Below are 67,440 nucleotides of genomic sequence, written 5' to 3' on the forward strand. Positions count from 1 at the left end.
AAGCAGGCTCCTGGGTGCCAGCCCGAGCCCCGCACGGCCTCAAGCTCACGCATTTTCGGCTCCCGCACATCTTCGCGGAGCTGAACCCTGCCCGGAGCCCTCCCGTCCCGTCGGGGCTCGTCCTGCACAACCTCGGGGGGCCGGGCTGCTGCCTGTGCTCGCCCCCCAGGTGGAGAACACCCGGGTGTACTCATTTTTTTTATTGTTATTATTTTTTTCCTCATTGTGCTTTTGACTCACTCGCAGCCTGTTGTTTATTCACAAGCATTACGGTATCCTGTTAGCATTCCGACCAGGGATCTGACTCCGCTGGTTTCCTGCAGGAACATGTGGAAGCAATAGCGGGGTTGTGCACTCACCCGAGCTGAGGATGCACTAGTGGAGAGCGTGCAAAAAGGCTGGGGACCCTGCGAGCCTCGCCACAGGGCCCTCAGCCTGAGCACGCTGTTCTTCTCCTGCCTGCCCCCACTCCCTTCGGGGCATCTTCGCTCCGGAGGCTTAGCTCTCCTTGGTTTGGGGAGAGAGAAAAACCACCGCATCCTGCCGCTTGACTTTGAGGACAAAACTTTTGTTTGGCGCTAAACGGAAAAAAATAATAATAAAGACGAAAAAAAAAAAAAAGGAGGGAGGCGGGCCAGAGCGGGAAGGGAGGAAGCGGGGAGAAGCCCGGGGGCTCGGCTCCGAGGCCGGAGCCCTCCCGGGAGGCAGGGGCCTCCATCCCCGCTCGGTTCCTGGGGCTGCACTGCCCCCTCTCCCGCGGCCGCAGCATCGCCCCGCTTGCCGGGCTCGGCTCCGGGACCCCGCAGCGAGGCGACGGGGGCAGCCCCCGCCACCTCCCCGGCCACCGCTGGGCGCCACGGCGAGGCGGAGGTCCCCGGCTAAAGCCGTCGGGGCTCCGGGCGAGCTCAGACGGGCCGGGCCGAGGGCACAGAGGATGAGAAGAGCTTCCCCGGTCCCGGCACAGCAGCAGGGTTTGAGGCGGCCGGCTCCCGGCGACGGCTGCCTTTCGTTGTGGCTTTCATTCATAAACCCGAGCGGTGCGGCTCTGCCCCTCTCGCCCGGTGCCTCCTGCTTCTGGCTGCCTCGCAGCCCTCCGTGCTGCTCTGCGCCCCGTGCCCGCGCTCAGGAGCGCACAAAGGACACGAGGAAGCCGCCAATTCGTTTCCAGCTCCATCTCCCCGTCCGTAACCCCACACCGTGACCCACCGTCCTGGTGGGGCTGAGGGAGGAGGCTCATTCACGAAATTGGGAGCCCTCTGACTTTTCACCAAAGTTTTTTTTTTTTTTTTTTTTCCCCTTTATATTTTTTTTCCTTGCCCCCGCAGTGCAAAACTCTCCGATTCCCCCCTTTTCCTCCCCCCCTGCCATATGGCCAGCCTCCCCCTCCCCTGCGAGGCTGCTGAAATCTGGAGGCTGAGACTGGCCCCCCTGCCTCCGTAAGAGCCTCCCTCCTGCGCCCGCCTCCGGCCGCGGGGCTGGGGGCGCCGGGCGAGCCAGGGCGGCTCTTATTGCGAAGGGGCCGGAGGGGGGCTTCATTTCCTGACAGCTATTTACTTAAAGCAAATGATTAGTTTTGGAAGGATGGACTATAACATTGAATCAATTACGGGGCGCGGGTTGTGAGCCCGCTGCAGTCGGGTCTGGAGGGAGGGCGAGCGGGAGGGAAGGAGCGCGGCTGAGCGGGGAAAGTCACAAAAGACGTGGACATATTTTGGATATTTTACGATCTGCGGGACTATAGCTGCGGATTGGAGAGGAGAAGGTAAGAGGTGAGGGGCACTTTCCCCATTTTTTTTTCCTTCCTTTTCCCCCGTTTCTTTTTCCCATTTTTCTCATTTTTTTTCTTTTCCCATTTTTTTTTTTTAATTTTTCCCTCCCTTTATCAATTTGTTGGTATTTCTTTTCTTTTTCTTTCCTTTTTTTTTTTTTTTTTTTTTTTTTCCTCGGCTGAGCCGCTCCGGGGGCGCCTTCCCGCGGGGGTGCCGGGGGCTGGCGGCCCCCGGGGCCGGCGGGGAGCTGGGACCGGCCTCTCCGCGGGCCGTCGGGGCGCGGCGGCGGCGGCGGGGAGCAGCTCGGGCAGCGCTAATGACAAACACATTGGGACCGCGGGGGCCACCGTGCCGCATTCCTGCCCCGCCGGGGCTCCGATGGCAGCGCCGGTGCCCGCCCGGTGGGCGCGGGGGGGACGCGCAGCGAGGATGGGAAGCAGGGCAGGGTAGCACCCGGCGGCTCCCCCTCTTCTCGCATCCCCACCTTCTGCCCTCGCTTCTTTCACCCCGCCGCTCTCCGCTCCCTTCCCCCACCCTTTGTTTTTCGCCACCTTCCCTTTTTCAGGTCCCCTTCCCCACCTTAACACCCCCCCCGGGAGCCCAGGCGGGACACGCACGACCCCCTCTTTGCGCGGGCGACCCCATCTCCATCCCTGCGCGCCCCCCCCTCCCCCCGCTCTTTTGCTTTATTTCCACGTCTCAGCGGAAAGTGAAGATGCTGAACTCGGGCAGGACTGGTACCTGGAGCCTCTCCAGCTTACAGCCCCCTTCTCGCACCGGGAGCGCCGCCCGCCCCGCCGGACGGCTGGAGCCCGCCGCCTCGCCCCCCGGAGGGGGGCTGAAGTCTTCGCGGCCACCGTTTGGATTTGGTCAAGAGCGGAGGCTGCAAACTCGCCAGCCTCTGCCAGGCTGGAGTCCCCTGGAAAAGTCCTAGGAGCAAGTAGGAAATGGCTTTTTGGCTGGCTGCGGCATTGCTCAACATTTTTGGACGGGGACCCAGCGGCCCAGGAGCCGTTCCAGAGAACAGGACTTGGACAGCTTTTTTCTGTGCGAGCAGCGGCGGATCCAGCGAGGCAGCAGCTGCCGCCCCCGGGGGCGTCCCGACGGGCTGCGGGGGCCGCTGCCCCGGCCCCCTCCCTCGCCGGGGGCACGCACCCAGCGCCCCTCGACGGCAGTTCGGCATCTCGCAAACGCTCCGGCTTCCCGGCGAGCCTCCGGGACCCGAAACCACACGCCCGGGGTATTTGGGACAGACGGAGCCGTCCCCAGGGCTACGGGCACGTCGCTGTCACAGCCCCGGACGGGGCACAGCTCCTGTCCCCCCGCGGGTGGCCGCCCCCTCGGGGGGGCACAGAGCGCTCCGTGCCTCTCCCGGTGGAGCGGGCAGGAGAAGAAGCCCGGAGCTCACGTCGGGGAGCAGCCCGGGAGAGAAACACGGCTTTGCTTTGCCCCATCCCCTCCCATCCCGCTTTTTTTTTTTTTTTTTTTTTTTTTTCTGGTTACCTCGCGTTTAAAAAAAAAATGCTCCAGCTTGGCAAAGGCTTTTCTATTGTTTCCTAGACAAACAGCGGAGTGGCTGGGAGCTGCCGTCTCTGCTAGGTTTGCTCGGTGTCCCGGGCAGCCTCTGATCCGCAGCGGCTCTAACAGACATAAACCGAGCTGGATGGGGCTTCGGGGTCGCCCCTCTTCCCTCTCCCTCGGGGCCACCCACTTGGGCACCCTGCAGCAGGGAGGAAAACCCCGAGGATGGGGGCTGGAGAGTGGCAACGTGCCCCTCTTCTCCCCCTCCATCCCCACCCATGTCCCGTCTGGTTATGGGGTCCCCACTGCATCCCCGACGGGGTCGCCGCTGTGCCTCCTTTCGCTAATGCTCCCCCGCTGGTTTTTGCTGCCCGGGGGAGAGGTGAGGCGGGGGCAGCCAGCAGGGGGATGCCGGGGGTGCTGCCTTCAGCATCTCCCAGGGCCGGGGGCCCAGCTAGGCTGCATTAACTCAGTGTTCCCGGACGGGGCCAGAGACAGGATCAAAGCAAGGAGAGAGGCGTCAAAGGTCCCTCCGCCATCAGCGGCTCAAACTCTGAGCTGCGGATATCTGCCTTTTACTTCTAGATGAGATAGAGGAAGATCTCGCAGCAAGGCTCTTCATTTTCAGTTTCCACTTAACAAAGAGCATTGTGAAGCCCTCAGATAAACAGCAGTTTAGCCAACCTCAAAGCTTGGGGGGAAAAAAAAGTTTGAAGAAAAATGAGACCGCACAAAGCACTGGGACACAGGAGTCTGCAAGCAAAGCAGCTCTCCCAGCCTGCAGGCAGTCTCCTGCTGCCTAGAAATGAGGCCCCTTGTTCTGGTACTCCTCCCCAGGCGGGGACAGCAGAAGGTGTGCCAGCAGGACTGCGATGGGCATCTCTGCTTTTATTTGCTCCTTGATGTATGGGGGATCTTCATGTGGCTGGGAGACAAATACATAGGTATTAGGTTTCAAGAAAGCAGGAAGTAATAAATATTTTAATAAAATACCTCTCTGCAGTACTGCAGTATCAAGCTAGGATTTGAGTCCAATTCATATAGAGAGAAAAGACTTGCACAAACCTTTATTTATTTATTTTTTTTGTAACCGACCTACTGTTGGTTATTTCCAACAGCAGCAATTGGTCTGAAAAGGGGTGAAATGGATAACCCTATAGAAACTTCGCTTTGCTTGTATCCTTACATCATGATGGCTGCAGTGGTGTTACTCTTGCCTGTGAACGCTGAAAATTCTGTTAGAACATGTTTGCTTCACTCGTTTTAAAAACTAGAATGATTTCTGAAAGGTCATTTTTTTTTGGTGCTGGCAAGAATTGCTGATAATTTGAAAGAAGGAAGCAAGTAAGCAAGTGATCCTTTCTCTCCCTCTTGCCTTGCTCTCCTGCTTGACTCATCTCTTTCAAGTCAATAAAGCTTCACGTAGACACCCAAGGGAACAGATTGCAATGGCTGAGCTTCCTAACTCCTGCGGTCAACAGAAATGGAGTGTTTTTTTCCATCCACCACTTCTGAGCACCTAAGTTGGGATTTGAGGTGTTCTCTGAAGTTCCTGACCTGATCCTGAGAACCTAAGTGAGATGTACCCTTGGAAGTATCTGTTGTGTTGTCTATCTGCTGGGATAGACCAGAAAGTCGTTTAAGTAAATTTAGACTTTGTAAATTGCCCTCTACCTCTGTTTCCTAGTCCTATGGTTTGTCTTGATGGTTTAGGCTGAAGAATTGGAGCTGACTGGAAGGCGGACTGGTGGCAGCCATCACTAGGTGTCCTGCAGAGCCTGAAGCCGCTGCAGGAGCCCCAGACAGACTCAGCTTGCTGTGTAGTTATTCCTGCACAGCCCAGAAGAGATGCACAGGCTATGCTAGATGCAAACACTCTCAAAGGGACATGGAACAAACCACTCTTTAGGAGAACATTTATGCTGGACTTTTCAAAGAAGAAATTTTCTTGTGTCACTTATGCCTTTCCCCAGTGAAACCATCAGACGCTCTCCTGTTTGCTTTGCTTTTGTGGAGAACTAAGTTTGTAATTTGGGAACTGCAAACCAAGAAATGTTTCAGGAGGTCCTGACTGAACCTTTGTATTCAACCGGTGACATGTACCACAATGAAGAAAAGTTGTTCTCTGCTCTTGGGCTAGCCTTTGCTCTTGCTGGAAAAGATCAGTTTTCCCAGAAGGACGGATTGCCACTCAGACAAAACCTCCACTGAAATTATCCAGCCCTCTCATAACAAGGATAATCACATCATTACGTGCCAAGATTTGCAATCCACCTACTATCATATAATTTATATAAATACAGAGCAATAGGGACTTTTTAACTTTTTTTTTCTTTTTTCTCCAAAGAAGAAAACCCAGAAAATTCGCATGAAGTTAAGACATAAGAAATTTAATTTTAAGTTGATTTAGAAGACCTAGCTTAGTTTCCAGCTGCCGCGCTGGAGACCAGCCTTTCCTTCTGCTGGACAGGAGAGCTGGCTTATTGCTGTGGATCAACATTGCCATCCTGTGGCCAAGAGCATGAAGTGCAGTGACTACTTAGCTGGCAGGAAACGAGTTTGTCAGTCTCCAGGCTGCTGGTAGATGGGACGGTTTTCTATCTTGAAAGAGTTCTTTGTTTGATTTACAGCAGTATGAAAAACATATACGGATGGCTCTTTTTACCCCGCCACCATGCTTTCTGTCTAGGTCATGCAATCGCCTAGGAATATCTTCTAAACACACATTTCCATCAGCTTTTTGGATATTGATTTTACTTTGTCTCTTCTGCTCTGCAGTCAATGAAACCCCTCTTGGTTGGAAGCCAGCGCTTGGCAGTGAGTGTTTGGAAGATTGGCTCCTTGCTGATAAAAGTTCTTCTGATGTTCTTTTCCTGATTTTTTTATCATTAAAGCACACAACAGAGATACCAAATTTTCAGTCAGTTCCTTTCAAAACCCAGTGATTAGAGCAGATGTGATGATTGTTTTACCCTGGGCAATCAACCTCCACTGCAGAGAGTTTGGCAACACCCCTGTGGCATCATTTAGCTTTCACTATGCACTCCCATGTTTCTATTTTAACTAGCACTGTTCAAGGTATGCAAAGAATTAAGGTTGGCTCCAACTTACGTTGTATGCGTGCTACCAATACTTGCATAAATCTACTGGCTTCACAAAGGTTACACCAATTTTCGGTTTAATGTAGTGATGCTAGAAACTGAACCTGCTGTATTTATTCAGGGCTGAGATGTGGGTGTTTTAGGACAAAGAGTGCTCCTCTGCCACAAAGAAGGTTAAAAAGCAAAATAAGTGTATTAAAAAAAAAAAAAAAAAAAAAAAAGTGATGGTAAATAAACAGCAAACGCTTGGTGTTTTGGGAATGAGTAAACTATCTTTTGCCCAGAACAGAGGTGTTAAATTCTGTGTTAAACCTTGACTCCAGCATGCCAAAGTCAGATGCATGATGTAATTAAATCCAGTTCAAACAGATTTTGAGTATGAATGATGATGAGTCCTTAGTACATTATTCTGTTTTTCACAGTGCGTAAATGTTGCTCTGGGTCTTGCTGAGATTAACAGGTCATTGAGGAAAGATCAAAGCTATGGAGTCTGAAAGAGTAGCCAGTTGGGAAATGCAGATTTAGAAAATCCTTGTGATTTTTTAAACTGCAAGGGTAGACTGAGGCACTCAGTTCTTACTGATTGCTATGGCAGCCCAACTAAGGCAACAAATTCCAAATACCACTTTGGAAATGCCATCACCTCTATTTACATCAGTTTATTCACCAGGCTTCAGTCCTCACACAGTTTTGCAGCAGTGTAAGTTCGCTTCAGCAGAGCTTCTGCAGTCTGGTGTGTAAAAGATATTAGCTTTGTGTTTTCTCTTTCTGTGTTGCATCACTTGCATTGAATAGTCTGGAAAACAACACAGTTGGGGTAGAGACCCTATTTTCAAATGGAAAAGGCTGAAGGAAATTTGGTGGGCAGTGGGGTAACATTGTCTTGTGGATCTTGGGAGCTTAGGATTCAGATGATGGAAATTCTTTAAAGATATACAGTGTGGGTCACTTTATCAGAAAAAATATTGCAGGATATAAATGTGATAAAAATGAATAAGGAGGCTGAAACAAATGGACTTCTTTGATGTTTGAGAGTCTGTTATCAACAGGAGACAGATACATAAACACGTGGCAATTATTGCTAATTGAAGAATCAGGCAAAATGGTTTGTCTCTGCTGGAAAGTTGTCAGCTGAATTTCCAAGGTTGTTTGTACAAGTTTTGGGGCGGGTAGTTTGTAAGTCTTCTAATCCTGCTTCTGATACCTTTTGTTTGATTGGAGTATCAAATACTTTTTGCTTTGCAAAAGAGCACTGTCTGTTCCACACGTCGCAGGAGGAAAGAGGGACGGGTTCAGAAGCACCCCATGGCATGTTGTAATCATTTAGCTCCCATATGGCATCGGCATAGTCTTCAGAACTGGATGCACCTACGTGCTCTCCTATCTCAGAATCAGGAGCAGAGGGTGAATAGAAATTCTCCAGAACCTTTGAAAAACTAGTCTCTGTTTTGGCACATCATTCTTTATTTTACTCTTTAGCCTGTGTTTCAGATTACGGGTTCTTCTGTATGGTCCTTTTTTAGTCTATGTTGGCTCTGGGCCAAATCCAGTTGCTATTAAAGTCAACAAAAAACGTCCATTGATCTCAATGGGAGCAGAGGTTGTAGGAGCTCCTCTTTTGGAAATTACCTAGCAGGCTGCTTGAGGGGTTTAAGTAGAAATGTGATTAGATAGCATAAAGATTCAGAGTTGTTTATCGCCATTGTTGCCTCTTCACAACTGATGCCTTCTGATTATTTGTTTGAAAGCTGAAATTATCACAAATAGCTTGTGATTTTCACACTATTGGCGAGAAGAGGCTCTCAGTGAATGGCATGGCTGGCCTACAGTCTGTCATGTATTTATTCCATTAGAAAATTTCAGCATATGTTTTAAATAGCATGTCTCTTGATCAAGGGAATTCTTGCTAAATAAGCAATAAACACTATTGTATTGTATTGTGCTCAGTAAGCTATATATATACATACGTACAATGGCAAAACAAAAATATCACTCACAATTGTGTGATGTATAATAAAAGTAGCTTTTAAATATGCTGTTTCTCCCCCCCTCCTCCCCCCCCAAAAAAAGCTGCAAGCCACTAAAAGGTCAGAATTTACTGCATATAGCCATTGCATCCCCACTGAATTCAATGCAGCATCCAAGTAGGAGCATGGGCTCAGTTTTGTGTGCTGCAGTGGGCACCAGGGCTGTTTGCAGGCTCTTTGCTGCAAGTGCCAGCTTTGTGCTCTGCGTAACTTCCAAAATTCAAAAGCTGGGTGGGCCAGAACTTAGCGAGGAGAAGAGGTTGTGGACCTTTGGCTGTGTTCCCCGTGCTGGTGGTCTGCCTGCGGCTCCACGTGCCATGTGGGTGGTGTGGGTGGGTGTCTCACCAGGATGAGGGTGTGAGATGGGGTCCTGGGGGTACTCCTGCCCTCGGGAGGGTACAAGCAAAGGGCACTGTTGGACAGTGGTCCTGTGAGCTCTTGTATCTGTTGTCAGCTTATTAACTGGCTCCGTGTTGCCCTCTTTCTGTTTCAGTTGTTGGTAGCGATGGGCACTTCCCCAAGGACATTCCTGATCCTGGGATGTTTCCTCACAGGTAATATTCCTCAGTCCTCTAAGCCTCCCCATCCCTGCTCTTTCACAAACCTGTATTTAAGTTTCCTTTCATTGTGTCCACAATAACAAACTGCTGCCTCCAGCCTCTATTTTTTCTGTCCTTCACTTTGGTATGCCAAGACAAGGTCTACCTACAGCTGTCCCACCCTTGGCACGCTGGAGCACCTCCAGCAGCATGGAGCAAGCCGGGCTGCCTGTGTGGGCTCCAGCATCCTCCCCCTTCCCACCACATAACCACACTCGCCGGGCTGCCCACATCTGCAGAGCGAATGGCGCTGGGAGGGGAGGGCAGGGTTTGCCACAGGGCTGCCAAATATAGAAAGGGCCCTGCGGGTTGAGATAACACGTGCAGACGTGAGAAACTGGTTTCAAAGAAAGCCTGGGCTCCTACTGCTGTTTTGTCGTGCAGGGCCCACTTTCACACTGTTTTCCTGGTGAATTCCCCATTTTCTTCTTCAGAAGCTTAGGGTGTGGGCCCTCTCATTTTCCTTCTGGGACTTGGACCTGCACCAGCCCACCTACAAATTACCTAGGCTTGCAAATCTGACCCCATAAATGTAGATTGCATCTGAAAAGTGGTGCCATCTACAACATCTAGTTCAATGAATTACAGTTTTATTTGGCTATAAACTTTCTGTACATTTTGGCCAGAGGTAGACCCAATGCACAAATTTTGGATGTAGGCCCCTTCCCTGGCCCTTTGCCAAAATAGAAGCCAGATGTAAAGTGCAGGTGTTGGCCTTGGGAAGTGGTTTCCAACTTTCAGCGGTGGGCTTCCTTGCAAATTGATGGGCCTGCTGATTTCCTGACCATTGCTGCAAGGACCTGCAGCGCAGCTTGTAGGGTACCCACGAACTGGGAGTCAGGGACTGGGGCTGGGACTTGGGGCTGCGAAGCTGAGGTGTGGATTGGGAGCCATCCCTAACTTCACCTCTGTCTTTCACCTCTGGAGTTGTCAAACAGGGCTCAGCGAGCAAACACTCCTCTGCTTAGCATTTCAAAGGGAGGCCATTTGCCCACCACAGGGAACAGCTCTGGCTTTTAACAAGGGTAAATTTCCTGGGATGTCAGCACGTCTGAAATGGCCATAAAGATGCCTGCTCTGGATCCACTCTGCACCCTCTCCCATCCCTGTGCTGAGGAGGGGCTGTGTGTTCATGTGCTCTTTATTTGTGTCTTTTTCCAGGCCCGCTCCTAACATTTTGCCAGCTTCCTCTGCCGACTATTGTTCCCAACAGAAATGAAATGGTTGTACAGCTCAATTCCAATTTCACGCTCAAATGCTCCGGAGACAGCGAAGTGAGCTGGCAGTACCCAGTGACCGAGGGAAGCCACAGGATAGACATCAGACATGAAGAGAACAACAGTGGCCTCTTCGTGACAGTGCTGGAAGTAGGAAATGCCTCAGCCGCTCACACGGGCCTGTATGTTTGCTATTACAACCACACGCAAGTGGAGGATGGGGAAGTGGAGGGGAGGAACATCTACATCTATGTGCCTGGTAAGTGGGGGTGCCACAGGGTGACTGACCCACTTTCCAAGGTGACTGTATTTTGGGACACGTGTTGCCCAAACCAGTGCCACATCTGACACTAAAACAGTCGCCAGGTGGGGAAGGCCAGGTCTTGTTTTTAACCTGATTTAAAGAGAAAGGGGAAAAGCTCACATATGCAGAGGGCCCAGGAAGCAGCAGAGTTGTCCTGTTACAAGGAGTTGTTACAAGGGAGGATGAAATGAGAAATGCTACTGCTGACCAGTCTGAGGCAAGATTAAAAATATGGTGTTTCTACACAGCATTTCTTGCAGTGCCCTATAATTTTCAAAGTAAACACAGCCTTCCCAGTCCTCGTGCCACCTTTCTCTGTAGTGGTGGAAAATCTGCTGGACACAGAAGAAATGATATCCCTTCTCTTCAGAAGTTCCTATCACCAGCTTTGCCCTCCCACCCCCTTGTTCTGGCTGACAATTCCTTTAAAGGATTCACATGTTATCGATCAAGATATTTATTTATTTATTTTTCTGTGGCTGAAATAGGCACCACAGACTGAACCACAGCTGGCTGCGTTGGCAAAGTGCTGTCTGGATGTTTCCTTGGTGTTCAGAGGATAAGTGGCAGAACAGCAGGGCCAGAGAAGACCAAGCCATGACATTTGCAGTAAATAGTCTGAGCAGGAAATGAAGGAGAAAAGAAGGGATTGTAAATCGTCCTGCAAAACTAAAATAAATTGTGAAGGAGATGATGTCTGAAACTGCAAGGAGGATTGTGGAAGGGGAAAAGGGCAGGAAGGACTAATGAGGCTTTTTTAAAGGCTATTTTACAGTGTTATTAATTCTTTGCAGTTCATGATGTGTGATTCAAGTGCAGCGATTCTTCCAAGACTTTCTCTACATTTCCCACAACAAACTTAATGCATTTGTATTCATTCTTGAAGCACTAAGAGGTTTCAGCAGAGGCTGCGGGGTTTGGCACATGTATCTCAATTTCCAACCAGCTTTAGCCAAATCACCAAAAGATTTTCTTGCTGTTAAGTGTGCTTGTAACTCAGTCAGTAAAAGGATAGAAGGGCAAAAGACAGAAGATTTCTTCAAGAAGCGGGCATTTTGTTTTGATTTTGAAATGCCTCTAGATTTCAGCCTACCACATTTGCAAAGCAGAGACACCCTGTAATTTTTTCCACTCAGTGAACATTAGGATGTCATAAATGCAGAAACATATCCTTTTCTCCAAATTATAGAGAATGTTTCTGTTTCCACTATAAATTTTGTCTTTACAATTGTTTTTCCTGCAATGAATTAGGAGGGCAATGGGTGGCAGCAACCCACTTTGGCCAAGGAGGGTTACTCTGAGACTTCATGCAATATCCCAGTTTCACTAAAAGCACAGAGAAAACCAAACTAGGTGAATCCCATTTCTGTTTTAAATTACATCGAGAAAATGAATACATGGAGTTGGCAGTGTGTTTGGGATAGAGGGCTGTGTTTGGACTATTGCTACAAAGAGCCTGCCAGTGCAGCATAAATTCTATTGTTGGAGGGATTTGTATTGCTATTTATTAAATTTCATTATAAAGCTTTGCACAGAAGCTTCAGGCTAGCAGAGATTATTTGTTTATTCTGAATGGCCAAGTGTAGATAATTTAAGGGCTTTGCTTTTTATGTTTGATATGTTATGCAATTATGTTTTGAACTCAGACTTTGGATTGGCTGGATAGGAAAGTTGGCAAGCATTTTGTTGACTTTGAAGAACTAAAACTACCAGGTGTTTGTTTGCTTTTTTATGGTCAAATACCATAGTCTGGAAACCACATGCTATGACCATAATTAACTATGTCTCATAACTGCAATGTTGGACAAGTTAGATATGCATAAAGATAAGTATCCTGAAGTATTTTTGATGAAATGTGGCTTTAATGGTGTTAGCCATAAGCAACACCAAAATTGATTTCTACTTTTTGCTATTAAGAGTGGTTTTTTTTCTTTTTTTTTTTTTTTCTTTTTTCTTTTCTTTGTGTATTGGTTATGGGGCAGCTACTATTACAGAAAGAAAAAATCCAACTGAAAAAGATGAGTGATTTGTTCCAATAAAATATTGTTGACACATTAATTTTACTTTATTTTTATTACAGTTCTTTTTATTGCAGTGAAAGTTACACTTGAGCACAAAATCTTTTTTCCTAAAAATTAGATGTGTAAGTCCAGATTCATCATTGTATATATGTTTTGATAGAGTTGTTTATGACAGAGAAAGAGAAGTCATCTTTAATTTAATCCCCAGAAACTGCATAAATGTTCTCATACCCATTAGTTATTTTTCATGCTTTGTGTCACTTAATAGCCTTTTGCCCTAACTGTAGGAATATATCAGAACCAGGTCTAATGGGAAGAATAATAATTAGCTTTTTTTCTCTTGGAGTCCTTTGCATTTCCAATTCTGCATCCTGAATTTTCAGGAAGGAGCCCGAGACCTTTCCTCTTTTGTGCTTAGGTCAAATGTCTCACTACATGACACACCAGAAAGCAAAACTGAGATGCTGTTAGCATGCCTCACCTGCAGTCCCTGAACAAGCGGAGTCATGAACTGTACTGATTTCAGTTAAGACCTGTAGGTGGTCATTGATATCCAGTTCTTGCATATGGACATCCAACAAACAAGGTAGTATAAATGTACCTCTTGTTTTTTACAGACGCAGACGTGCCTTTTGTTCCTTCCATACCAGAAGACCAGTTCATCCTAGTAGAAGAAGGTGATTCCACCACTATCCCATGTCGGACAAGTGACCCAAATGCTCAAGTGACTTTAATTAACAGTTTAGACAAGGCTGTCTATGCTGCCTATGACAACAAACGAGGTTTCATAGGAAACTTCCCTGCGGGATCATACACATGCAAAACAACGGTTAAAGGTGTGGAGTTCAAGTCTGATGTGTTCCTCATCTATATTTTAAGAGGTATTTATTTATTTTCATAATAATAATAATAAAAAAAAAAAAGCAGTAATGTGCAGCCCAGTTCTTTTCTCACACTGTAGAGTCATATTAGCACCAGCATCATGGGGTTATACCCCACAATATTACAGATATTACCCCAATGATGAGCTCCTTGATCCTGTGGCAATATTACTAGTCACTTAGTTGCTAATTTGCCTAGCAAACTATCTTGTATACAATTTTGATGAGAATAAAATGCCCTTAACTTTACCTCCTCTCTCAAATGGTTGCAAAAGTCTTTTGTAATCCATTTGTTTTCATCCTGTTTGTTGAAACAGAACTTAAAAGCCTGGTGTTCCCCAGTGGACTCAAATGATAGAACTTTGGTTAGTTGGAAAAAACAACACAATTCAAATATTTTGAGAACAAAGTTGTATTGACCACTAGTGGATTTTCAAAGACAGCCACTGATTAGCAAAATGGATAATTACTTTTATCCCAAGTGCAGTGAGTAAAATATCTCATAGGGGCATTTGAGTTAGGAACTGTTAATTGAAATTTTATGGTTGGATCTTTTCTTAATTGAATTGATTAAACTCAATGCCTGCACACTTCATCCTTTAAATACATAATGTTTACATCACTATAAATCAGCAATACTTTCACTGAATTTTCCAGGTAATTCCTCAACAGAGGAAATGAAATAGAAATCTCCCCCTGAAATTACACAATGTGAAAATCGCATACAGTTTTAAACTAAATCTGTACTCTTTCTCTCTCTCTCTCTCTCTCTCTCTTTAGCTACTTCACAGCTGCCAGTTGAAATTGAAGCTCTTAAAACTGTCTACAAAACAGGCGAGACCATCGTAGTAACTTGTGTGGTCTTTGACAACGAGGTGGTTAATTTACAGTGGAATTATCCTGGGAAAGTGGTAAATCTCTCTCTCTTTTTCTCAGTCTGCATGTTTGTAGTTATTTGTTGGGGAAGAAGGTGGGGTTGTGAAATATTCATCTCTTCTCTGAATGAGGACAGCTGAGGAGAGAAAACAAAGTAATTTCTTTTACTTCTAAGGTATCACAAAAGAAAGTCAGTACCAAAAGTTAGACTTTGTTGTTAGTAAGTATGCAAAGCATGAGAGGAAGGTGAGGTGTGACTGGGAGTCCATGCACTGAGGGAGGAATGCTGCCTCTCAGGTCTTGTGCCAGTTCAAAAAAAGAAATGCTGTGGAAATAGAAAGATCTAGGAATGTGTTGGACATCTGCGCATAGTGCTCAGCATAGCTACTGCTGAGGGTATGAACCTCAAAGATGGCTCTCAAACCCTGGCTTCTTGGGTATAATAAAGGATGATGGAGAATGAGGTTCAGAGTCTTAGTTGTTCCTAGATGTGCAGGTGTAAATTAAAGTGACTCTTGCAGTCAGTATAATTATTCACTAATGAGAACATGAAATCAAAAAAAAAAAAGAACATATAAGAAAAAAAAAAGTTGTAAGAAAACCTTAAAACTTTCAGAGAACCTCAGAACTTTTCAAACCTGCATAACATCCTTCTGCAGTAAAAATAAAATAAAATAAAATAAAATAAAATAAAATAAAATAAAATAAAATAAAATAAAATAAAATAAAATAAAATCAGTGAAAATAAGTTAGCATCCTGACAAAACAGAATTTCAGAATATCCCATCTAAAATGCCTGGTAACTGAGGGCATGGAGTAGTTAAATGACTGCCCAATTGTGACCCCATATTGCAGCTTTTATTTAAGTAAATTAAGACCCCAAGAGAAAAAATGATTTGAGATTTTGTTCTATTTTCCATTTTATGCATTAAAGCCCCTGCTATATGCCATCTTTCCAAACTATCTCCAACGTATTTTTTATTCCAGCTTCTTATAACATGGTTGACCATTCTCACCATCCTTACTTTTGCAAGAGTCTTCTCCTTGCTGATAAATTATTCTTGTTTTAGAGCACACAGAACAAATCATGTAGTAACCGGTTACTTTTTCTTTGGTGGAGGGGATAAAAATTCACCCTATACTTCATGGGAACTAAACAAAGAAAATTCAAAATAAAACCCCAGAGGTTTTCTGTCTGAGGAGAAGGTAGTATAAGCAGTGAAATGCACTTTCAGACTGCTTACCCAAGTTTTGAATGACATTTTGTTTCAAGTGAACAAAATATGAGCTCTAAATCTCCTCACCCTTCTGTGACTGCCCCCAGAAGGATGTATTTTTATAGACACATCTTTTGTGCCTGTGGCTTGAAAATATATCCTTAACTGAATAAACAAGTCTTCTGCCATACAGGGTTTAGATGGTTACTCTCATTCCAGTGGCATCATAAATCCTCAACGGTCTACTTTCAGCTTAGTTACTTAAGTAAGGTTTTTTTTTCCTTCTCCAAACTACAGAAAGAAAAAGGTGTGATAAAACTTGATGATATCAAAGTCCCATCGCAGAAGCTGGTTTACACCTTGACCATTCCTGAGGCATCAGTGAAAGACACAGGGGATTATGAATGTACTGCTCGGCATGCAACCAAGGAGGTTAAGGAAAATAAGAAAGTAGTCATTACAGTTCATGGTATAGTCTGATTTCAGTGTCCAAAAATTATTAATGTGTTCAAAAACACTACTCTTGAAAAATGCTGCACAGCATTGTTCACGCATGGCTTTTTCATTTGCAGACAAAGGGTTCATTCATCTAGAGCCTCAGTTCAGCCCTTTGGAAGCTGTCAATCTACATGAAGTCAAAAATTTTGTCGTAGATGTACAGGCGTACCCAGCTCCAAAAATGTACTGGTTAAAGGATAATGTGACTCTGATTGAAAACCTTACTGAAATTGTTACTAGTTCAAGCAGAGTCCAGGAAACAAGGTAAAAATACTCTCATGAATCTTACTTTGCCATCTCCCTTAGAAACTTGAGAACTACTCCTGCTCTATCTACTTCAGTTTGTTGCTTCTTCTAAAGTAATGTTTAAAAAGCCTTTATTATCTACTCTAAAGGGTGATGCCTAGTCTGCCTTTTTTTGTTCCCTTGATAACATTAATATCTCCAAAACATACAAACCTTGGTTTCTGGGCACTAGCCCTCTTCAGTCCCTCCAGGAAATCTTCACTCCAATAATCTCTAGCTACTTCCAATAATATCAGAGTCTTTGTCAGAGCCATGCAGAATATAATAATGTCCACATGTTACTCAGTTGTATTTTGGTAGATATTTGTTGTTTGAAAAATGATTTTAGTGCAAAGGCATGCTAGACATGCCAAATGTCAGCACATTATAATCTCCATATACCGAGATTACATGTTGCATAGAAGCAAATTTTTTTTATGCCTCCTTTAAAAATACAAACAAAATACAAACAGAAAATTACAAACCACACCTCCCATTTCTGCAGGTTTCAAAGTATACTAAAATTGATCCGGGCCAAGGAAGAAGATAGTGGATATTATACTCTGGTTGCTGAAAATGAAGATGAGATTAAAAGATACACCTTCTCACTGCTAATACAAGGTAAGGAGTCCCAAAACCTAGCTTACCGCAACTGGTGACCCACAGCAAAGATTTGATCCACTTACACACAGGGTCAAAACTGAGCACTGGATTGCCTGGACTATTGAGATAAGAAAAGCATGAATTAGGGTGTCCAGAGGAGTGCGTGCATGCCGAGTCCTTGGAGCTCTTGTACACTGATCCTGGCTTTGACTTCTGCACTGGCATTGTGCCAGAAAGAAACTTTATCCTCCCTCCTAAGTTATTCCAGCTGACAGCAGGGACGATAGCTCATTTAGCATGACATGAGGACGTGGCATACCCGCTGCACTTCCTTTTCGTGGCTTTAGCCTAGGATCCCTTCTGCTCTTCAGGAGACAAGGAACTCCTGGCCAAGTCCTAGTCTCTAGCTGCCACTAAACTGTTGGCCAAATAATACCTGTCCTGCTTTATTTGAGATTTTAAGCTGTTTTCTAGACCTTGCTTAATATTTTAACAAACTCATGACTCCTTTCTAGTTCCAGCCTTGATCTTAGACCTTGTGGATGACCACCATGGCTCTGCAGGGGGACAGACAGTGAGGTGCTTGGCAGAGGGGACCCCACTTCCTGATGTGGAATGGCTGGTTTGCAAGGACATTAAAAAGTAAGAAGGGGTGCTTTGTGATCTAAAATATGTCTGTTTTTCTCGCTGACTAGCTTAACATTGCTAGTTACTATACCACACTTTCCTCATCAAGGCCCAGTAAGCTGTAAATCTGATTTATCTTTTCAGAGACATATTGCTTATATTTTGACAGGTTGTCCATATCTTTCCTAGTGATCATATCCTGTAGAATACGTGATGCCTTCAATTAGCTCTGATAAAATCTTTGTGTTCAATAAGTGTTGTTCCTCCCAGGCTGTTCCTGGGAGGTTGTACACCAGGCAGAAGGAGACCACACGTGGAAGGAGGCTAGGAGCACTGGGCACAGCCCAGCTGTGCTCTGCTCTCCTTGTGGTAAAGTCTCCTCCTGCCTCATGGGATGGTTGTCCTCTCAGCCCTGCCCCAAGAAGCCTTGTAAGCCATGAAGTATTCGGGGAGAAGTAGAGATCCATCCACTACTATAACTATGCATGATACTTTGCAGCACCAGGATCTATCTACACCGGACCTGCTGGGCTGCATTATCAGGCCTTCAAAGTTGCAGCAGTAATGAGGATCAGAAGGCCAATTATTCTGATGGAGGAAAGATGCAGGCTTTTCACTGAGGTGGTCTTAAGTACTTCTGGTCTTTAAAATGATCATTGCCAGAAGAAGATTATAGGGAAAGGTGATTCCTGTTGTGTTCACTCTTCTTTATCCACACCGACACCCAGCCCCCGTTTCCACTGTTATTCTTCTCTGCAGATGCAGCAATGACACTTCATGGACTCTTCTGACTAACAATATCTCCGATATACACATGGAAGCCCATCTGGATGAGAAGAACATGGTGGAAAGCCAGGTGACCTTCCAGAAAGTAGAGGAAACCCTGGCTGTGCGATGCGTGGCAAGAAATGACCTCGGTGCTGTTACTCGGGAACTGAAACTTGTGGCTCCCAGTGAGTTTGCTTTGTCCTTCTGAGAGATTACAGCAGCCAGTCTGAACTCTAACACACATCAGTTCAGTTTGGAAAAATGCTTAACAGATAAAAACATAAATGACTGCAAATAAAGATAAATGAAAATAGATTTTATTCACCCTGGGACATCTGAGGATGAGGCATTTTACAGGTCTTTATGGTGCATCTGTTTTTCACTTATTACATGGTTCCGCGATTCATTTAATCATTTTATTACCACTGGTTATGGGATGTTATTCCAGACAATCTTCACATTTGGTCTTGAAACAGGAAGGCAGTGTAGCTCTGGGCTTGGAAAGGCTTTACAGTCACCAGCCCCAGGGAGTGCTCCTGCCACATCTGCAGGACATGGGAACTGTGGCGGTGCGGGAGATGGTTGTCTTGTGCATGTGTCATGTTCCTCATGTCTCAGGAGGAAAATATGGTCTGTTTTGTTACTCCACAGCCTTGCGATCAGAACTGACGGTGGCTGCTGCAGTCCTAGTACTGCTAGTGATTGTGATAATTTCACTGATTGTTCTGGTCATCATCTGGAAACAGGTAACCTAGAAAGAAATATTTCACTTTGGACGCTAAGCCCTGCTGGGTTTTGATCTCAAGTCAGGCACAGGACTAATGATTGGTTTTGCCTTCAATATGTTCTGCAGAAGCCAAGGTATGAGATAAGATGGAGAGTCATTGAGTCTATCAGCCCCGATGGCCATGAATACATTTACGTGGACCCAATGCAACTGCCTTATGACTCCAGATGGGAGTTTCCTCGAGACGGGTTAGTGCTTGGTAAGTTTCCTCTATGGGGCTAACCCAGTCCTTCTCCTGGGAAAAGGACAATTAAGGACAACTTTAAGGTCTCTAATACCAGCATTTGTGATGTAATTCATGGCCATGAACTCCAGAATCTTTCTTTATCTGCTCTCTTTAATTCTCCTTCCACATCCTCTTCTCCTGCAGTGGTGTTAGCCTCAAGCAACTCATGTTAGTGTCTCCCACGCCTTCATTCCAGCTCTGCATCTTCTGTGTGCAATGCCCACCTCAATGTGGCTTAAGTGGTCCCCGCCAGCATTAAATTCCAGTTCCAACAGTCACTTCTGCTAAGGCATTCACAAGGAGCAAATCAGCAGTTTTAATTTGCAAGACATTTATATATTTATGTGGAGAGGCCAAGGGAAACCTGCAAGTAGTTATGTAGTTTTATTAAAATATTTTTCAAATTATTAATCCATGATGTGCATATATCATTGCTGAGTAACTGCATAACTTATTTTTGTGGCTACTGCCCTTCTTCCTTCCCCCTTTGCTTTCTTGCTGTGTTTTCCCTGCATTGGCATTCATACAGAATTCAGTTAGCAATTACTTCTTCAGGGCTGGCCCAATTTGTCATTTATATCAGTTGAAATTGTAGTGATTATAAACAACTTTAATATTCTGCCCAGGTACTGCTTTAAATGCACAAGGCATCCCTTTCTTGGATGTATCAGTGCACCAAGCTGTATACAAAAATTCAGAAGAAAACTGAAAGGTGTTTTGTTTTGTTTTGTTTTGTTTGATACTGTTCAAGGAATGCATTCCCCGGTGTAGTTCTTCTACCCCCACTGTGGGAAAAGAATTGATACTAATTCTTGAAAGAAGAGGCACAAAAAATTTCTGGTTCAGGAATGATATCCTTTAATTAAATTCATCTTGCTAATTGAAAACTAGGCGAGGGTGGATATTTAATGGAATTATTTTATAACAGCCCCGACTTTAATTATATGCCCAAATAGGATTTGTCAGATCTGAGTTAACAGACCACCACTGTGACTTTGTCTCCCTCTGACTCATGAGCGCCAGTCTACTTCAGTGCTTTCCTGTTTACAAGTACATTCACGACAGTCAGCGCTTTAAACACGGGTGCTACATGTCCTTTTAGCAAACAGGATTGCGCAAAGCATTCTTCTTGACACAGTTAACGTTTCCCTGCTGGCCGTTTTGCCATATTAAATGCTTCCTCTCCGGCTGACATGGACCGTTTTGTTCCTGGGCCTGATAATTCTGGTCTGTGTGTTTTCTCTTATTGAAGTGGGAGATGGCAGCAAAGGAATTGCACCTTTAGCTCAGGGAGGCTCTGAAAGAGGATGCAAAAACTTTTTGGCTCATTCAGATGAGCACTTCCCGCCCTAGCTGAGTAAGCCAGCTGGCATTCATTTTTTTTTCTCTCTCTCTCTCTCTTTTTTTTTTTTCTTTTTTTTTCCTGAGCTAGTAATGCCTGGAGTGCAGACCTATGTTAAATGCCAACTCTGAACGTTTGCTGGCTGGAGTTTCAATTGATAAATTTGGGTTACACTGCACATTTCCCTTTGTGATCCCCTCTCCACAGTATGGGTAGTGTTCTGTTTAAAGCAGCCAGCAGCCAGCACAAGACTAGGGGATGAGCAACAGAATGAGAAATTGGATAACACAGTGAGCTGCTTGTGCGCCAGTTTTCTCTTGGCACTGCTGAGAAGCTGTCCTTGCAGGACATCCTGAGATGGTAGAGGGCAGGGCCCTTAAAAGAGAGTGCTTTGAGTGCTGCTGGATCTCAGGATTTTGGGATGGCTGTAGAGGTTGCAGAGTTGCTCCCATTGCTTCCCCAAAGCCCACCCGTTTGACGCTGGGGAGTTAATAAATGGAATGCTGGTCTGACATGTAGAATCAGACCCATCCCCACTTGCAGCTTGCAAAAAACAAGTTAAGGCTCAAGTTTTTCAGCACTTAGGGATGTGGTACCTAGTTTCTTATGAGTCTAGAAGCTGGATATAGATTATAAAGCTTGTCCTTTGGCTTTTTGTATATGCCAAGAAAGTAATGGTTCAATTTGGGGTGAGATGATCCTTCCAGTCCAATTTCAGCCAAAGGGGAGCCCAGGGCTGTGTCTGGGACTTCACCTTTGTAGTCGTGTCCCCTAGAGCAGAACGTGGCACCTCTCCACTGGTCTCAGCAGATGAGCTCTGTGAGTGGGTGCAGAGGTTGAACTGAAGTTAGCTCTCACCCCCAAGTACTGTTCCTCCACCAGTCTGCGGAGCCTTGAGCTGCTGCTGTCTGCACAATTCCTCTGTTGCAGGGAAGTATTCCTGTTCCTTCAGTGGGCAGATCCCTGTCATGCCTTTATACTAAGAAAATAAATCCACGATATAATTTTGGGCTCCAGTGCAGGCCTTGGCATCCAGAAAGTGATGGAGCTGGTTGCATTACAGATGCTGCCAACTTGTAAGCAGTCAGATCCCACCTGGCTCCAAGTTCCAAGTGTAAGACACATGGGACGTATATGGAAAGGGGTGAAAAGGGGAAATAACAGCAATAGCTCCCTGCCGCTCCAGAAGCGCTCTCACTGACTCCACATGTGCTCAGGCTCAGCCGAGGTGCAGGGGAGGGAGATGTGTGTCTCGTGCTCAGTCGACAATATGGTCTGGGGAGGAATTGGCTTGTGAAGACAAGAAGATCAAGGAGCATCAGTGAGTGCCATCACTTTCTGAAGGGCTGCATCCTGCCATGTGGCTCCCAGACCTTTGGGCTGAAAAATTTCAGGGGCCAAATTTCAGACTCAGGTTGTTTGAATTAGTTTGAAATTTAGTGGGAAGCTTTCTCACATCCTGACTGGGAAAAATAACCTTTGGAGCACAGGAATTTTGAAAAGAAATTGGATAGTTTTTGTGTGCATGACAAACTACACTGTCATGATCTTGGAGAAGTTCTTCAGTGGTAACTCATGCTTTAACCATTTCTCCTGCTTGTTAATGATGTTGATATTTAATGTTATTTTTGGCCAAAAACTTTCTTCTAAAAGTGTGTATACAATAAAAGTGTGGGCTGTAGCCACAGGATAACAGAAACATATGGTATTGCATGCCAGATAACACCTTCAGAAGTGTAAAAGGCGGCAAGTTCAAACTGCAAGTGAACGTCAAAGACAAGATGCCATATATCTCCATAGTAAAAGCCACTACTTAGTCTGCCAGTGTTGGAAGTTAAAAAATAACATGAAATGAAACAGCAAGCTCACTGGGAATATTAAAATGTCCTGTCATCTGGAGTTCATATACGGGTTTGTTCACTGAATAAACGTTGCCTTAATGAGCTTGCTGTCCAATATGGAAGCTATGAAATATAGTATTTTGGATCATGTTTGTGCAGTTTATATTTCTCTAAAATCTTGCTCAATCTGTACACAATTCTTCTGCACACTATATCCATAACAGAAGACAGGATATGATAATCCAAAATTTTGGTCTAAAATGATTTGCGGGAAGAGTAAAGTGTGTATAAACATTAGCTGTTTCATTATAGCATTTGGAAATTTGCAATAAAATTTATTCAAACATGTGAAGCACACTTGTACATTAAACTTCAGAGGAGTTTCCCCTCATATGTGATCAACATGTATTTCAGTTTCTTTCAGATCACTGATGGCCCTGCATGTCTATTCCTAAATGTGCTGCTGATTCTCTTCAGCCTGTCTTGCTGCTAGATGTATTCAGCACTGATATAGCAGCCTGAAACTACAGCTAGAGAGTCCAGTTCAGATTTGAAGTAAAAAGCACAATTGTATTGTAGTCAGATACTGACTGAGGCAAGGAAGTCAGCTTAGACATTGGAAGTTCAATGTTTAGAAAGGGTAAAGTGAGGGTGGCAGGGCAGGTTAGGAGACAAGTTTGAATGAAATGAAATTCCTCAGAGTTCCTTTCCTACAAGTGCCCATGTACAGATGTGGTCCTGATGTTTGCTTGCTTGCTTTCATTTAGGAATTGTTCTTAATTACAACATTTCTTTAAAAATACTTTTGCCTTTTCTGCTTAACAAGGCTGATAATAATAATACCAGTGGTCTGGCTAAGTGAGTGTGCTCATTCCACATAAGAATCACAGCCCAAAGTGGAACGGCAGCAGGAAAAGAGGCTAATTGCTGTTTTGCTCTGGAATAAATAATTGTTTCCCTTGTGTTCAGGTCGAATCCTTGGTTCTGGTGCATTTGGAAAAGTGGTTGAAGGGACTGCATATGGATTGAGCCGTTCTCAACCGGTGATGAAAGTAGCTGTGAAAATGCTGAAACGTAAGTTATCACTGCTTCATTTCCCATGCTAGGCAGTGCATGTTCCTATGGGGTTATTTAAACGCTGCTTGTATATAAATAGTTCCTCCACATCTGAAGCTGCAAACCTACCTACAGTGTGGGTAGAGATGGTTTCGATAACTTGCCCAGGAACCAGGAGGAGCTTTCTTGTGTTGAAAAGAGCAGCTTGTAAAGTGCCTCTGTGCCACCCAGGCAATCCACTGTACCCCTGGAAAAGGGCAAACAGACTGGGTCAGCTCTTGAGATGGATCAAATGAATCCTTTATTAGTGATTTATGACTCTTCTCCAAGTCTTAAGGGATCTCCTTGTCAAGCAAAGTACACAGTCTTCTTCAAGACACCATGGGAGAAATGCCCTACTAAGGCAAGCAAAGAAAGATGGGTTGTTAGTGTGAAGAAGGTGACTGTTCTTGCTAAGGGGTTGGTGTGCTCTTTCAACAGCTACAGCTAGATCCAGTGAAAAACAGGCGCTCATGTCTGAACTGAAGATAATGACACATCTCGGGCCCCACCTGAATATTGTGAACCTGCTTGGAGCTTGTACAAAATCAGGTGAGTTTGGCTGACAGAGCAGAGGTTTTTCTGCTCTGTAAAAAAAATGCACCAATGTCAAGTAAAGGACTTTAACATAAAATATAAATAAATGAAAATTTTCATAAACCTACTTGTTATTTGGCAGAAGTTACATCATAACTTAGTAAATTGAAATGCCTTAACTCACAGTACTTTTTATGTTAAAATGGATTTTTTGCTGTCTTTGAAATCTTTCATTTTTGAAAGACCCCAAATGCATTAATTTGCCTTATTTCATCAGGTCCTATTTATATCATCACTGAATACTGCTTTTATGGTGATTTGGTGAACTATCTGCACAAGAACAGGGACAACTTCCTGAGCCGCCACCCAGAGAAGCCCAAGAAAGATTTGGATATCTTTGGGATGAATCCAGCTGATGAAAGCACAAGAAGGTAGGAAAAAGGGGGAGAAATGTATGACCTGCAACATAAGGGAATGTGATTACTAACCCTTATTCCTTTCCTCTTATTTCATGACTCAGTGTTCTCCCTAATTCTTCTCAATGGATTTTCATTTATCAGTTTTCATAGATCCGGGAAGGTTTCAGCACCTTTTCTTTGGCTTCCCTGACATGCATCCGAGATTCATATTTGCTGTGGGTTCTCCACAGACACCAGCAACTTAGAGCCTTCCATATACTCAAGGGAGAGCACAACGTACAGATTTTGCAAACCTTTTAAACAAGTTCTGCTGTGCCCAAGGTAGTGTGAGAGATATATGGATCTAGAGAAACAGCCAACATCCTTACAAGTCCCCAGCAGTCTCATACCTGCCTTGTTACAGCATTGTCTCTGGAGTATCGCAGTCAGTCTCCTGTCTCCTCAAGACCCATTCTCTCTTCCCTACCTGATCCTGAGGTCCCAAAGAACATCTCCATTAAGAAAGCATGGTCCAGTGTTCCTTCTTTCTCTATAGATGTTCTTTTGCCTCTACACATCCAAGTTTTTGAAGTAAAGCACCACTACTTGGTTTGTTTCCTTGTTTGTGGAATTTCCACTGTCTAAAACTCCTTCCCTTCAAACAACCTGGCAGAGTTTGCTCTCCAGGTATTATCCTTTACCTACCAAAGGCCCAGCTAGTCTCAATAATTTCCAATAGATTTTTCCAGACGACGGTGGAGGAAGCTTGTCATTGTACTTTCAACAATCAAGCAATGTCATAACATTAGCCAGGATTTAGAAGGTGTAGAAGATTTAGAAGGTGTAGAAGATTCCCTCAAAAAATCATGCAGGCAAATAGACCAACTGACTTGGTAGCCAAATGTAGCCAGAAACATTAATCTGAGCATGGGGTTGCTCAGCTGGATTGGATTTGATGCAAACTGAGTGAATTAACTACATCTATCCTTTGGAAATCCTTGAACTAAACAACTGAGGCAGTAATAGATGAATTCAGTGGGATTTTTGGAAGTTAGACAATATATGTTTGCATACCTGACTGTTGACAAAAGGATAAGTTTGAGGCACTTTTGTTTCACTACTGTAATCCATGGTAACGTGATAAGTAATATATGGTAATGCATGTGTGGCAATACATGGCTGTGTTGTAATACAGGATCCCTACATATTATCTATCAAGAAGTCAGCTCTTACACCCTTGTATTTCACAGCAATAAAGCTGTATGCCATAAGAACTGTCAGATGGATAGGATCTGGTGGGAAGACTGGGCAATACTAACTGTTACAACTGTATTATTATTATTATTATTATTATTATTATTATTTAAATTTCAGTTATGTGATTTTATCATTTGAAAACACTGGAGAATACATGGACATGAAACAAGCTGATACTACCCAGTACGTGCCAATGCTGGAAAGGAAGGAGGGGTCTAAATATTCTGATATTCAGAGATCTGTGTATGATCGACCAGCTTCGTATAAGAAGAAATCTTTGTCAGGTAATGTAGAATTGTTCCTTCTGAATGCACTGTTAAACAACTTTTGCATAAACGTGTCTTATTTTTGCCATTTATGATATGGACGTAAAGAACTCAGCTGTGTTCTGTAAGCATGTGAGTATCAGCTGTAAGCTAAAAGCTGGTGGTAAGACTGTCAGTGTTGGTGGCAGGAGCGCATGCTCCTGGGGCAGAAGGGTAGAGCTGCAAATTTCCTTCTGTGCTGAATTGCTGAGGGGACGTGTTCTGCAGCAGGGCTATAGACAGTCTTTGGAGGCAATGATTTCATTAGTCTGAAAGATTTTGAGCAATAGGAATGAACAATAATAATAGTAATTTATATCGCTCTGTTTCCACTTACATTTCACATTAGCTGACACTTACTGAATGCAGAACACTCCCAAATATTTTCCTGAATTATGTAATGAAGATAATGAATGCATCCCATTCCCTGTCCCTGTTCTCAGAAACTAAATATGCTTTGCTTTAAAAATAGGCACAGTCACTTCTGGCCCTAGGCCTTAGGAACTGAAGCATATCCAGTCCCAGATTTACCGGGCAGACTAATGCACTCATATTGTGCTCTCGGACAGTAGGGATAAATGAATCACTAAGTTTTGACTGTTTTTTTTTGCTGACATCTTTCATAAAAAAATAAATTTGTTGCCATAAAATTCCTGACCCATTTTGCTGGTATTGGATTTGTCCCAGTGAATACTTTCTGGAAAACATAACAGTGTTCAGCGACAGTAAATGGATAAGAAAGTACGTGCATACACAAAAACCTGACAGAGGTACCACCTCTAAATAAATATTTTTGAACCACACACTCAGTATTGCAAACAACTTGTATAACACTTTGTTGGGCCTTTTTAATTTCTCCCTTTTCTGCCATTCTGTGGTGGAAAAAATGCAGACAGGAGAAAAAACAAACCCTATATTTAACACAGTGCAGTGTGTGAGTGGCTGATGAAGATGTTAAAAGTGTTTAGTTATTATAAAAAGCCTTTGGTCATGGTACTCTGTTAAAGTCATCAGCTCAGAATCATGATAGGTAGGGGAAAATGAATGTTGCTTTCACACTCTACAGCACAAACATATTTTTTCTCTCTTTTTCAATAGAATCAGAAGTCAAAAACCTTCTTTCAGATGACAGTTCGGAGGGCCTCAGCCTACTGGATTTGCTGAGCTTCACCTACCAGGTCGCACGGGGAATGGAATTCTTGGCTTCTAAAAATGTAAGTAAATAAAACATGTAAGAAAGTGTCAAAATGTCTTCAGCTGTGAGTTTCAGTTTAGATTCTGAAAACATGACACAGTATAATATTCTTCTGGGGTTCTGGGCAGCTGTCTCACTCACCTGGAAATTGAGATCACCATGGTTAGAAAAATCAAAGCAGCATCTTCTTTCTCCTTTGTAGCCTGTGGCATTTGTGGAGTCAGAGTCCTGGAGAAGGTGGGGGACCTAGGTAGAGACTGGGTGGAGGGTCCGTCCAGCCACAGGCCAGCATGCTTAGAAGCACAGACATATCACTAGCACATGATGGGTGGAGGGGGAAACAGTGGCATCCTCCTCACTGCAGTAACCCCACTTCGAGCCCCTGCTGTCTCTGGGGACTCGTGCCTCCATGCCCCTGTTAGAGGGCAGGACTGGTGGCTGTACATTAGAAGATCTTGTAAAGACTGTGCCCAGAAAGCCAACAGAACTGGATGTTTTCAGAGGGCTCTGCAGGGGAAGTGGCCCTCCTGGAATTATCACGTCCTTCAACTACTTAGTTTCTCTCCATGCAGTGCGTACACCGTGACTTGGCAGCTCGTAATGTCCTTCTGGCTCAAGGAAAAATCGTGAAGATCTGTGACTTTGGGTTGGCTAGAGACATCATGCATGATTCCAACTACGTCTCCAAGGGCAGCGTATGTACTTCTTAATCTCCTGAACTCTGTTTTAATGGCAATGCGAAGTGTCAGCCTTAAATGTTGGTTAGCAGTGGTGGTTACACTAATTGACTGTTGCGATGAGCACTCCTGAGAACAATTTTTCTTCAGTTCATTAATTCACAGAATTTTCCTAAGTCTGCTTGAAAGCTGGAAAGCTCTTGGCCACACTTAGTGCTTCACAGGCTTAAATTTTAACTGGCAAGTTTTGTGACTGAGTAGATTAAGGAACTGTTACTGTGATATGTAAAGTAGTAATACATCAGTCAATGACATATCAAATCTAGATCATCAGTGCCACCCTATGCACTGTATCTCCAATCAGCCTAGTCATTTGCTAGTAACATGAATACAGTTACAGCTTAATCAGTTCTTTTGGGGAGCAAAGAGTAGCTCTAATTGCTTCTAATCCTAGCACCTCTGTGTGACATGGAATTAAAAATAAATACCAGCCATGTTAACACAAATTTTCTTAAAAACAATGAACTAATCCTGGCTATCAAACAACAACTGTAATGGGAAGTATTTCTTTAATAACTAACCTGTGTGCTTTGGGGTCTATTTCTTTTTGCTACAGACTTTTCTCCCAGTAAAATGGATGGCACCTGAAAGCATTTTTGACAATCTGTACACAACATTAAGTGATGTCTGGTCTTATGGCATTCTGCTGTGGGAAATATTTTCTCTTGGTATGTACTGTGAACACTTTCTTTCGTGCCATAATTAAGTTTTTTCAGTCCAAGCTGTTCCACATAAAACACTTCCAATTCTACAGTAGAAATATATGCATGAAATCAACTTTTAATTATTCTTCTATATGGGGTTTCAGGTCCCAGAATTAGGTGTGAAGTAAGAAGTCCTTTCTCTATTATTTTTTTTTTCAAGATACATTTTAACATTTTTTGCTAGAAAACTGAAAGCACTGACTGGAAAGCTTTTGTGGAAAAATATTGGTGTCTCCAGGCCAAGATGAAATTTCTGGCCAAAACACAGAGGAACAAGCTTTCCCCATGTGTCGGGGAGACTCGGCTGCATCCCAGCCGAGTGGCTGTTTTGAAGCAGTCTCTTCATATATGTTTCAAAAGATCCTGTCTTAGCCCCATTACTGAACAGAAACAAATGTCAATCTTCTGGGACACTGATTTCTCATTTCCAGGTCAGCACTGTTCACACAGTTGGTTTATGGCAGTGTAAAGTGGTTATGACAACATATAGCAGTTAGAGACAATGTACAGTTCCCAGCTGGGAACAGCCTGGCTCTTGACTCAGGCTGATTAATTAGCCTCCCGGGTGGGTGGCTGGCCTGCTTCAGCAAGTGTGCTTTTCCCAGATTTACTCAGAGCAGAATTAATCATGCCTGTATGGTATCTACTACTGCCCCATGGCAACCCCAAGCTTAATGCTATTTTCTAGAATAAGCTGTCATGTAGCTGCTTCTCAAAAGAAAGCAAACAAACACCACCAACAAAAAATAACAAAACAACACAGCAATTGCACCACTACTTATGGTATTAATTACTGTAATCTCTGGGCATTGTACTATCCATTCACCAGCATCCCTAGGAAACACAGAAGTGCCACTGTATAGATGGGGAACTGAGGCACATTTGTCTGTGCTTCATTGTCCTGCTTGTAAGGTAGGGTCTGAAGCCTAGTTTGAGGTAAAAACCTTGCTTTTGAAAGGGATGAGGTCTTTGGAGGAAATATTACAGCATGCATGCCTGCACCCAAGAAAGTTGTTCTTTCTTGGAAAGCAAAACACAGTCACAGGCAAGGGACTTGTCCAAAGTCACACAGAAAGCCAGCAGCAGAGCAGAGCAGTGACCTTAGGTCTGTCAAATGCAGGCTGATGACCCAATCTGGGTGTCATCCAGACTCTATGCCCAGTCAATACACTTTAGAAACACTGCAAAGGTATTTTTTTAAAGTGGTTCCCACTTCAAAATTTCCCAGCCAATGTTTCACATCAGACCATTTCAGAAAGAAATTGCAGCTGATGCAACACAATGTACTTCAGTTATTCTTTTTTTGTCTACTTCAGTTTACTTTCATTAATTTTAATGGCACGTCAGACCATGGCATTAACACTTTTTGGCCTGAGCAGCAAGTCAGTATTTAGAGAAAAGGTCAATGTTTCAGTTCTATAAGCAGGTTCCACTTTAGAGCCACTTAACATTGCAAGTAATGAATTAAAAAGCTTCAGTTCTATGCAATCACACCCTTGCAGAGAGGAAAGAATATTTTGCACATGTAGGCACACAAGCCTGCACACAGCTTCCAGGCTTGTTAACTATAATTTTTATTAACAGTTCTGATCTCACATCACAAAACATAAAATGATCAATAACTGGAATAGATATATTGGCCTCTGAGCAGTTCTTAAAAAGCCTTTAAAACCAAGCTGCTCTCACTCATCTAAACTCTTGTGTGTCCTCAGAACTCTCTAAAATTTAAAATACACCCTAGTGGAGTATTAACCAGACAAATGAATTGTGTGGTTTTCCCCAAGTCAGCGTCTTTATATAGTTCAGCAAACACCCGCTAATTGGTATTTGTGGATTTGTGAACATTTTTAATATCATAAGCTGCGATTTATTGCAAGGTTGCAAGTATTAGCACAATGTAGAATAGTATTGTTTCTTCTGTTTTATCTGCAGGTGGCACACCATATCCGGGCATGATGGTTGATTCTACTTTCTACAATAAGATAAAGAGTGGCTACCGAATGGCAAAACCAGATCATGCTACCAATGAAGTGTAAGTGTGTGTTTGGCTTTCCCATGCCTGGACAGACTGGACAGTTTTGGTTTCAGTTTTCACTTGATAACTCATTTTCCCTCCCAGTTAATTTGTTTTCCATCTTATCTGCAGGTATGAGATCATGGTGAAATGCTGGAACAGTGAACCAGAGAAAAGACCCTCTTTTTACCACTTGAGTGAAATCGTGGAGAGCTTGTTGCCTGGAGAATACAAAAAGGTTTGTTTTTTTTTTCTGCATACATTTTTAGAGGGAGTTGTGACTGTTGTTCAGCCATCAGAACCACTGGACTGACACATCCTAACCTGCACGAATTACATGAATCAGGCAGGGGCATTGCATGTCCTGGGGACGTGAAGCTGAGGTTACCAAAAGAAGCAATTCTACAGTTTTAGGTGGGAAGCAGAACTCTCTATTTCCAATGAAATCCTACTGACTCAAGGTTTTTAGTGGAGGATTTTTTTCACGTATTTTCACGGGATTTTCCAGGCAGTGAAAGTATTCCAGAAAAGGAATTACTTGGCTCATATGTACAATCTTACTCTCTCCCTCTTTGGACCCTGCCTCCATTCACCACCAGGTTTTCCTCTCAATCTCCTAACACCTCTGTAAAAGCTTTTCCTCCTCCATCATTTAGTGCTTCATTTCCTAATTTCATTTCCCAAACGTTCCCTCTCTCCCTACCCCTCTGTCACACCTACTTGACTGCTTTGTTCTGCCACACTCACTCCGGCATCTTCTAAAGCCAAATTGTCACTTCAAAATCCCAGTCACTTAAAGAGGCTGGGCTTCTCCATATGGTGTTGCAGGCTCAAAGTGCAAATAATGAATTAATGAATGGGTTAATGAATCACTGTTACCCAGCTGAAGAAAAGCAGTCTTAGTGAATAACATCTAATGAGGGGTTTGAAATGAATATTTTCAGAGCTATGAGAAGATTCACCTGGACTTCCTGAAAAGTGATCACCCAGCTGTCACACGCATGAGAGGGGACTGTGACAATGCTTACATCGGTGTCACCTACAAGAACGAAGACAAGTTAAAGGACAGGGAGAGTGGATTTGATGAGCAGAGGCTGAGTGCTGACAGCGGGTACATCATCCCCCTGCCTGATATTGACCCTGTTTCTGAAGATGAGCTTGGCAAGAGGAACCGGCACAGGTGGGTGTGATTTTCAGATCAGGTGGCCCATTGTCACCATTCTGGGTCCTCTTTGGTGATGTGCATTAATGCTTTTTAGCAACCTGTTCCATAAATAGTTTCATTGGCTCTGTTGGAGTTACTGACTAGGAAGGTCCCTTGTAACTATGGCAATATGACTAGCCACAATATCTTCAATGGGAAATACCTAATTTTGACGCTTTTGTGATTGCCAGGGACACAGGGTGCTCCTGTGTGTCACTGGGACTCTCTTGTTAGCTTGGCCAAGTCACAGCAGCTGTCTGAGTGCTCTGTGGGCACATTTTTGTCCTTACAACTCAATGTTTTGGAGCTGCCTTTCAGGTCTCAAGGGACTGGTTAGTTCTCTGTGAGACCAACTCCAAAATTCAGATTTTTTTTTTTTTTTTTTTTTACAATATTTTTTCATTGACAGCAGTCTGTCCAGGACCTTTTACTGCTTCCTAACCCATGTATACGAATGACTCCACTAAAGCACAGCATTGTCTAACCCCTACTGTGAATGGCAGTAACTTAATGCACCACTGCCTTTTCAGCAGCATTGCATACAGAATTAGCAACCTAGAAACTTATTTTTTAGACATTTTTGCACTGTTTTCAGTAACAGGGCAAATGAAGTCTCTAATAAGTGCCAATGAGATTAAGATTTATTAAGTCCATCGTTTATACTCTGTATTAATCTATTTATTATTATTATTATCTCATTCTCACTCAACCTCTCTAGATTTACCTAACTGTCCCAGCACCATCATAATGATATTTTCATAACGAGAGAGAAAGTGCTTGGAGGAGCATACTAACAACCTCCTCCATTGAATACCAAGGTGGTTCATTACTCTTGAGATATAAGGTGTGTCACAACCTAGGAAACAGGTGGTCAGAACCACCTAAGATTGTGTCATGCATCAGAAAGCACATGGGGAGGTAGTGTTCAATTCTGCTAGAAATTGGGGCACTTACCTGGCCACATTTGTTGCACGTTTTAACTCTGAGATGTTTGTCTCTTCCAGTTCCCAGACATCTGAAGAAAGTGCCATTGAAACTGGTTCCAGTAGCTCTACTTTTATCAAGAGAGAGGATGAAACCATTGAGGACATTGACATGATGGATGACATCGGGATTGACTCCTCAGACCTGGTAGAGGACAGCTTTCTGTAACCCCACGGACACCTTCTAGCTCTGCACATGGGGAAGCTTGCCGTGCTGTCTACAGACTTCTGCTCCACAGAGAAAACCACTTTATTGCAATGTCAAGGATGTGAAGAGAAGATGGATTTGTACAGAGAAATCCCAGTGATGGGCATGGGAATCAACCTGAGTGTGAATGAGAGAGACGTGTCGAAGATGGATTTTTTTAGTGTTGCTTCTTGCAGTACTTCATTAGCATCTCAGTGTTGTTTGCCATTCAAACTGATAGGAGGGAGAAAGAAAAGGCCACAAACAGACCAGTTTCGTGTTTCAAGGGCATTCCTATGACTTTGATGTATAGAATTTCCACTGCAGCAATACTTCACCATTGTAATTATGTAAATAACTGTCTACTCAAGGATCTTCTGAGGTGCACATTGAACACACTCCATGGATTTTAGAAGAGATTGCTCATGAATTTTGTGTACTTCCTCCCTCAATCTCAATGTCAGCTGCTGTTGAACTATCATGTGAATTGAAGAACATGCAAAAACCACTTTTGGACCAAAAGGGTCTGAAACCACAAAAAAACTGACCGGTACTAAAAAAACATGTTACTTTTAACCATTAATGCAAGGGGAATAATAATAATAATAATAATTAATAAAAAACAGTCTATAATAGGTGTTAGAAACCTAGCAAGTCTTTATTAACTATAGAAGATAGCTGTTTTCATGATAATACTACTACTGTTTTCAGTAACACTAAGTGTATATTTTATAATTCATTGTCCTTCAGTAAAAGCACAGTCTCAAGAAATTATATAAAGTGCCATAAAAAAAATCTGACCTGAAAAATTTTAAGAAATAATCCTTTTATCTGGCTGTGCAGAGTATGGTAATTGCTCTGATTAGCTAAAACTACTTTAATACGGAGAAAAATTTGGATCTTATAATACACTAAGATTTAGTTTTTTATCACGGACAGAGTAGCTTTTCTAATCAGATGTACTAGAAGCAGTTATTGTCCTGCAATTAAGTGAAGTTAATTTTTTTTTAAATTTAAATTTATGTCAGATTTCTAGGATGGAAATTATCGTAAACGACCAGCAACATCACATTGTTTAGTATTTAATTTGGACTCAAAAGAAATCTTACCCTGGGTTTAGCTGTGAAGAATCAATTTGATATTTGAACTGCTCAAGGAACAAAGACATCTCTCCCAGCCTCGAGCTTCAGATTAAATAAGCAGAAATAATTCTGCAACAAGTATCCTTGTCTTAGTTTTCAGGTTTAAACAAGAGCAGAAATCTCTGACTTATTATCTTTGCAGACTAATTACAAATGGTAATTGCTTCCAAGTGTGCTTTTTGGAAGAAGGTGCATGGAAATGAACCTGATCTCAGCCTCCAATAGTTATTTTTGACACCACTTATATGAACAAAGTATTATGATTACTGCTATCACTATACAATGTGTTATTGATATATGATGTTTTGGAAGACTTACATGTGAAAAAAGGTACATCACTGCAAAGGGCCCCATACTTTCTGGTGCTCAGCTTTCAAACTTAACCCTAATTCAGTGTGATGAGCACCTCGCAGGAGCGCTCAGCATCTGGCATTACACAATCAATGCAAACGTGGTGTAAGTTCATCCCTGTGTTGCAGTATTTTTCCTAGGAAGTATGAAGATGGACCAGCAGTAACTACAGCACATGCTACCTGGATCTGAACAACTCAAGTTTAACTTGAAATGGCTCTAAGGAAAGCTACACAACTCCCCTTGGCTTCACTAGTGAATGGTTGTGGATCAAATGAAAGCAAATTTAATATTGTCAGTGTTACAGGAAAATAATTCTGGATCTGGGTTTCAAAATGTCACCTGGCTGAGGCCACATACAAATGCTCTGCAAATGTGGAAACACAACCTGAAGCAAGGCACCTGCATTTCCAGCCGTGGTGATGGCTGACAATCAGAGTGAACCAAGAGCAATGGTGTATCTTCCATTTCCTGCAGTCAACAGATCAAGACCGAGCATCTTTCTGGGAGCTGTGCTTTAGCCAAACACGCCACTGAGCTCTGTATGGGGACAACTGTGAAATATAAAGACTCTTAATATAGCCAGGACACACAAGGTGATGTAAAGCCCCCCTCCAGCTATGAACTATGAATTGAGGAAACACAAATTGTCTATTGGATATCCCAGATATCTGAATGGCCACTTGAGACCACACAAGTGCCTTAATTTGCATGTGTAATCGTTACAACTACATGCTCAAATTAGGCAAGCAATTTCACCTGCATTTTTGCACATGGCCTAGTGATCTTCAGGGTTTGAAAATCAGGCCCAGCACGTTTTATTTACCAGTTACTGGAATACAAAGGACATTTTCAAGTAGTCTCCCCTTCCCCTCACTGGTTTCATTCCGTACCACACAACACATCTTGGGGCTAGACCCAAACGGTGGATGCGAACCAGAGCCAGCTCACTTTCCAATGCCTGGGAATGACAATTTTCCATTCTCTCATGAATATTGTGTACATTAATTTCATCTGTGGCAGAGGTCTAGCCAAACCCAGCTCACTTCAGAGTGGAATCAGATAAGCTGGCCTGGAAACTAGAATGAGAGGTGAAGGATGATTCCTTTAGTTTTACAACATTTTCAGTACTACCGACTTTTTCTTTTATGGCTTAATTTTTGAGAAGCCACTGGAAGAGATATTCCCAAACCTTTTTCTAGGGTAATTGTATAATGACAATCAGCGTTAGCCTATGAAACACAGCTTTTGATTTGGAATGGCCAACCAATTCCTTACAGTGTGGTCTTCAACTTGTACAAAAAGGTCCTATTTCATGATGAAGGACGTGAGATATGGTGATGTTATACATCAATATGTATATAAGTATTTTTATATAGACTTTTAGAATACTGCCAAAACATTTATGACAGCTATATCACTGCCTTTGTTTATATTTTTTTTTTACTGTGATATATTCCACAGGCACGTTAACTGTTGCACTTTGAATGTCCAAAAGTTATATTTTAGAATAATAAAAAAGGAAGTGTTTCCAAAATGGTGGCTGTTGTGAAATGTTTGAAAAAGGGCAAACTGGCCTGAGTGATGGTAGGCACAAAATGTATTACAAAATGCCCCTGTTGATATTTTGTCTTTGAAAAAAAAAATCCTGTAAATTAAGATCTCTATATTTCAATAAATGATATATAATTTAAGGATATGTGAGGGGTCTATATTCACTTATTGAAAGGTGGTTATAAGGAGTCAGTCTTTCTTTTTTTGTTTGTTTGTTTTTTCTTTTGTCTGCAGCTCTTGATGAATGTAGAGGATTAGATGATCCTGTTTTTACATGGCCATGGTTTCTCTTCCTCTAGCCATGGATGTACATATTTTTTTAAACCTGAGCAAATCTTCCTTACGAATCCAAACAAATTTTGCTCTGTGATGGTGAGCTACCACAGGAATTAATATAACTGAATAAGAATTTGGGAAGAATCACGTGATATCAGCTTGAAAACAGAATTAAACTCATCTGATGAGCTCCCTGCTCTGGAAACTGTCCCTGTTTGCCAGCAGGAGCTGGGAAAGGCTTGCAGTGGGGAAGCCCTGAGAAGGGGCACATTAGCAGCCTCCTGTCCAGGGAGCAGTCACTTCTGTTCAAACACTCTTTGAGGTGAACCCTCCATCTAATATCTCCTCCTTCACCAGTTCCTCACAAAGCAAAGCTCCTCCTCACATCAAGCAGGGTGCAGCAGCCTGAGCCCTTGCCTTAGGCTCAGCAGATTACTTCTTTTTTGCACTCTTGCCAAAGAGGATTCTTTATCCCACAGCACTGTGTGGACACACAACTGTTGTCACCACATCAGGGGATGGGGAGAGAGTCATGGCAGTGCTGTGACCTTACATCTTCTGTCCTTCTCAGCTGTGTGCTTGCTGGTCTGCAACGCCAGCATCTGTGTGAGGCATGGGGAGTGACACACTTATTAATCCTGATGCCCCATTAAGGGGGTGATGCACAAATCCCTTTCTGCCCCCTTCTTTCCCATTGCAGAGCAGGAACACACTCACCACTGTGTCAAGTATGACTGCATTCTTGTGTTCACGCTGGGAGCACTCCTGCTGAAGTAGACCCATCCTGCACAAAAGCCCAGACTCTTGCTGCACTGGAGACCACAGCCAAGGTTTCTCCAGCAGTTATGCTAATGTTCCCACTCCCTCTCTCAAGATCTCTGCATGTATTTGGCTGAAAATCCACCAAGGGAGCTTGCTGGCCTGCGGAAGAGATGTTTGCCAAGGAGACAGGAGCTGGGTGGGCTCCTGGAGACAGAAGAAGAGTGGGTTCCTGTCCAGAATGGGATGGGAAAGGTAGGGAGAAGCCTTTTACATGGACCCTAGGTGGGAGACTTCAGTGTATGCAGGTGAAAAGGCATTTGGCTAACCTTCTGGCTTGCTGTGCTAAAAGGGAACAGCAGTTCCTTGAGGAACAGCGGTCACCCAGCCATCCTGGAAAGCTCCTGGTGGCAACTGAGGCAGGGTGAGCTCGCAGCTGTCCCAGTGAGGTGGCCACATCCCATCACCTGGTGGTGTGGGAACTGTGTGTTGGGGTTACCCCTGGGAGAGATCAGAGAAAATGAAAGGTTAGCCTTTCATATGCTCATACATGATGAAGAAGGAAAGCCATATTGCGGAATTGGGCTATCCCATAAAGACATGAGGTGAAAAAAAGCCCATACATGACAGGAGTCCTGGCACTGATGACCACAGCAAGGCAAAGGCTTAGCACCCATGGGCTCATCAGCCCTCTGTCCCTCACCCTTCAGCACGGCCAGCCTTCATTAGTCCAAAACACAGTGGGTGATAAAGGAGGCACCCCGTCCCTTCCTCTGACAGTATTTATTGTTGGTGCCCTCCAAATGGAGAACTTAATTTAAGTTCATCCCCATCCACATAACTGGAGGAGACACCTTTAAAAGTTCTGATGTTTCCTTGCATTAGCTTTACCTTTACTGAAATAATGAGCAAAAGTTTTCTTTTCTGAGTTGGCCACAAGATGGAAGCATCAGACAAAAATCTGTTAAATAGTTCCTCTTTTCCTCATCTTTTTTTTTCCCTTTTGGTTGGTTTCAACAGCAGCACAGATGTGCTGCCACTGGAGAGGCAGAGCAGCTGGAGCCTTTAGAGAAATAGGAGGTAAAGGAACACATTTGTTGTCCCTCAGCTCCAAATGTTTTGTTTTGAAGGACTTTTAACCTGGGTATGATAGCCGTATTTTTCTATAGGGTAAGAACTGTGGAAGAAGTTCCTGTCTAAGAGTAATACATGTACTCAAGTCTATTCATACCAAAGGAAAAACTGAAACAGCATTATGGAAGAGAAGGAATTGCACGGGATGTATTTGGGCCAAAATTATACACTTTGTGTTAGAACATATAACCACAGTTCTCTGCAAAGCTGGAAACTTCTTTGTCAACTGCCATGCTAACCTGTTGCCCTGATGGCTTTGTTGGGCACTCTGATTTTTACTTCAAAAAATAATAATTAAATTAAATTAAATTACAACAAACTGGTGGAACCAGTCTAATGCACAGAGCCAGAACCCCCAGGGTCTAACCCCTCAGCAGGCATCCATGTTCAAGTGTTTTGAGTTTGCAAACAATTTTAAATCCTGCAGCAATCTCATGTATCACACATTTCAATCTCCACCCTGCCATTAGCACTGCTGCGGTCTGCCAGCAGGAGCTTCACCTGCTCTATCATTTCTCCATGGAAATGACACAAGGTTTGTAAAAAGAGGGATGTGATTTATTAGACCAGCTGATAGAGCTGGAAAAAAAAAAAAAAAAAAAAAAGAGAAGTAACTTGTGTCAGGACCTGAGGTAGGGCCTGACCATCTAAAGCTGGAACGTATTTTCCAGCTCTGCTAATTGGGCTAACAAAAGACATTCCCAGACCTTCACAGCATTTTCTTTTCACATTTATGTGTGTTTGTATTTATACAAAGTGCCTTTTGTGAGGTCTTTGGCTGGTTGCTTTAAAAGGTAGAATTTTGTTTTGCTCACAATCTATTTGGCATGCAAAATGCTGGGTGCTTTGGTAGGTAAAAACACTGCTGTATTGATGTGGGAATGATGGCAATGATTTAAAGCCAATCTTCAATGATAAAAAAAGTCTGCTGTCGTCATTTAACCTGGCATGCTGTATGACACAGACCAGAGGGTTTTCCCAAATTAATTCCCATCTGAACCAGAGACTAAAAAAAGAATATATAAAAAAAAAAAAAAAAAGGCAAAAAAAACAGTCTTTTCTCATCTCTGTGAATCCTTGTGTAAATATCAGGTTTTGCAGCTGCTTACATGTGAGACAAATGTTATTAGTTCAGCACGCTGGGCATGCACCAAACCACGACTTACATTTCTGTGCTGTTTGCTCAGAGGAGCTCAGGAAGCCGTTAGCCACCATCCCAAGCCTGATCGGCTGGGTGAGCCAGGGAGTGGGATTTCGTCAACACATTTCCATCACTTTCAGTTTAGTTCCTCATTTCTGTCTTTGGCTGTTTTGGCTATGTGTGTACTCTGATGCTCTGTGTATGCAACAGGAGCTCCTCTGGCTGGAAGTTAAAGGAGGCAGGCTGGCCTGAAAAAAGAAGGGTGCCTGTAGCCAAAAATAAAAACGGTGTGGTGTTTTTGTCATAGGTGAAGTCAGTTAAACATGAAGGTTTTCTCTCTCTTTCCCAGGAGCTTCTCAGGCTTTTCTGAGCTGTGCTTCTCTGAGCAGAGCAGGAGGGATGCTGCTGGTGAGCCCACGCAGGAGGCACAGGGCAGAGCTCTGTGTCTGGTCTATGTATGCACAGGGCTTTGGTGACAGCTGCCTGCCTTTGTCCTTTACATATGGAACAGCAGGACTGGACAGAGGGCACTTGTTACACCAATCCCAGCTACAACATAGGTTTGTAGCAGCAGAGAGGTTTGCACCTCTGCCTTTGGCTGCAAGCACGGGGGCTATTGTCACCCCACAGGCTGGATGGGAGAGCTGCAAGGTGTCTGGCTTAAGCCTTGGCTCTGCTGCTGAGAAGATGCTGGGCCATGGCTTACTCTGCTTTTTCTGCTGTTTGGCAGAGGCAGGGTCCACAGGAGGCCAAACACTGCTCGAAGTCACTCCCAGGAGTGAGAAACCCTCAGAACTAAATACCATGAGGAGCGTTGTTGAAAATGTTCAGTGAAGATGCGTTTCGAGAGAAAATGGGTTTGGAAATGTCAGCATTCTGTAAAAGAAGAAGAAAAAAAATGGTGCGAATATATGTTGCTTTACTGTCAAAAACTGAGCAGCCCAAACCTGTCCTGAGCTGCCAAAATTCAAAAACTTTATATTTTGGCTCGAGTATTTTGGTATTCAGATTTTCTCCTGAAAATGCCATGCTTGCTATGGAAAGCGTAGACAGAAAGCTTGCCTTTTTTTTTTCCCCCGTTGTAATCCACTCTTCCCCCCTCCCTCCAGAAGAGGCCCCCTTCCCACCTCCTGTGCTGAGCTGTTCGCCTGTTTCGACACCTTGCGCTGAGACCGAGACTGCGCTGCTACAGGAACCTGTCACAGGCACAGCTGCTAGAGGCTCAGCCACAGGGAATATTGATCAGGATACGTTATCCTGACAGCTTCCCAAAAAAATGTTGATGTCTCTTTGGGGAGGCGAGGGGGAGCAGTTTGGACCTGGGGGTGGGCAAGGGATGGAAGATAAACCCCTGTATGGGTGAATGTGGTGGGAGGGGAAATAGACCGTGGGAATAAGCACTGTCATGGGATAAATGTCATCCTATAACACATTCTACGTCCCAGCAAGAACCAGACCCTGTCACTATGATCTAGGACAAAACAGCTCTGTTCTCATTCACATGGGAGCACAGCAGAAGGATCTGGCCAAAATGTGATGTTTCTGGACCACCTAGAGGAACCCAGGGACAACTGAGCATTGGGCCTTGAGGAAATCACCAGAACTCCAGAAAACTGTAAAAGCAGCCACTTTGTCCCAGGCCTACTCAGAAAGAGGCTCCTCTGGAGCTCAGAGGGTTTTTTGGTTCTGTCTTAGATGTTTCTGAGTGTGAGGTGTGTTCACCATCACTAAAGACACCCTCACTGGTATCTGTGCATTGACCCCTCTCTTTTAGGGGATGGTATGGTATGGTATGGTATGGTATGGTATGGTATGGTATGGTACGGTACGGTACGGTACGGTACGGTACGGTACAGTAAGGATACTGCCTGGATACCGGAGTGACGGTTAACCTAAAAATTTCAAATTAGTCCACTGCCTCATTTCACATAAGCCAAGCAGCTGTCAGGTGTAATAGTGATGGTGGTTCCATTACTGTCATTGTTTCTCTTGGCCACCTGGGCTGAACTTGAGCAGCTGAAAAGTGATCTTCCTATCAACACCCAAACCTACCCATTCTTCCATTTAGCTTGAGTTTTATGTCAAGAAGCCAAGCAGGAGCTAAAATCCTGACAAATTATGGAGTTGTTATATTCTTACCTTGTTGAAACTGATGTGGTGACATGAGATTAAGTTGTTTATATTTCTGAAAACATGTACAGAACTGTATCTTCTCCTGTCTTTGAATGATCAAGCACTCCAGATATTGGGCATCTTGTACATTGAAATATACACTCTGCATCTTTTTGCCTTTTTTTCCCCATTAAAATACCTACCAAAAAGTTTTTGAAATGTTCAGAAATTTTGTTTGTTTTAAATGAATCTGGAAAAACAGTGTGAAAAGATGGAAGAAGAAGTTTAATTTAGTGAAAAAATGCTTTACATAAAACATTTTAACAACAGCAATTGGAAAACAAATATTACCTATCTTATCTGACTCAGAGCCAAAGCTGAGATCAAATCATTTTAGTACAGGAGACACATCTTGAAGACATACCGTTTTTGCTAACCATCTGAATTCTTCTGGTTTTAGTAGTTCTGTGATTGGAAGTGCTCAAAGACTGAACTTTAGTACTAATACTTGAAATCATGAAAGAATATTTCCTTATTGCAAAAGTTATACACATTCTGAACTTTTCAGTATGTTAACATGACTACATCAAAAAGATTTGTTGAAATTTTGTCTAAAATCTAGACTTAGTCAGCATATCACCCTTTGCATGCAACCTCTGTTGTATGTAGTTCTGTAGAACGGGTTCTGCTAAATGCATAGATGTGCAACTATACATCTGCTCAACTCCTTCTGAAAGGGCCACAGTTTCTCTGTGGAGAGAAAACTTCTCATGGAAATGAGAATAAATTATTGCTTTAGATGGATTAGTAGAAGCAAGGGGTACTAGGAAATAAAAGGGTCCAAGGGGGAGCAGAGGGAGCAGAACTATCTGTGGAGTGACTGTGCTTGTCTGTGCTCTGCCATCAGTGTGTTCTGTTTCCAGTACAAGCCTTAAGATTTTTTTTATTTTATTTTATTTTTTTTGGTAAAGAGAGTAGCAGAAAAGTCCTATAGCATGCAACAAACTGAAAATGGCAAATGATAAATACTTGCATTTCCTGCTTCCCTCCCTCTTAATTCTGCAAACATCTCATTAAGGAAGACACAGAAAAGCTATGCCATTCTCCTTTCTTGTCTTTCCCCTCACTGAAGGCCACATCGCCCCTATGATATGTCAGTGGTCAGTACTTTGGAAAATCAGTTTGACTCCTTCTTCCCTCCCTGCAGGTGCTGTGACTCATTCACATTGCTCTGGAGGACACAGATGTTTTGCTCTATGCTCACTGCAAAACTTTGAATCACAGCTTGGTCTTAGGTTTTAAACCTATGGATTTTGAAGGGACATGCATGTAAGTGACTGTCCGGGAGCATAGATATGTCCACTCTTAAAAAAAAATAAATATTTGTATATATATGTAAAGGCTGCCATTGAAGAAGAGAAATAAAAATCAGGAAAAAATAGTAGTGTATGAACAATAAACAGGAAAGATGCACAAGCTCCATGCTACCATCTGCAGATCTTGAATCCATGACTCCTCAGCCCTTTGTAAATGAAGGTCTGCTCCTGTCTCTGCTTCTAGTATATTACCAAAGAGTTATGAAAAATGTCGTTGCACTGTTTCATCCCTATACATCTTCTGGTACAAGTTTGGAAAGATTCCTGCTGGAGGAGAAAGATTTTGACTCAGAGCCTGTCTTGTTTACATAGTGTGCAACGTACTCCTTGCTGGCTGAAGGTATGCCCTTGTAGCTGTCTAGGGGGGCAAAAGATTAAGGTACTCAGGTAAAAAATGAAGTACTGCTGTACAAGGCATGGTTTAACGATGGGGCAAACCATGATGGGTTGTTTCACTTCCATCTGGTGAACTTTTGAGTTGTTCTTGCTTCACAGTATGACGTGTATCTGAATCTACAAGAGTGAGCAATGCACTGTGCACAAATGACAGTGGAAAAGGTGTGATTCCAGCAGCTGGGGCCACACCATCCATCTTAAAGTCATGGCAGAGCAGCCTGATCCAGCACTCTGCCCTGGCAGCCCAGCATGTCACCAGCCTGGCTCTGCTGACAGCACAGGAGCGCCACAGGGGTTCACTGAAGATTTTGGGGCTCCTTCTCCAGAACATAGTTCTCTGGGAAAAGCACCAATATTCTGCTGACTTTGTGGTATTTTGTGCATGGCTACTTGTTTTGACAGGAAAAAATATTCCTTCCTCTCATCTTTTTTTTCAGTTTAGTAGTATCTCCTTGAGAGGTGTTGCTAAACAATACTACAGTTTGCCTCGATGAGCTTTAATAATTAGCAGTAATTTGACTTAAACTGAAGCTCAAGGACTATGCTCAATAAGATATCCAGACACTGCCTTCAAGCATTCACATTCCTAAAACACAACTGCAGGAAAACTATGATTAACTCCTATTTATCTCCTCCATTTTCACAGAGGCCAGGTTTGTGCTCTGGCTTATGTGCAGTCATTAGCATGCAGAAACGTAAATATCCAGATTGCCCTATCAAGTTGAGCTGTTCGCCTGCTTTTTGTCTCCTGCAGGTTCAAACGGCCATGTGTACACAGCCACAGGTGTACACGCGGGGTCTGTTTGGGATTTGACACTTCCTCTTCCATCCCATCCATTCCTGGGGAGGCGGCGATGAGCGTTTAGTATCTCAGAGATCCATTTCCTCTCGCTGCTCCTTGTTACTTCCCAGCAGGATTTGCCTGTGTATGTGAATGCACAGCTGGGAAGGGGGGTGGTTTGTCCTTTTTTTATTTATTTTTTTCCCTACAGCAACCCCATGTCTGTGCATGGAAGCTGTCAGCAAGGCTGCGGGAGTCTTAAAAAATGAGGAGCAGCAGAGGAGTGGGACCTCAAACTCTTCCCAGGACACAAGTCGCCACCCTGGTTTAAAAGTGGTACTTTCAGGAATTTGAAATGTATGGTTGCTTTCACTATTTGCTTCTTAGAGGGTGGAAAATAAAAAAAAATAAAAAAAAAAAAGAGAGAGAGAGAGGGGGAGAGAGAGGAGAGAGAGGGGAATAGAGATATGGGAAGAAAAAAATGTTTGTTTTAGGCTAATTAGAAGAGGCAGGAAAAGAGCAGAGACAAATCCCTAGGTAGGGAAGATGCTGGAGATAAACCAAAGTTAAACCCAGCCCAAAGTCTGCAGCAAAAGAGCAGCTGTAGGTATGAAAATGGCAAAGCTGGTGTCTAAACAGCAGCTGCAAAACCAAGGGCAGATACTAATAGACTTCCTTCAATTTGTGCTACACCATAGCTGTCATTTAACAATGATGTTAAATGGCACTGAAAGCTAAATTTAAAACACTTTCCTGGACTGATTTTGCAGAAACTGCCACCCCAGCTGTGAAAAAGCTGGAACCTTCATTTTCCAGCAGAAGGGAGACTGGGTTTCCTTGCCCAGTCTAGGAAGACCACACCTTACCGTGGGAGCTTTGCATGCTGAAGGGATGCTGTCAAAACGATACCTGCTCCTTTCCTAAAATGAGTAAAAAGTAGCTTGAGGATTACACCTGTCTTTGCCAATTTCTGTCATTAAACAATTTCCCATCTCCACTTTTGTGCTGTATTTCCTGCCGGCGTCTAAAGGATGTGTGCTGACAGCAGAAGGAATAGGCTGTGGTGAGACACGGGCAGTGCCTGCAGGGCTGTGCTCGGCAGCAGGACAGGGCAGAACTGGGGTTTCTTGTGGCCTTATTATGTGCCAAGCCCATAGCTCTGTGGGGTTTCTTGTAGGGCATGGAGATTTCTCTGTCTCTGAGCTGTGTAAGGGATGGTGAAAACTGACTAAGAAGCCTGAGCCTGTAGTGGAGATCTTAAATACTTTCTATCTGGGTTCTCACCTGGCAGCTTGGGGAGATTTCAGTAAAGCAGCAGAGCTGGAAACAAGCAGAGGAGATGATTGTGTAGAAGGGCGCAATATGCAATAAAAGAAGATGAAATAGATGCTTTTTGGCCATATTAAAGTATTTCTGAGGTCTAGAGACTACCACAATCAACAACATAACTGCAGGATTGAGTTTTTCCTTCAAAAGCTCACAGGCCATAGTGGGTAAATATAGTTCAGACACAAATATGTTTTTAGATTTAGAGTGTTCTTTTAAATCTTCCCCCCCCCCCTCTCTTCTGAGAGTGCCAAGTAGTGCCAGTTTGGAAGTAATTTCTGAAATGTGGACATCTGTCTTCTGGGATTTGTACTGAAAACACCATCTTTTTTCATATGGCTCACCAAACAAGCCCTTCATTAGTAACTAGCTTCAATCTGTAATGACTTTGGGTGTGATTCATGCCTGTATCTGTTGAGTGTTGTACCATTGCCGGTGGGGTTTGCACGAGCATACATCTGTGGTGCAGAAGTGGATGTGACCCTGTTTCTGATCAGACTAATGATTCTCATGTGATGTTTCACCTCGCACCATCAATCCACTGAGCCATTCTGATGCCTGAGTAAGAAAAAGCTGCAGAAAAACATCTACACCATAACATTACTCTAAAAATAGCAGCTAATCTCCTGTTTGAGATGTTAATTTATAGGAGGAAAGGCTTTGGAATAAACCCCAAATCGTGTAATTATGTGATTGGCTTTTTTTCTTGAGGTATATAAGCAATTCTTCTGTCCCTAGCTGAGAAACCATGTGCTATGTGCTACCCCCAGATCTTTTAGCACTAGTTACAAGGTATTTCACACTAGTCCACATGTAAGAAAAAGCTTTTCATCAGTCTGAAGTATGGTATAAACAACCTCAGGAAGTTTGGAATATGTTATTAAAACTGTTCTCCAGTATCCTTGTTACAGGGTGTTTTGGCATCACAGACTTTAGCATAAGCTTATTATGTAATCCACTCGTTGGCTAGCCTCTGATCTGTCCCATGATCGCTCACCAGAAAGTCACATCCTTTTGTAAGTGGGGTATGAAAAGAGGGACAGTGCGCTGGTGTTCATATAAAGATTCATTTCTCTTGCTTTTCTTCTCTTTTAACCCCATTATTTTTCTCTGTTTCCACCTGCCTTTGTCTCCCATGCCTTGGGCACACCTGCACCCAAGTGCATCCAGGCTGGCTTTGGGCACCTCCCTGAGCACTGCACTGGGGCTCTGCTGGCCCTCGGGAGCTGTTGCAGTTGATGGGAATGCTGCAGCACCCCAACTGGGGGTGATGTGCATGAAAACTGGCAGAAAATTAAGAATGCTGAAGATGAGCCCCTTGGCTCAGCATGAGCTGAGGACGTGGCCCTCTCCAAGCCCAGCACACTGCCACTATCAGGATTCATGAAGAGAGGTAAAATAACATTGTCTAAACTCCTGCTGAACCCAAAAGGTGTTTAAGTGCTGAAAGGAGAGATCAGGCATAGCTGACTTTCCAGCTTCCACTCATTGCCTCACCTTACTTGACATACTAAATCAGAGCAGGCCACAGGCAGACCCTGTGCCTGTGGGATTTCAAAGATCAGCCAAAATATCAGTCCTGGAAAATGCTCCCAGGCCTCGTAGCCACGGTTGCGACAAGTACTATATTTATTATTGCCAAGAAGATTATATGCGATTATGGGAAAATATGAAACTATGGAAACGTGAATGCAAAACATTTATAATGCTCTATGAGGAAACGCATCAGGTAGTTATTTTCTTTGATAGCACAGTTTGAAGTGATTAGGTCAATGTGTTCTCAGCATGGCATCTGTCCCTCAACTGTTCTCAAGAGAAGTCTCAAAACGTCTTCAAACACTTGTCAGAGTGCCCCAGCTGTAGTCACCCATCTCTTTAAAAGCCCTACTTTTTTATCAGTAGTGTTCATCAGGCTGAACAGAGCAAAGATCGTAAATCAACCCACAGATTAAGTAAGAGGGCTGAAAGCAGCCAGCCCGTGAGCAACTCAGAGCACTGCCAGCACCGAAGTGAAAGTCAGCTCAGACGTCCGGTGAGATTATCTGACGTGGCCAGATGTCCCAGAATCAGCATGAATTCGGTCTCCATCACAGCTTCCTGCACTGCCTATCAGCCCATCAGGCTGTGGTGGTGCCGCAGAAGAAGAGGGAGAGGGGAAAAGCACACATTCAGAAACCTCCCTGTGATTTCTAAGGCACTACCAATGTTTGATACTCTTGTGCAGGCGTACCAGAAATAAATACATTGCTGGTTCAATATGCAGGAGCAGAGAAGCCTGGGCCCTGGGAGTGGTGATGCAGCTGGGGAGAAGCACTGGAGGCTGTGGTAGTGAGGAGGGAGAGGACCAGTGTGCATTGGTGTGGAAGGGAGAGGCAATCTACTCGAGGAACGTGCTGGCAAGGGGAGAGACCACACAGCACCGAAAGGTGCTGTACTCCTGGCAATTTGAAGCCCGTCAGTTAAAACTGCTGGGGATGTTATTCACTATAGTTATTCACTATCTATTGTCCCTTGGAAATTAAGCATGAGTTAATGATATATTGTTTATTAATGAGCACAAATCTTCATGTAAAACAGAAGTTTTCCTCTCCTTCTCTGTCTCTATGTTTTACATCCACTGAAAAAATGCAAGTCTGAATCTACTTATTTGCTTATCTGAATTGCTTTTGCTGATTTTGCTTCCATTGCTATAAATTTCCTAGGAAACCACCCTGTAAAGCCTCTGTAGGAATTCAAACATTTTTGGCTGATGGTACCATAAATAACAACTTTCTTCAAGGTCACCCACATCAGAGGTGTTGTTCAAAGCTTTTAAAATAGCTAGCTTAGTGCTGAATCAAAAGTATTTTCCTTGAGTTGGTTTGTATGAAAGGCTTGAGCTACAAGCCTTACTCGGGCAAAATTCCCTTTTATTTTAACCAGGCTGTTATGGCTCACTTTGGCTCCTATTGCTTCCTGCTTTCACTTGGTGGAAATCAACTTGGGCAATATCCCAGGCTGCACTTACAGTGCAACACTAACCTTCTTCAAACAGCTTGCCCAGCAGTGGTTATCATGGCAGATATGGAAGCAGGGAAGACTCTGGAAAGCTGCCTGGCCACGGCTAGCCCCTGAATGAGGTGCAACCAGGTAAGGTCCTCTCTGGAGCCTGCCTCATCTCCTGAGATGGCAGACTGGTTTTCAAGGGTGCAGAGGTGACCTTAGGATCACAAAGTGATACACCTCTCCCAAGCAATATATTTTGTCCCAGACAAAGAGAGCACTTTGCCAATTCCTTATTATCCTTGCGTCAAGGGGTTTGGGGGCATAATTACTGCCATATGGTGCCAATGAGTTTCCACAAGTAATTAGCACCATGACCTCTGTCTGCTGCTTGTAGAGAGCAAAACCCAACTCCAAAAGTGGACTTCATAACATATTAGTTTGAAATGTCATTTTGGGGAGCAGGCGGGCAATGTAGCAGACGACAGAGTCCTGTTTGTGCTCCCAGAAGGTCCAACAGCCGCTGGAGACACCGGGCCCCGTGGCCACGCAGAAGGAGCCAGAAGGAGCCGAGGATCTGGCTTGCCTCTCAGGTTGGTGTTTACAGGGCAGGCAGAGGAAAAGTGGATGTTTTACTTCAAATGTTATGAAAATGGTTGAGAAATAATGCCTGCAGAAGTCAGTTCTCAGAGTCTATTTCTGTTCACCCGGGACAAAAAGGCAGGCAACAGAATCAAAAATTCTGAAAATCCATTTCCTTTTACTCTATCACAGCGAGGTTCATGAACTGAAAGAGCAGTTGGAGAAATGTGACTTAGTTTCTAAGTGGAATTATTAAGTTCAACTTCTTTTTTTTTTTTTTTTTTTTATACTCAAACCAGTTGTTTTCTAAGATAAGCTGGGATTTTTCCCTCTATACAACAATACTTAAACTCAATACTCATTTGCTTGGCTAAGAGACTGATAGGATTAAAATCTAAAAATACAAAAGATAGAAACCAGATTGTGTTATCTAAAATATACATCCTCTGCTGTCGTGCTGGTAACTTAAGTTCACACAGTGTAAACACAGCACTAACAAGCTCTGGTATTGTCATTTGGGTTAGTTTCTTTTTTTTTTTCCTTTTTTTTTTTTTTTTAAATATAAACTAGCTCGAAGCAGTTCACAGGGCTCTCCATGAGATCAGGTACATAGATTTCAACACATCTTTGGTCCACAAGTATTTGATTGATATAGTACAGTACTCCTGTTCATATAAATATTTGAAGTTGGAAAAACCTTCTGTTTTTAATTCTGTTAAAAAAAAAAAAAAAAAAAAAAAGCCAGTTTAAGCTAACTTCCCATAGCAGAGCATATCACACACACTCACACACACAAAAAACTGTGTGCTTCTTGTAAGCAGACCCCCGCTGTGAATACAGGGTTTTGTTTCTCACCACCCTTTGCCAGCAGGAAGGCAGCAGGGCCTGATCCAAAGGCAGCTGACTTTGCAGAGCCCCCATTAACTTGGGAGGTCGCTGGAGAAATGTAGCTGCAAAACTCTCAGAGGACCTGTCACTTTCTAGGTTTTCTGTAAGCATTTCTAGGGAATTCAGCAATTGTAACGTGAATTCCCCATCACACCAAAGGGCTTGGAGGTCTCACTGTCTCTGCATGCCTGCATGTTCAATTCATAGGGCAGCATTTTTGTTGCATCCACTGCCCTCTAAAACACAATACAACATTTTTTATCTCCTTTTCATAAAGTGGGGAAGATATTCCCTCGGACTAGAGAGACCCCTCATAAACAAATGCCTGAGAGATAGGAAATGAGGACACTGCTTAGATTCTTGTCATCCTGGGGCATGGGCAAAAGCTGGAAGTACAAAAATCCAGAATCCAGAGGAGAATTGCCAGCAAAGTACAAATTACAATTGACGTTAAAAAAAGATTTCTGAGATGCTTGGCTCAACAAATTCAGAACTGAGAACCATGTGTAAGGAGCTGCAAACAAAGAAAACAACATCTAAATGTCAGAAAAATCAAGAGGCTGATTCTGTAATCAGTGAAGGCAAAAGACAAAAACAGGCTCTCATGCTCTGGAATATGCTTGTCCACGGGTGTTTATTTTTTCTTGTAGCCCCTGAGATTCTCTAGTAGGATGTTCCCCTATGCCAGCCACCACTTTTCCAGGAGAAATTATTCTGGGGACATGAAATCAGTGGAAGGAGTAAGAGGTTCACAAGGAAGGTGTGAAGTTGACAAGAAATGAGCTAGAAACTTAACACAGAGTTTGTGTGCATCCTAACACTTGGAACTGAAAATAATGTTAAAGTTTATGAAGGGAGGCTGTCTGGTCTAACTCCAGCTTTGTCTTTTTATTTGTTTGGATTTTTTTATTTATTTTTTAAATTTTGCTTATACAGGTGGAGACACTCTGTGCATTGGCTTATTACTCTCTGCCTATGGCTTAGTGGTTTAGGTATATATTTTAAGTTTGCTTTCCTTTCCAGGAAATGGGAAGCTGTGGAATGCAAAATATCATTTTAGTAAAAATAATACTGCCTAACAAAACCTGAATGATTTAGAGTGTGTGTAAAAAAGCAGATCCACCAGAGAGACTCACTTGGAAACAGTATTTGGTGAATAAACTTTTTTTTTTTTTTTTTTTTTTTTCCACACTGCATTATTTAAAGTTAGGTGGATCCATCTAGAGAGGCTGACATCCAGAGTAGGCGGTTTGTTACTCATCACTTATTTCTCAGCCATTGCTCCAAGCATACACAAAACACAAACAAATCCTGCACCAGTGTCCTCAGCATCCCTTCTGCACCCAGCAAAGCCAACTTGAAGCCATGCTGTTTCTGCAGGGCTTTACCCTACATGCTACAGAATTGATGTGGACAGCATGAAGTCTAAGATAAGTGGACGGCTACTTATCCTTAGGGACAAGTTATAGGTGGTTGAAAAGCAAATCTGAAATGTATTAGGTATTCATTATTCATTGCTGAGAAATTTTTCCTCTTCAAATGGTAGGAAACTATTTCTTTTAGCATTACACTTAGGAAGGCAATACAGAGCTTTCCTAAGTACTGAGAAAGCAGGCTGGCCACCTTGGTGAAGGCAGTTTGCCACGTGTGGGTCTCACATCAATTTGACCCCATCACCCTACCAGGCACCAGGAGAAGCAGTGAAGCTGACCTGGCTGCCCAAAAGCTGCCCAGAGCTCAAGGGAAACAGGGAAGTATTTTGCAAGCTGTTCATTTATTTAAGCTAGAATTAAACACTCTCGGTGAATTTCCTTGCACTGAATAATTCCTTCCTCACCAGTGAGCAGTTAGTTTTGTTTGCATATGGACTGCAGGAATGAGTCCAGGCTTCACAGCATCTGTAACTGAATTTTGGCCACACAGAGCAATTAGAGAAAGTACTTTAAATGAAGTATGCTTTAGTTTGCATCTTGCAGAGCCTTCCCTTGGCAGATACAATTACTTTCAAATGCTCTAATAGGGTGATGTTGTGCTGGTATACATGATGCACAGTAACATTGTCAGAGTGACTTTAAGCCAGCACGCAGGGACGAGCGAGCCAGCCTGTGTTGCACAGGGCTGTGACTATCCCTAAAAGCCCTAAGGCACTGGTTTGCTTGCCAGGGAAATGAGAGAGGAAGCACTGAATTGCATGGTGCCACAGCAGAAAAGAAATTAAAAAGAAGCTGTGAATCCACTGACAAGCCAGGTAACCATATCGAGCATATCTCTGCGAGGCAGCTGGCCTAATTTGGGGAAAATATTTACATTCAATTCACATCAAAATATAAAGCACACCACTGTTTCTTTAGTAGAAAAAGGAGAATAATTTTAATAGTGCAGGTATTAGAGATAACCCCTTGTTTTAATAACAATCTTTTTATGTGTTTTTTTTTTTTTTCCTCCTTTTTTTTTTTCTTTTTTTTTTTCTTCCTTCTTTGATATGAATGCTTATAACAAATCATTAGTGGGAAAAAACAGGGCATTACTGTTGCGGGTCATCCCCCGTGCTGACCAGAGCATAAGACAAGCACAGCTACCTAAGAGAACACTTGGCATCATAGTTTTGTTTCTCCTGGACATTTTCTTTATGCTTTGAAAGAGAAATAAAACATTTGCCTGCTGTTGTCTCATGGATGCCTCATGCCTATTCATTCCGTTTTGTTATTTGCTGTATTCCAAAGCAAATGTGTTCTTCCTGACAGTCTTGGGTTTTCATCATGCACTGGAAAAAATGGTTACTGGTGGCTGGTACCTCATCTTCCATTGAAAAGGAGCCCAAACTTTTAAAGCCTTACACCTGTGAGTAATGTTCAAACAAATGTGGTGTTGTGCAGAAATTATTGACGTGAGCAACAATTGCAAAGCTAGTTTGGCCTTATGAAAATACTCCTGTGTCTGAACAGGAAATGGCAAAAAAGAAAGTTGAAAGAAGAAAAAAACTAGGAAAGATTAAAACATGAACCTTTAATTCTGAGAATCTACCCCCTGTATAGAATTTGTAGAGGAATGCATTGCAGATATTAAAGTTATGTCCACAACTAATTGTTGAAGAGTTAATTCCATTTAGCCACATTAGTGCTGGATATGTGTGTATTACCTGATGATTGATGGTTACTTCATATCAATTGGTCATAAACATCAGCTGTGAGAATCACATTTCAGTGTTTAAAATGACAAAAACAAAAGAGATGTTGATATAATGGTGGCCCAAAAGCATGCCATAACTATTTCAGAGCAACAAGTGAAAAAATGCCACATCAGCAACAGTTTGTTGCATGCAGCAGACTTGGGTCATCACCACCAAGAAGAAGACACTAGGCAGAAGCACACAAACATAAACTGAAATTTCAGAGTGGTATCTGCCACCAGACACATAACACAAAACATGCTGCTTACACTGAGATCACTAACGGAACAAGAGGATCCCAAAACTGCTGTAGAGCTACTAAAAGTAACGTGAACATTGCAAGGGGGAGCTCTGCTCCTCACTGCCAGCCAGGAGGGCTATGCTGGGTGGGACAGGGCTGGGTCTGGTCTTGCTAAATGATTACCAGGTAAGCTTCTGCTCACCTGTTGAGCTAGCCATATTTTCACATGGGTGCCTGTGGGATACCAATTTGAATAATTAAACTTTTCAGTTTACTTGCAATGAAAATCAAGCTTTAATTTTATTTTTTAAATGGAGACTACAAGGGCAGATATAGGCTTTCCAGTAGCTTTTATTTAGCATTACAAAGCTGTTCAGATTTGTTTTCCAGCCATTTGCAATGTCCTTCTAGTTATTAAACGCAAGGCCGTTGTTTAAGTCAAAGCGAGAAAACAAAAAAAAATGGACTTAGCCTCTACTAATCCTTTTGAATAGAAATGAAAGAGGATCCCACAGGCCTTTTTTTTTTTCCCTCCTTTAAAATATTAATATAGAAATGTCAATATCTTTTTATCTTGGCCTCGCTGCTTTGATTGAGAGATGCTTGTAGGGAGCTTGTAGGGAGCAGGAGAGTTGGACATGACTGGGGCAAGAGATATTTCCCCCTCTCCAAGCCTTCCCAAGCCCTCTACAGCAGACTGGAGCAGTGGTGGGTCAAGCTGACTCATTCTGGATCTCATGGATGGGTTAAGGTGACTCAGTCTAGGTCTTGTGGGCTGGTTAGAAAGATCATGGATGACCCTGGGGCCATTGCTGCTTGAAGGCCACAGTAAAACCCAAGAAAATCACCACAATCCCACTTTGACCTCAGCTATCAGGCCCAGATACCACTCCAGAGGTTCAGCATTGACACCATGGTGGTGGAAGTGAAGCTCTTTCCAGAATAAGCTCTGTTCTCCCAGAACTGTCTGCTACCACAGTGAGATACTGATAACATTTTCCTTAGGTTCAGAGCTGAAACCTGTGTTAAGAGGTATTTGGGTTGCGCAGTTTTGGGTCTCCAGGACACAGAGAATCAGGAATGCTCTTTTAGCTAGAAAAGGCCTAAAATGGAAATTTTATTCAGTATAAAGCAATCTCCCAGAAAAACTAGCTTTGATATACTAACTTCTAGTGTCTTCTTTCCACCACAAAATATATTATTTTGATATGCACACCAATTTTGTACTTGCAATTGGTGTTTCTTATTCTTATTCTTCAGGGGACATATGTGTTTGCTTTATTTGTGCCATTCAATTTCAACAATGTAAAACCAAGATTATAGCATGAGCGTATGGGATTTTTCCTCACCTGTGTTCAGTTCTACTTCCCAGTAGAGAAGTTTCCATACCTAATATGTATGTATGAAAAGTGCCGCTATGGAAGATTCAATTTGTTGAAAAGCATAGCCATTGATTTGTGACTCTTTTCTTCTGCCGTACTCTCACCCATTGTACTAATGCAAATCAAATCACTTTCCTTGTGAAACAATAGCTTTTATACACGTGTATGGCATTTTTATTACAGCTCCATTTCATATAAATTATAGATTTACTTTAGAAATTCATCTTCCAAGCTTTTTTCATTTTCTTGAGTAATGAAGAGTTTAACTCTGTAAAAATATTTTTTCAGACAAATTTTTGCTAACCCTGAATAGTCATGGCTGCTTAAGTGTTAGACAATATGAAATTTTAGTTCATGGGAACACTTTTACCAACCCTGGTAGTATTTGGTCTGGGTCATTGCAAAACTCTGAGAGAAGACATCAGCATGCTAGGGAAATGATTTAAAGAGACTTGTTCCTATATGTTGGTGTAAGTCCCAAATTTCTAAACCTTTGTTTTCAAAAAATATCCCTCTTGCTATTTAATGACTGTCAGTCTTCCAATCCCTTTCCTTTATGCTGACTCCAAAGTTTCCATGACACCCGATTACAGTACTAGAAGAAGTATGCCTTACAGATTCAATTAAAGCATGAGGAGGGAAAGGTGAATAAGATGGAAACTTGCAGCCGTGGAGAGAAAAGCTTTTGTGTTTAAAGAGAATCCTGAATAATATACTTAGCAAAGGAGGATTTTTACCTTAAATACTGTGAAGAAAATGGAACAGCAGTTGTCTGAAAATAAAATGAGGCTGCTGTATATTCTCCTGTGTGTGTCATTTTTATAGAGTATATCTTTTTCAGAATCCAGTTAGAGCTGAGATGATAATTTGCATGTCAAGCAAACTGTCTTAATTTCCTTGTTCTTGCTTTGCTTCTAAGATGTCTCCGCCTGGTATGTGTTCTAACAAACATGTTTGTCAATGAGGAAATCACAGCAAATGCTTGAGTTAATGACAGTGTTAGCTGTTATTTTGGCATTCTGCTCTGACTTCATTGGCAGATTTGTCTATAATGATAGCCAGGAACAGGCATGCTAAGAAGCTTGCTTAAGAGGAGGACACATAGGCAGGCTCAGGGGATCCATACGATACTTCATAGTCCAATATTCCTGCTCACAGTTAAATCGACTTTAAATTTAAAGTGTTTTAATATTAGAAGTTCTGCTGGGGGCTTTGTACCTGCGTGAACTCTTGGTCTGAAAGGCATACAAAATCCAGTCACATAGTTCTAATTTAAATCAACTTGTGGCATTAGTCATAATTCTGTGGAACCCTAAATGCATTGCAATTATAATAAATCCATTGGGCTTTTCTAGCCCATTAAAAATACAAATGGGAAAAAAGAAGTTCCTCCCATCTCCCTTCCCCAGATGGCAAAGAACTTTTGAACTGGGAGGAAAATGGACATTTCAGGAGCTCCAGGTGATAATGTTAATGACTTTATTGCTTCTGCTCAAAAGCATCCTATCATAGCAAGTGTAAAAATGTGAATGCAGACTGATTTACAACCAAGTACAACACATCAATAAGTAAATACCTTTGTCAAGAACAGTTTTAATTACTGGTACAGTGGAATTGCATAAAAAAGGAAAACCTAAAGGGGCAAAAAGGAGAAGAAAAGAAACAGGGAAAAAAAAAAAAAGAAAAAAAGAAAAAAAAAAAAAAAGAAAAGAGGAAGGGAAAGATTTATAAGGGAAATAAGAGCTACGGGTTCAGTCAGTGACTGTAAGCTAGGTAATATCTTTTCATTTCAGGGTTCACTGGAGTTAATAATTTTGTATGCTCTGCTCATTCCTGGATCTTCATGGTCAAGTAGCAAATATCTAAACAAGGTCCTTTGATGTGAAGCAACATTAACATGCATTCTGTGCACCAATATTAATACCACTTCTTGCTTATGGCTCCAAAGTCTCAGTCACATTTTTGTGCTGGATGCTATTTAAGAGCATTTTTCCACAAAGGGGCCAGAATGTCCTGGCTGAATTGCCATGCTCTTTAAGCACAAAGCTTCTAGACGCATCAGAAGATGCCCCTCATGGATGGGCTTTCAAATTAATTAAAACAGATGAAGGGGATCTTTGTGGATTTTTTTTGCCTCAACATTGCTCAGATTTTAGAAAGTGGCAAGGGTGTGAGGTTGATTATATCTGTTTCCATGCACTTCCAGGAAAACATGAAAAAAAAAAAAAACAACAAAAAAAAACAACAAAAACACTTTTCTGGTTTATGGAAAGTGTGATTATTTTATCAATAGTGACAGGATTTTGCAAATGATGCAGGTGAGTTGCACAGCTTTGTCCTTTGCCCAGTAAAACTCTTTACCAAACAGCACTGAAGTCAGCAAGCCCCATCCTGGGTGCATACAGTCCAAGTGATTATCTGACTCTCTGTGCACAGAAAGCACTTTCTTGAGCCTATGGAAGTGTGAAAGACTTGAGAAGCCTATTCAGAAATCTGTTTCGTGTATGCTCTGTATTTGCTGTACAAAATTCAGACACATCTTGAATCCTATCTGGATGTACATCTAGCTCATCATGAATAGCATCCCTCAGACACCAGCTTGAGTTCAAGCTTGAGGCAGTATCTGGATCCAGACAGAGACAGGCACTTTGCATTCACTTCCACTCAGCTCAGATGTTAAAAGTGCATCACATCAGGCTTATTTCAGCCAATTTTTTTTTTTTTTTTTTTTTTTTCAGTTTCAAAAACCAGCCACATGATTTAGGTCAAATGCTCCCGCTCCTGTGACTGGGCAGACTCTCCACCTTTCATCCAGCTGCCTGAGCTCTTTCTGCTAAGAGCCCTGCTTAACCTTCCCAGGACTGGAAAAGCACCATAAAAGATGTTTCAGCAATTCAGTATCACCTCCCTTCTGAGCTGCACCAGAAGGCACCTCTTTGCAGGCTTACACCACAGGTTTACATTAATGGTGGCTCGTGCAGAAATCCCCTCCTGGCAAAGCTTTCTGTTTGGGAAGAGAAGTCAGATGTTGTGTCACATTCCACGTGGCGAAAAGGCCTGATGTAACCACAGAGGTGTTACACAGGCTCTTTGCCTTAGTATGCATTTGCTAGAATATACCAAATGCTTGATGAATAGTCAATACTGTTGAACAGATAGATGTACCAAGAATGGTTTCTGAGGTAGAGTTTCAAAAGACGAAACTCTCAAAAGAAAAAAAAAGCAAAAGTCTGGCTTTTATATATAGGTAGGCTATGCATATAGTTTTAAATTGTTCCTATACTGGTTAGGACAATCCCTGTTTCCATGAAAATCCCCTAGCAAAAGTAAGCATCCAGTTCTTCTACACATGGTGCTTCTCAAAACTGAAAGGCACTGGTGGAATTAATTATAGATGAAAAGGATATATATCTCATCTATAAAAGTACTGGGTGCTAAGCAAACATGCCACATTTTTTATTTATTTAAAATAGCAAGATCCTATGTCCCTGAGGGTGAGAATAAATATTTTACCACACAGACTTTAGGTGAAATTGAAATGCTGTAATTGAAAGTCACTGAGGACACATCTATTGAAAATTCACCTTCCAAGAGAGTAGCAGTGGCTTTTCATGGTGTTTAGACTCAATTTTGTTATTTTCTAATCACAACTGATACTTATAAAGAAAAACCTGTCCTGCAGTCAACCAGCACTTTTTCTTCTTTCAAAATCTTAATTTCTACACATCTGTATTGGTGCAGAGGTACATTAGCAATTACTGTCACTAGCAGCTGTGCGCTTTATAGTGTGTTGTAAAGCTTTCTTCCTAAACGTCCTTTTGCTCTGCAGCTTGCATCAGCCGAACTGAATGAATCTCTCAGTGTCTCACTGGGCTCGGCCATTGAGAGTGAAGGCTCTTCCTCTGTCCTGACTGATGCTTGTGCATTGAGCATTGTTGCTGCGTTTCCATCTTCCACAGATGGATTGCTAGGAAATGTGTGAAACTGCCTTGGGCACCAAGAAAACAGGGGCATCAAGCCAGGACATTACAAGAGTATTTCCAACAAATGCAGCTGCAACGCGCCTTGTTCCACGCTGAGCTTGACTCTCCTACCCTGTCTGGTTCAGCTCTCCTCTATCTGAGAAAGGTGACAGGTTTCAAGCAGAAGTGAATGGGGAAATTACAGTGAGAATGCAAAATGCAATCTCTTTAATGTATATGCAGGTACTTTGCTTGGTGCTGAGAACCTGTGTATTCCCACGTGTGAGATGAGTCGTGAAAGTTCTCCGACCTGAGTATTTTTCATCAGATCTCTCCCTGCTACTGAGGAAGTGCAGAGAAGGCAAGGAGCAGTACGCAGACACCAAAATTAAACAGTGACTGGACTTGGACATTTCTTAAATCCATGTTGATTCTTCCTATTTGTCACTTTTTATTCCCCATCATTCGACTGGAGTGATGCTTGTCAAAATGTTCTGAGAGGAGAAATTGAGAACAGATGAGATAGCTCCACATCATGCTGTAAGGAAAAGTGAGGAATTACCCATGCCATCTCAATGCTCAGCATACCTGAGGCACCTTGCAAGCAGAAGAAAACAGTCCAAATTTGGCTCTAAATTAGAAGTGTGGGAGGCTGCAAACCCAGCTAATAACAGGCTCTGAGAGGTGTACCTATCCCTGGAGAAAAACAGAACTGGCTGGGGGATAAAAGAAGTCTTGCAAAACTGTAGCTAAATGACAAAGTTATAAATATTATTTGAGCTTTTAAGGAAACCTTTATATATATATATATATATATATATGCTGCCAATAGAGTTACATAAATGCAATCCACATCAGTGTAAATCAGCAAGTCCAGGGCATCATTTGTCTGTCTTACAATATCATCATCACTGTATTCTCTGCATATTGCAATTCATGTCATCATTCTGCATCTGGAATGAAAAAAAGCCAAGGATGCCAATATGGAAACAGATGGCATTCCCTCCACCTAGATTAATATTTACATTTCTAGCCATTTAATCTTGAAGAAATATAGCTGAAATGGAAGGGGCATATGGAAGTGACAAAATTGAGAAGAGCACAGGGAAAACTGCCCTGGTAGGAAAGCTGTGTTATAAGGGAAGAAAAAAATATGGAAAACAAATGGGTAAATCCTGTTTTGTATTACAAGGACAAGAGAGGGAGCCAATGGAACTGAAAATCAGTAATCACAAACCTAATTAAATCACCACGCTTTGTCTTTACACAATGCATAATTAATCTCGGTCACAGATGTTCTAGAGTCAAGAGAGATTAGACTGTTACATACATAATATGAACATCTGCAGCTATGTGATATAGGGTGGAAGCCCTCACGTTGTATGGCATCACCCAGGTACTCACCGCTAGAGTTTTGGGTAACACTTCTGTTAGTGACAGGTTATTTTACACCTCCTCTGCAATGGGTTTGCAATATCTTTAAAGCAGCTGGCAGGCAGCTGTCACACCGAGTTTCTGATGTGCTAAACTATTTGGCCTTTTCTGACCTTGCAATTTATTATACTTTGTCTTAAAGAGAAAAATGTATATATATATATATATATATTTGTCAACCTTACATGATAAAGCACTCTCCTGAAAGAAAAATAAATATGACTTAATTCTTCATGTGGTTTAATGCAAAGATTGCACTTTAAAGACTTTGATTAAAAACTATATATTAATTTTGCATATATTATACAGAATTAATGATACGGATGCAGATCTCTTCCCTCAGAAGTCTGGCCACCTTTAAGAAGCTTTTGCCTTTGAAACCCCCAAACTCTGGATGTGACAAAATCATTAGTTTGTATTGTAAAAGAATTACAATGAACACTAACAAGAGACCCCACTTCCCACATACAAACTTTCTAGTGATAAAGAGCCTTTTCAGACTGTATAATCCTATTTACTGTTCTTAATTGGAGAACTGTGTTTGTCAAAAAGTACAGAAGTCTTCAGTGGTTTGGAAGTGAGTCTGGCTCATCAGCTCCCAAGGGAAGAAAAGAACTATTTATTTTAACCGTTAAGCCTAAATGCAAACTGCACAATAAATCCGTCTATCCAAATACTGACCTATTTCATGTAACGTCGGGATGAGGCTAGCCTTGCTGTATGAGGCTATTGTGGCCGATAAAAAAGCAAGCCCTATTCTGGCAGCCCCTTGCCAGCTCCCAGGAGGGGGATGCACACCCACCCTGCCGCCTCCATCGCCTCCTCCTGAAACCTTTGCTTGCAAAAGGGCTGGAAATGAACCTCAGTTACCCAGCTCCATCTAGTGTTTGGGAAGCAAATCACTCCCTTAAACCCACGCTTATATTGGGTGAGATGCCTGGCACCCATGGGCAAACCCAAACCCGTGTCGTTTCTCTGTGGAGGAGCTCACCCTGTGGCAGAGGGCCCCTGGATATCACTAAAATATTTCCAAGGTGACTGGGCAATGGTAGCTCCTATGAGGTGGTTATGGACCTGAGCATGCTCAGCTTGTTGAGACCTCTGTGCTTCCAATGGAAAATTTATCAGCAGCAGAAAGCCAGCAAGCAACATCCAAAGGAGAAGGCATTTTTGAAACTCCTCAGAAATTCACTAAGGTGGTCTCCAAGAGGAAAACACCTCTGGTGTTTCTAGACAAAAGTGTCCAACCAGTTTTTTTCTCTTTAATACCCAAAGCAGGGCTGACCCGTAGTAAGCATATCCAAAAGAAATTGCAGGATAAGAGATCTTCTCCAAGCCCTGTTGAGCCCCAAGATGTCCTTTCTGAAATTGTTGGTAGTTCCCCTCCGCAGTTTCCCTGGCTCACAGGTGATTTCCTTTTGACAACCACTAACAGAGCTCCTGGAAAATGTGCAAGAGCTCAGCTGCCAGTCACATTTCTGCAGTTTGACATGTTTCAACCGTGTATCTTCAAGAAGAGACAATTTAGGAAAAAGAAATCCATGGCACAGCCCTGTCAGCTCTCCAGTCTAAGCATTTTGAACAAGGCTGAGATAGAGCAGTTTAAATAAACAACACAATGCTGTTTTCAAGAGTGAACCAAAAGTAAGGATATTGCAGCAAGTCCTTGTAAAATTTCATTTAAAATCTCAATTTAAAGACAGCTCGTTTTCTTCCTGGTCAGCTCAGAAGCTCCTTGCTTTTTTTTTTTTTTTTTTTTTTTTCCTTAATGCTTTTAAATGGCTTGATTTACAACACACTCCTGCTGAATTTCTTGGGAGATTCAGGACGTGGTCCAGCAGAAGCTGGACTGTCCCTCCTCCATCTCTGTGGATGGGCATTGCTTATCTCTGCAGTGATCTGGCCTTCTGCATGGGCTGCCAGGGCTTTCAGCACACCTTGCCTTCCTGTCACAGCAGGGATCATATGTGGGTAAGGCTCTTTCCTGGACTCCTAACAGTAGTTGTAACTCCCCAACTGCAGTTGTGAACCCTTTGCTTCATGGTATCCGATTTGCATAATAGCTGGAGAGATGGTTATTGTGGACCAAAACAGGCTGTATGCAAATCCCTGGACTGCAGGAGGCCGAAAGCCTTGGGAAGCCATCACAGAGGAGGGACCTGAGTAACTGCTGCAGACGTAACTTTTTTAGGGGTACGTCGCCAGTGAGTTACTGTAAGGTGGCTCAGCTCCAAGCCACCAGCCCTCCAGGTTTCTTTGCAGGCTCTCTTCCCAGCCCCCCTCCTCAAGTTGTTCAAGGAAATCCATATGAATCAGCCTCTCAGCTCTAATTCCCAATGGCCAAATGGTGTGTAATGCCCCAACCCCACCAACATGCACTATTGCATGTCTATTAATGCACAGCCCTTCTGCCACAGCACTGTGCTGCTCAAATCCCCTGCAGAATGGCTGGACAGGCGGCACTGCTTCCTTTACCCCACACACTCCCCCATTGCCTCCTTCTCTAAAATCTCCTTGAACCAGCCCGCAGCTAATCCCATCCATGCCTAAATAAACCCACGGTAGTATAAGCTGTTTAGTGTTACTTAATGTCCCATACCTTCTCCTCCCAGCTACCTTCAAACTTTCTCAGCTAAAAGCTAATTCTTCTCCAGATGATCCATAAAACAAAGCACACTTCTAGTTCTTATGTAGTCCATCTCTGCACATTTTCAGAGCTAACAGTTTGCCTCTTAAAAGTGAAAATCAAAGGGAACATTCTTTAAAAACTTAATATTATACTCCTTTTCTGCTTTTCTCTAGGATTAAGCTAGCAGACAATATTTAGTCTGCTGAGACAGTAGCATGAGACATTTCAGAAAGGGATTTTTTGGGCGGAGAGTATGGAAGGAATTTGCAGATATTGGCAGCTGGACTTGCATTTAGCTATAGACTGACCTACTATAAGCTTAAGCAATGCATGGCTGAGGGACAGTCAGCATTACTAAGCTTTTCTAAATATTACATCTCTCTGGAGATAAGCACCAGTATAGTTCTTTATCTAACAAGCTACTGTAGGTATCATGAGACTTATTGACTCATGATCATTAGCAAAGTCACAAACCCACAGTCACATTTATCTGCAGTAAAACATTTTGCCATCTATGCTATCAAAATATTGCAGAAGTCAAAAGAAAATACGCAAATCTTTATCAGAATCTAAAATGTTTAGTAGTAATTACAGCTAAGTGAAAACCAGATTGGAAAAAGGCTCACATGTTCTTAAGTTGTTCAAAGTCAGCTTTAGAGCAAAGATGTCAAAGAATCATTTTAACAACAAAAAAGATCATTCTTTGATTCTAAGTTTTCTTGAGGACAGGGTTGTGTGCATTTGTAAGTGGCGTTGGAAAAACAAAATAATTAGTTGGGTTAATGAAGGAACAGGTCTGAATCTTTGACCAAAACACACCCAGAAGAATTTAACCTTTCACTGTCCCCACACTGCAATTTTCTCATTTCTATGCTTCCTGGTTTTGACTAGCAATGGAAGGGGCATCCTGAGAGAAGAGAAGTGGTTTTTATGGTCTTTTGCTCAGAACAGACCGGGAAGTGCCACAAATCTAGATAAAAAATAAAGCCTGAATACAAGAGATTTTCAGACAGATTTCTCAAGTCTGAAGTTTCAGATCAGTGTGGCTAACCTTAAGATAAATATTTCAGCTTGTCTGAGAAGATAAAGTCTCTAACCTGTACCATTAAAACTGAATGGAGATTTTGACCTGCTTTGAATTGAACTCTGTACTGGAGAATAACTATTGGAAAAAAGACTTGGAGCTGTCTTAAACAGCACGAAGGGTATACTTGTTGCCATTTTAATAGCATTTCTTTGCTTTTGCAGAGAAATTTTGCTGTCAGCATCGCTGCTGGAGCAGGGGGCAGCTGTCCTGGTCCTGTGCTGCCTACATGCCCTGAGCACAGCTCTCAAGCATTAAAAACTAGAGAAAGCAAGCTAGGTACTTCTAGAAGCCCTGAGGAGCTTCGTCACTTTGCCAGGATCCTTCATGCAAATCCATCAACTTAGGAATGTGGCACCATTTCCCAGGATGCTTCTCAAAGCAGACAGAAGGAGGGGAGTGCTCAGCTCTTGTTCTCTCCTTGGCAAGCATGCTCACAGCTGGAGATGAGGAAAAGCGTCCCCAAGGCATGGGAAGTGGCACTCCAGTAACATCTGGGGAGTACCTCCGTAAAGAGGAGAGCAGTCGAATTAATGCAAGAAGTAGGGGCAACCGTTGGATGATGTTTTACTGCTGACAGCCAAAAGCTCTAGCTGTAGGTCTGTTGCCTGGCTTCCCCTGGGTGAGCACCAAAAGCAGATGATGGGAAGAAGATTTCTGCTGTGCCTGGGAGAAGGATCAGCATCTGATGCCAGAAGGCAGGAAGAGACTTCTCCAAATTTCCAGAGTACTCAGCCTCTGACTTTGCAGCACTGTACCTCCTTTCCTCAGCCTGCATTTCATCTGGCTACTCCAGGAAATTATTGAAGCACAATAATTCGGGAAGTCACTGGTGAGCGCTGTGCTTGCATCTTGCTGTAGCAAATGCACTGGAGCTTCAGCTACAGCCATTCCTAAGCTGTGTCAGAAAGAAGCTCTTCAGTGAAAACTGTGGGTAGGCTCCGAGTTCTCACTTTGCCAGCAATTTTAGGAGCACATCAGCAAGAAAAAGATATTACTCAGCACAGTTCAGACTTTCTAATACAAGGCTGAATTCCATTAGGAGGGAATTGCACTGCCCATGAAAGGATGTCTGTCTGCTAATAAAAAATATTTGTTCAACTGCTTTCAACTGTGCCAGAAGTTTCCTTTCCTGTGGTCTTTCTCCAGAAGAGCTCGTGTGTCCAGCAGAGCTCACAGAAGAGCTTCCTCCATCAAGATTGTACCAGAATTTTATAGTCCTTTCAACCTTTGCAGGACTCCTGCAACTTTCTTCCCTGTTGCAGGTGGCAAAGGGTCAAACAAACTGGTGTATGTATGTACACCTGAGGACCAGCAGGAGTTGTCTGTTGCATGTCTATTTTGTTCTGGTTCAGTGTGCCCTCAACGAGATGCCGACTCCCCGAAATGCCCGAGGCTCAGAATGTGACCTTGGGGGGCTACAAGGAACTTGGAGGTGTCTGCTTGGTGACTAATGTGCTGATTATAATATCTGCTTGCTGAATTTTGCATAGTACATGTGAGAGAACTACAGAAGAGGAAGTCAATAGACTTGGGTTGATTTGTATGCAAACAGCCAGGTGATCCCTTGTTGCTGTGCGTACACAGATTTGTACAAGGCAAGGGCATCATGGTGCTAAGCTGGGCTTGTTCCTTACATGTATTTTCAGACCAGTGCTGGGAAACTGGAGCTAGACGAGTGAAATTAATGTTGCATTTGGTTTTAAATGTGAAAAAAAAAAAAAAAAAAAGTGAAGAACTAATTATATGTTGCTGGCTGGATCTGTGCTTTACAAATTTGCGTTTATGAATTTTTTTCTAACGATTAGCAATTTCTATTTGAAAGGGTGAGGAAGTGCTTGGAAGAGTGAATTACTGTTCACCGCTGCTGCCAAGTCTCATGTTTTAATTTCAAGTTTCATGATTTCTGATGCATTTCTTAAAACTTATATTCTTGGAATAAAGACTCTGTAACATTTCCAGCTTTTTTAAAATGTAAAACATGAAGCAATTTCACCTAGAAGTTCTAAAAGGAAAAAAAAAAAATCCAAAATGTGTTACTTGAAGCATGCTTCATGATTTTAGGTTAGTCTGATGGGACCTGGGAGGCATGATTCCTGAGTCTCCTGAGTCTTTAAGGAAACTTTGTGCTTTATTCATATGAAAAATAATGCATCATGTATACAGGTACAAAGCCAGTTGTGGTAGTCAACCAAAGAGAAAAATTTGCAATGACAAGTGCAACACAGTTGTTGTTTGTTTTACATTTTCATACAGTCCATTTCAGTTAGCTCCCAATTGTCCTTTTCTTTACTATGGTGAGCTGTCTGAAGGAAGGGATTCGAGAGCGCCAGAGAGAAGCACTTCAACAAGTTCAGTTGCCTTTTCCACGGACTGGTGATGTTGGGCAGACAAATTTTATGAAGTTTCATTCTGCCAACATTATTCAGCTGGTTTCCCATTGCCTATATTCCTGTAAAAATGGCCTGTTCACAGAAATGTTTTTGATCAGAACACAGGTTCATCCCATTGAGACATAGATAGGAATTGTGATTTTATTTTCTGTGAAGCTGAGATTTCTTTTCTTCTGCTGCTACAGCTCCAATTTGCCTACACCAACCAAGTCTATTTATCAGTGATTACTACAGTGCATCAGCCATTACAGCATAACTGAAGAAATTAATGCAGATTAAAGAGTTCATTGCCGCAGGACTATTCTATTCAGTCCTGGAAAGGCTAAACAAGTTAATAGAAATAGCATTTTCAGGTCATTCCCAATTTCTTGCAGTTCCCTTTCCCATTTCATTAAAGGTAGAAGCGCATTTAGAGTGCAATATGCCAAGGCGCTAGAGACATTTGCAAAAAAATAAGATGAAAGGAATGAATTAAAGGGAAGAAATAAGAAGGGGAAGACTGTCCTCTTATCTGGGCTGATTGTGTGGTGTGTTTTATGAGTCAAATGACTGTTGGTGTTGCAAATTTCTCCACTGCATGTCAGGCTGAGGTCAAATCCTTGGTTTCTAACCGTTGTTTTTCTCTAGATTGGTGTTGATTGGTCATGCAAACAAGCTCAGATTTTTTTTTCTCTTTATTCTTAAAGGTCAGATACAGATACTGCATGCTTTGCTTCCCCACGTCCTTAGTATAAAAAGAGGCTGCTCTGCTACCTCCCCTTTCATATCTATTTCAGTGAGCTTTTCCTCTAACTTTCTAACATTTTTTTCCATAGCAATAGTGTGCTAGCCCTCAAGCTGGGTGCTGTGAAAGCATATGATATAACGTGATTCTTGTTCCCAAGAGCTTGTGGTGTAGGTAAAGCAGGATTATGATACAAGAAACGCAGTTGGCAAGCAGTTACAAAAAAGCAAAATCCAAGTTCTCCTTCCATTAGGGATGACCAAAGCAAAAAGGGTATTATGTGGACAGATTTGGTCATTTGCTGTTAAGAGTTTTATTTTGCCATGCTGTCAGGCATGTCCTGGAGGCTACAGGCTTAGGGCTTTTCTTATGAAACTTTATTTGTGATTTGTGAAATTTGGGACTTGAAAGAAAGGCTATATACATACTGTAAGATAATGTGGTGAAATAGTGTAAATACTGAAGTCAGAATATATAAGGTTCATGATCACATGAA

At 42.7% G+C, this 67,440-nt stretch overlaps 1 protein-coding gene across 2 annotated transcripts; it reads left to right on the forward strand.

Moving 5' to 3' along the window:
- Positions 1 to 1,559: 1,559 nt before the first annotated feature.
- PDGFRA (platelet derived growth factor receptor alpha) lies at positions 1,560 to 36,156 on the forward strand. 2 transcript variants are annotated; one of them, XM_084517123.1, is made up of 23 exons: positions 1,560 to 1,769; positions 8,912 to 8,972; positions 10,179 to 10,493; positions 13,177 to 13,440; positions 14,221 to 14,351; positions 15,831 to 16,002; positions 16,106 to 16,295; positions 16,822 to 16,937; positions 17,435 to 17,561; positions 18,306 to 18,499; positions 18,966 to 19,060; positions 19,168 to 19,300; positions 23,480 to 23,584; positions 24,047 to 24,157; positions 24,420 to 24,573; positions 25,915 to 26,081; positions 27,201 to 27,316; positions 27,870 to 27,992; positions 28,591 to 28,702; positions 30,671 to 30,770; positions 30,885 to 30,990; positions 31,697 to 31,932; positions 32,961 to 36,156. In XM_084517123.1, the coding sequence occupies exons 2-23, from the start codon at positions 8,924 to 8,926 to the stop codon at positions 33,106 to 33,108; spliced, it is 3,264 nt and encodes a 1,087-aa protein (XP_084373249.1). In that variant the 5' UTR covers positions 1,560 to 1,769; positions 8,912 to 8,923; the 3' UTR covers positions 33,109 to 36,156. The 2 variants fall into 2 exon arrangements, with proteins under 2 accessions (XP_084373249.1, XP_084373248.1); XM_084517122.1 differs by having other exon boundaries at positions 1,560 to 1,762.
- Positions 36,157 to 67,440: the final 31,284 nt, after the last annotated feature.

This window comes from Aythya ferina (genome assembly GCF_964211825.1).
Source record: "Aythya ferina genome assembly, chromosome: 4".
In the NCBI taxonomy this organism is placed as follows: Eukaryota; Metazoa; Chordata; class Aves; order Anseriformes; family Anatidae; genus Aythya; species Aythya ferina.

Coding starts and splice junctions, on each gene's coding strand:
- PDGFRA (XM_084517123.1), top strand. CDS start 8,924: ATGGGCACTTCCCCAAGGACATTCCTGATCCTGGGATGTTTCCTCACA. Junction 14,352..15,830: donor GGAATTATCCTGGGAAAGTG/GTAAATCTCTCT, acceptor TCCAAACTACAG/AAAGAAAAAGGTGTGATAAA. Junction 16,296..16,821: donor AGCAGAGTCCAGGAAACAAG/GTAAAAATACTC, acceptor CCATTTCTGCAG/GTTTCAAAGTATACTAAAAT.